This window comes from Lactuca serriola, chromosome 9 (genome assembly GCF_051521515.1).
Source record: "Lactuca serriola cultivar US96UC23 chromosome 9, Lser_US96UC23_V15, whole genome shotgun sequence".
Classification (NCBI taxonomy): Eukaryota; Viridiplantae; Streptophyta; class Magnoliopsida; order Asterales; family Asteraceae; genus Lactuca; species Lactuca serriola.
In genome coordinates this window covers 57533712-57605057 of record NC_136416.1, presented here as the reverse complement: position 1 = coordinate 57605057, position 71346 = coordinate 57533712, and the positions used below count along the sequence as shown (strand labels likewise).

General features: G+C 33.4%; 7 protein-coding genes, 1 long non-coding RNA gene and 1 pseudogene across 11 annotated transcripts; 4 read left to right on the top strand and 5 right to left on the bottom strand.

The window, feature by feature from the left end:
• Positions 1–1664: 1664 nt before the first annotated feature.
• LOC145074809 (uncharacterized) lies at positions 1665–3990 on the top strand. The gene is made up of 4 exons (XM_079021134.1): positions 1665–2019; positions 2612–2868; positions 2976–3424; positions 3519–3990. Exons 1-4 carry the CDS (start codon positions 1898–1900, stop codon positions 3774–3776), a joined length of 1086 nt encoding a protein of 361 aa, XP_078877260.1. The 5' UTR covers positions 1665–1897; the 3' UTR covers positions 3777–3990.
• Positions 3991–13080: 9090 nt separating this feature from the next.
• Positions 13081–15403, top strand: LOC145074680 (UDP-N-acetylglucosamine transferase subunit ALG14-like protein). 2 transcript variants are annotated; one of them, XM_079021010.1, is made up of 7 exons: positions 13081–13266; positions 13862–13917; positions 14041–14197; positions 14288–14427; positions 14523–14669; positions 14851–14910; positions 15053–15403. In XM_079021010.1, exons 3-7 carry the CDS (start codon positions 14062–14064, stop codon positions 15227–15229), a joined length of 660 nt encoding a protein of 219 aa, XP_078877136.1. In that variant the 5' UTR covers positions 13081–13266; positions 13862–13917; positions 14041–14061; the 3' UTR covers positions 15230–15403. The 2 variants fall into 2 exon arrangements, with proteins under 2 accessions (XP_078877136.1, XP_078877135.1); XM_079021009.1 differs by having other exon boundaries at positions 13111–13266; positions 13865–13917.
• Positions 15404–25161: 9758 nt separating this feature from the next.
• On the top strand, positions 25162–27456 carry LOC145076720 (vacuolar protein sorting-associated protein 60.2-like). Its single transcript, XM_079022524.1, has 7 exons — positions 25162–25446; positions 26002–26153; positions 26248–26341; positions 26715–26786; positions 26874–26985; positions 27054–27205; positions 27298–27456. The coding sequence occupies exons 1-7, from the start codon at positions 25378–25380 to the stop codon at positions 27349–27351; spliced, it is 705 nt and encodes a 234-aa protein (XP_078878650.1). The 5' UTR covers positions 25162–25377; the 3' UTR covers positions 27352–27456.
• A 2231-nt stretch (positions 27457–29687) lies between these two features.
• Positions 29688–31798, bottom strand: LOC145074978 (F-box protein At4g09920-like). Its single transcript, XM_079021287.1, has 4 exons — positions 31614–31798; positions 30440–31317; positions 30197–30337; positions 29688–30120 (listed from the first exon to the last, which is right to left on the bottom strand). Exons 2-4 carry the CDS (start codon positions 31301–31303, stop codon positions 29842–29844), a joined length of 1284 nt encoding a protein of 427 aa, XP_078877413.1. The 5' UTR covers positions 31304–31317; positions 31614–31798; the 3' UTR covers positions 29688–29841.
• A 1331-nt stretch (positions 31799–33129) lies between these two features.
• LOC145076813 (FBD-associated F-box protein At4g10400-like) lies at positions 33130–36019 on the bottom strand. 2 transcript variants are annotated; one of them, XM_079022614.1, is made up of 4 exons: positions 35839–36017; positions 34438–35358; positions 33575–33709; positions 33130–33481 (listed from the first exon to the last, which is right to left on the bottom strand). In XM_079022614.1, exons 2-4 carry the CDS (start codon positions 35299–35301, stop codon positions 33194–33196), a joined length of 1287 nt encoding a protein of 428 aa, XP_078878740.1. In that variant the 5' UTR covers positions 35302–35358; positions 35839–36017; the 3' UTR covers positions 33130–33193. The 2 variants fall into 2 exon arrangements, with proteins under 2 accessions (XP_078878740.1, XP_078878741.1); XM_079022615.1 differs by having other exon boundaries at positions 33275–33477; positions 35839–36019.
• Positions 36020–36439: 420 nt separating this feature from the next.
• Positions 36440–42003, bottom strand: LOC145075719 (receptor-like protein 14; annotated as a pseudogene). The gene is made up of 2 exons (XR_013692496.1): positions 38145–42003; positions 36440–38053 (listed from the first exon to the last, which is right to left on the bottom strand). The product of XR_013692496.1 is annotated as a receptor-like protein 14 (transcript).
• Positions 38867–39442, top strand: LOC145075718 (uncharacterized). Its single transcript, XM_079021854.1, has one exon. The coding sequence runs from the start codon at positions 38867–38869 to the stop codon at positions 39440–39442; it is 576 nt and encodes a 191-aa protein (XP_078877980.1).
• Positions 42004–43097: 1094 nt separating the features above from the next.
• On the bottom strand, positions 43098–45199 carry LOC145074491 (uncharacterized). Its single transcript, XR_013691869.1, has 3 exons — positions 44704–45199; positions 44134–44474; positions 43098–43790 (listed from the first exon to the last, which is right to left on the bottom strand). It is a non-coding gene; the product is annotated as an uncharacterized LOC145074491 (long non-coding RNA).
• Positions 45200–47555: 2356 nt separating this feature from the next.
• Positions 47556–49910, bottom strand: LOC145074472 (uncharacterized). Its single transcript, XM_079020839.1, has 3 exons — positions 49444–49910; positions 49178–49327; positions 47556–49087 (listed from the first exon to the last, which is right to left on the bottom strand). The coding sequence occupies exons 1-3, from the start codon at positions 49789–49791 to the stop codon at positions 47732–47734; spliced, it is 1854 nt and encodes a 617-aa protein (XP_078876965.1). The 5' UTR covers positions 49792–49910; the 3' UTR covers positions 47556–47731.
• Positions 49911–71346: the final 21436 nt, after the last annotated feature.

The following is a 71346-nucleotide window of genomic DNA, read 5'->3' as shown; positions in this document are numbered from 1 at the left end:
AGCTCCGGTCTTATCCTTCCAGAGGTCGACGGATTGCATCATATGTACCTCGGCTATCAAGGACTCCGTCTAGATTTTCCATTAGAAATCGTTGCCTCTACCTCACATAGATGAATTGATTGAGCAAACGCAAGGAACGAGTTACCTTTCAAAAATGGACCTGAGATCCGAATATCACCAGTTCGAGTGTTAGGGAAGGATGTCCTGAAGACTACCCTCCGAACTCGATGCGGACACTTCAAGTCCGTAGTGATACCCCTCGGATAGGACCAATACGCCCGAAGCATTCATGAGTTTAATTAATAGGGCCCGTCTTTCTTACTTGGATCAGTTCGTCTCGACTCGCCGAGTCTATTAGCAGACTTTCTCGACTCGACTCGCCGAGTCTATTAGCAGACTCGCCGAGTCTATTAGCAGACTCGCCGAGTCGATACGCGATCCAGTGCATGGAACCTAAACTGACTCGTCGAGTCATCTCCCAGACCTCGACGAGTCCATGCGGGACCAATTTGGACAAAACCCTACCTGACTCGCCGAGTCATCCCCCAGTCTCACCGAGTCCGTACGCATATTCTCATGATCTAGGACCGAAGGGTCCACCCGAGTTGTGGGACCGGAGGGTTCCACTGAAACACATTGACCGGGGGGGCTTATTTGAGTACAACCATGAGAGGCTACTGAGATATGTGTGTTATTTTGGGGAACTCACTAAGCTCCGTGCTTACCGTGTTATGTGTTATGTGTTTCAAGTACTTCTCAGGATCACGGGAAGGCACCGGCTTGGTTGTACACACACGAGTTAGAGATATGTTTTGGAGGATCCTAGATTGTGTTTTAAAAACAATTTATAAACATGCGTTTTGATAACTAGATATTTGGGGGTTTTGTGATTGTGTTAATGAAATTAATGTGCTTTTTAAATGAAAAATCTATTTGAAAATTTACAGTGTTACAAAAGCCGTGAGGACAACAGATCCCATAAGAACTCTGCAGTTAAGCGTGCTTGTGCGAGAGTAGTACCAAGATGGGTGACCCCATCGGAAGTTTTAGTGTCGGGAGCCAAATCGGACAATATTGTGATACGTTTCGGACGAGGATGTTACAATTTTGTTCTAGATCTAGGTGTGATTTTCCTCTTCTGATCTTGAATAGAATTTAATAATGGCTGGCATAAGATGTTGGTGGTGAACAAAGGAAAATGAGGGTGGTGATTGGTTTCTAGGTAACAATTATTCAATTGAGAGAGAGACAGAGATGGGTCGGCCCCAAGTTTTGTCTATATGTCCCTTAAACCGGCTAAAACAAGTAAAGGAGACTAAAATGATAGATTGCCCACAACTTGGTTCCCTTATAAAGCCACGAAAAAACTTAAATGACTAAAATGGTCAATCCTAAAAAAATCCGTTATATATATATATATATATATATATATATATATATATATATATATATATATATATATATATATGTCATTTTCCCTAATTGTTTATATGAGTTAGATTAGTCAATTTTCAAAATAATAATAATAATAATAATAATAATAATAACTACTACTATATGAAGATAAGTTTTCTTGGAGTAAATTAAGTAATGGTCCCTGTGGTTTGATATTTTACATCTATATCACAAATTTTGACCATTTTAGTCGAAGTCAAACATAAATCCTGGTTAAAGCGATGCGCAGCCAATCAGTGCGTCCTTCGATCCAGCCAATCAGTGCGTCCTTCGATCGAGCATCGTGTTCTAACTACCTTTTTCTTCTGCCTTTTCTTGATTCCAATCTTGATCAAATTCACCTCTTAATATACTGATTGGCTGGGTTTTGATTCGAAGCGTAGTCTAGGGTTTTGCATTTTGGAATTTGTTATCGATCTATAGTAGTGAAGTGTGTATAGTAATGGCAGAACCGGGAGTGGATAAAAAGAAGAGAGTGGTGGTTATTGGTGGCGGGGTTGCAGGTTCTCTTCTTTGCAAAACCCTTCAAAAGCATCGACATTTTGATTTCACCCTCATTGATTCGTAAGTTTCTAATCCTTCTCTTCTCTTCTCCCATGTTTTTTGATTGATTGGGATTTTTCTAAGCTGATATTCAATCGGAAATGTTCTTAAGATCCTTTATTTTCCGTGCCCTTACTTTCACCCTCCATTAATGGTATTCATTTCAATCCGAAACAAAATACTTGTCTAGCTCTGAGTATTTCGGTAAAGTGATTACTACGATTTTATAACCATTTAGGGAATTGCAATAAGGAAACATACTATCATCGAGATATATGTAAATTACTACCTATATCTTACGTTAATCAACTGATTATATACCTATTTCTCACCTTAATCAATTATCTGATTCTGATTGTAATTCTTTAAGCTTTCAAATGCACATTGGATATGGTCGCACAAATATACACCCTTATGTAGTTATGCGACCTTTTCTTTGAGATGAATAATCATATGTTTAACTTGTTTATCTTTTGAAAACAAATGTTTACTCTTATACTCCATATGAAGGAGTGAAGGACTATATGAATAACCAGTAGGATCATCTATTCCTTCTTTTTTACCTCATTCTGTATTATGCTCCTATTCAATTTCCATTTTCTTTTTTATCCAGGAAAGAGTATTTTGAGGTGACATGGGCAAGGTTGAGGTCAATGGTGGAGCCATCGTTTGCAAAAAGATCTGTGATTAATCACCATGAATATCTTCAAGGGGCAAGTATTATCACATCTGATGCAAATGGGATTGAAGACAATGAAGTGTCAACTACAGAAGGTCGCCTGATTTCATATGATTATCTTGTAATTGCCACAGGTCACATGGGTAGCAAATGTGTCACAAAACCTGAGAAGCTCAGGGAGTATGAAGCAGGTAATTTTACAAAACTTTCATATCATTCCAAATTGCTTAATTTGCTTCGTTTATAAAAGAAGAGTAACATGTGATGTCTGAGGCCAATTTGCAATCTTTGTTTGCAGATAATGAAAAGATCAAATCTTCAGAGTCAATATTGATAATTGGAGGGGGACCCACTGGTGTGGAACTTGCAGCTGAAATTGCTGTTGATTTTCCCACCAAAAAGGTGAAACTAGTTCACAAGGGTTCAAGATTGCTGGAGTTTATAGATGAAAAGGGTAGTAAAAAGGTGCTTGATTGGTTAACTCTAAAGAAAGTTGAGGTAATTTTAGGTCAATCTGTTGATTTGACTTCCAGCTCTGATGATGGAACCTATAAAACATCTGAAGGTGAAACTATCATGGCTGATTGTTATTTTAAATGCACAAGTGATCCGATTGGTTCATCATGGCTTAAAGAGACAAGTCTCAAGGATAGTTTGAATGATAGTGGGAGATTAATGGTTGATGCAAACTTTAGGGTCAAAGGGTTTGAGAATATCTTTGCAATTGGAGATATCACTGATGTTGCAGTAAGTCTCATCACATTTCTATGTTTCTTTGGCTCATTTTTTTGTCAATTATATAATGTTGTTTGTGAAATGACAATGTTTGATTGATTTTTAGGAACTTAAACAAGGATATTTGGCACAAAAGCATGCTTTGGTGGTTGCTAAAAATTTGGAGTTGCTGATAAATGGAAGTGATGGGGGCAATATGGTAAAATACACTCCGGGATCACCAACGGCAATTGTGTCATTGGGGAGACGAGAGGCCTTGTTGCAAGTATGGTGTGTAACATCGATTGGGAGAGTTCCTGGTATGCTAAAATCTAAAGATTTGTTTGTTGGGAAAACAAGGAAGCAACTAGGGCTAAAACCCTAATCTTGTTTCTTTATTGTGCTTGGAATTGGATTGGATTGATAAACCCTTTTATTATACCAAACTAGTTTATTCGGTTTGAAATTTTAAGGTAAACAAACACATACTATGATGTTATACAAGTCTAAAAGAGTGAATATGAAAACTTTGGTATTGTTTGGTTATGTAACAATTTCATTTATTTCGGGTTAAGTCATTGCTCAACTTCTTATCTCAATTCACACACATTGTATTAAAATTTCTTGTTTTGAAATCTTAACAATATCAATATGCACAATATAATTAAAACTCATAATCTTAAGCAACATTTTTACTTTGCAAGGTATACATGTCAAAAATTTGATCTTTATGAGCTAATAAATAATCTTTAGAATTGGTTAAGGATATTGGGTGCTCTTAGTTTTGTTTTTGTTTTTGTTTTTTTTTCTTTTTGAATCTATTCATAAATCACAAATGATAGTTGTATCTGATTTACAATTTTTTAATATTATGTTATCAGTACAATATAATATGAATATTTGATTATTTATAAAACATTATTTAAACAATGTTTTAATTAAAAACCGAGGAGTGGTGCTTTTGGGAAAACTTCCGACTAGATAAAGAATGCCCCACACGTATGAATAAAGGGAGGGTGATTCCTCCACTTAAGAAATTTATCATCCCCAAATAAAATACATGTTTCATTAAGTGCAAATGTGTTGTATCTTACGTGGATCAATCAATTTCTTAAGTAGAAGAATCACCTCATATGAATAAAAGGTAACATGATATAAGACATTATTTAAATAAAATGCCAATTGAAGGAAGAAGAGTAGTTATAACCAAGTAGTGTTGTACACATAAACATGAATAAGAGTTTGTTCATGTCCGTTTGGAAAGTTTAACCGAACAAACGAACTGGCACAAACATATAGATGAACAAACACCGACTATTAAACGAACAAATCGTATTGTTTGTGCTCATTCATTAAGATGATAAACAAACATTATCAATCATATGCGAATGAACATAAAGAGACATAAATAAACATAAACATTCAAATCAATCACCGGAAAACTTGATCATCAACAATTCAATGATTGTTGACCATACTTAACATATATTAAATCTAGAAGTGGTAAAACGTAACCACTCTTAAAAGCTTCACTTTCACTCTCACACGTTGCATAATATTTTATAACATAATCAGAAAACATAACATAAACGAGCGTAAATCGACGAACATAAATAAACACTCACGAACGTAAATAAACGAATGAAGTTGTTTATGTTCATTCATTTAACCAAAACGAACAAAAAAATCTTATTCATGTTTGTTTATTTATTAAATAAACGAACATCAATGAAATTTCAACCAAATTATCAGTTTGTTTGCAATATTAAAGTAGTAGATAGAGGTTAATTCAAGCTAAAATGTAAAGGAAAAAGAGTTAAAGGACTAAAGCAAAAGGATTGATGGGCATAAAAGAAAAAGGCTAAGATTACCTCGTTTTTCATTTAAGGAATCGAGAGGAAAGGAGAAGATCTTGTTTCTGAGGTTTTTTTTGGTTTTTTTTGTTTTGAAAAGAAAAGAAGAGAAAATAAGGGAAGATTTTCCTCCCAAATTGGAGAGATTTGGAGAGAAGTCGTCCATATCTTCGTCTGATTTATTTGAAGTTTACCCAATTATCCTTCTTATCACTATTTATACGCACGCTGCAAACCAGAAACTTGTTTATATTAGGACAGAAGTATACAATCAATAATTCTAATTGAAATAAAACAAACGAATTCAAATATATTTAATATACAAGAATCAATTTACAGAAAACATACTTGTTTAATGATTATACATAAATTTAATCATGAAAATATAGAGATTGAGGCCTGCCTTGCAGTATCCTAAGACAGAAATTTCCCTGGTAGGGATCTGTCAAGAAGATACAACAATCAACCAAGATCTTCTCTTGATTCTGACGAAATTCACTATGTTCCCTTCATTGCATGAGGAATATTTGTATGGTTTTTTCTGAACCCGAAATCTGTTCTTTGGTGATGTATTTATAGGTATAGAGTGACTGGTTTTCCCTCCAAAAACTGCTAACCGAAAATAACTGTCAAAACAGTTAAAACAATTTAATAGATTTTTTTAATAAATAATAAAAGTCAAAATCAGAATTAATATATATAAAATAATGTAATTAGTCAATGAGACCCCAAGGCCAATCTTTTGACCATTAAATATATAATACTCTAAGTCTTTCAAGACCATTTTGACTAGCCCAATCACCAAATCCAATCTAATCCTTCTAGTCCAAGCCTTTGATGTAATTAATAAATAACTAGTAGGAGGCTTTTTAAGGGAGTATAAAGTTCCTCTTTCTTCCGATGTGGGACAAGTCCCATAGAGAGAGTTTTCCATTTAACAAAGTTCCAACAGTTTACACGATTTGCATCCTCAAGCCGTTCATCAAGTCTTCATCAATCTTCGTCCATGCAATATCACATGTAAAACTTGTTTTTATTTTCTTTTTTATTTTCAATTCAGTGTTCTACTTCAAGTTCTTCTATGTATAGTGATCTGGTATTATTTTCAATCGTGATTTGTTATTATTTTCAGGTTCTTCTATGTATACAGGAGAGTGTTATATTAAAATAAGTGTTCTTTTTGTGTACGTACTCGACATTCATATATGTTGTTCACGTGAATCATCCTCAAAAACAACATGCAAATATTAAAAATAATTGAGTCTGACTACTTTTGCCATTCTTGAAATATTATTAAACCAAGTTAGGAGGAGGTGTCATGCTTCACGAAACAAGATTTGTTTTTTTTTTCAAACATGAATTGTTTAAAATATGATCCGACAATGTACATCAAAATGGTTGGATAATAAAACTAGTCAAGTTTATTCTCTTTTAAGTACATTTTCAGTATATTTGTATAAGAGTTGTCGAACACAAAAGCTACTTTTCGAAACGAAGAATTAATTAGAAGAAAAATATCACACTGATTTTGTTGTTCTCTAATCTTCTGCGTTTCTGTTTAAAACAGAAAAGAGTTGAAGTAAACGAGATGAGTTCAACTAAGGACGCCTTGGAATCGGTATTGTTTCTTTCTCTATTGTATGTTTAGTTTAAAAATACCATGCCATATGCATGTTTTCTTTACATATAACAAAGTTCTAATTCTTTTTTCCTTTATAACTTTCTCATCAAGCAAACACGGATATGTTAGTTAAATACGCCATTGTTTGAAGCTAATACTGCAGTCTAATAGGAATAATTAATAGATTGCGCATGTCAGAGTTGTGTTTTAAGTTGTATATTAAATTGAAACCTGATCACTCTTTATTGCTTATGTAGATCGACAAAAGACGTAAAATTGCGGATCAGTTAATCAATCAACTTGATGAACAACTTGTTGAGTGTAAAGAGGAGATGAAAAGACTTCAACATTCTTCAGCTGATCAAGAAGCTGTGATAGCTCATGCAAAGATACTTCTCGGACACAAAAAAATGTAAGTTGATTCATAAGAAAATGACACCCTTACCCTTATGAGGATATATTGTGAATCCGAAGGATTCATGTAGTTACACAAGTGAAAAGGATTTCCATGCCTTCTTTTTTCTCCTTTAGCCTCCACATATTTTATGGACTTGGCATATATATAGTCATGTATAATAGCAATATGCTTGTTTGATTATTTTATCTTTAACAAATGTTATCTCCGTTCCAAATTTCAAACAAGTTACTTTTCTATATTCTATTTAATTATATGTTTAGATATTAATCCACAACCTTTACTCATTCTTGTCAGGTACCAAGAACAAATTTACATACTAAACAACCAAGCATTGAACCTACTTCAAGTGGAATCCGTTTCCCAAAGTCTTAAAGAGGCTCCAAAAAAAGGTGAAAGCTAATATTCAAAGGTTTCAAGACATATTATAACTAGTATTTCTAACCAATGTAATGTATTTGGCCTGTTGTACATGTATTAACCATCTGCTAATACTTTCAATATGAAATAAGAAAAACTACATTGAGTTGGCAAGAACACATGAAAATGACCATTATTCTTATTAACTTTGTTCATATTTGCTCATTTTGTCAACTATAATGTTCTTTCTGCATTTTCGAAAGGGGCTATGGCAACATACTTTTATTTATTTGTGTGTCATTATCATAACATCCTACTTTTGTATATTTCTATTAAAACATTGTACTTTTAAAATTTTTTTCAAAAGGAAATGTATGTAGAAAAAATCTATCTAACCAATTGTAACATTGTACTTTCAAATTTTTTTTGTGAGGACAATATACATCGACAAATCTACCTAATTACAGTAGTGAAAATTGCTTTGTATTTGATTACATTGCTATATTTGGGTAGATCTATGAAGTAAAATGTTGTTATAGGAAGAAACATAAGTAGGATGTTACCATAAAGAAATCAATGAAAGTATGATGCTACATTTTTGAAAATAAGGTAGTTGGTTAAGATGTCTATGACAAGTACAATGACTAGAAATGCCATTCCTTCAAGAAGATAAATTCAAATTTTGTTTCATATTTACTATGTGTTCTATTTCTAAATGAAAGATTGATGCAAGCTTTGTTATAGCTTAAATAGTATACCAACATATATATATATATATATATATATATATATATATATATATATATATATATATATATATATATATATATATATATATATATATATTGTTTGCAGTAGTTATTAGTTCTTAAGGTAAAAATTTTATTTATCTATTTACAGTTAAAGCGCATATATATATTTTGGAAAAAATGGCATACAATATATAAACTTGTTATGGCTCCTATACAATTATAGGTGAGGGTGAAACATTAGTAACAAAGTGAAACTATTTGGTTTATGAAATGAGTAAAAGAGAATGTTTGATTAATGTTTATGAACTTAAACAAAGGGTATTTAGCACAAAGGCATGCATTGGTGGTTGCTAGAAACTTGGAGGTGATGTGAGTAATATGGTCAAATACAATCCAACTTCACCCATGTTTGATTAAATGTTTTTAAGATACTTTATCAATTCGTGTGAAGACAAATGCATGATTGTATACATTCATCAGCAGTTTAATGATTTGAGATTCCAATACTTTTCTATAAAACTCAGATTTTTAAATACAGTTTACGAACAAAGGGTCTACGAATAAGTTTGTAAAAAAAATTAAATTCTTCTAATGTACAAAATAATGCCACACATGAAAATGTTTTAAATGAAGAAGATAATATTACATGAAAATGTGGATGTTGATGAAATTATTAATAATGAAGATGTTAATTTCACTCATAAAAATGTTAATAATACAAATGAGGTCCTCAATTTCAAATGAAAATGTCGATATTGTAAAAAAAATTATAAAGGCCCTAATTTTTGCCACAAGCCCTAAATTGTCTAGGACCGATCCTATACCTTGGCTTGGCTTCCATTTTCTTGTTCTCCTAATTTCAGGTAAAAGTGATTTTGATGCACCTTCATAAACCACAACTAGCACCGATAAACCACCATTTCATCAACTATTTTTTGTTTTCCTTATTTTGGTTCAATTCTCACTTCATCTTCTTCATTTAGCTCCTTAATAATGACATCACTCCTTTGATTTGGTGACATGAAGTATGTAACCAAATTGGATGTGTCATGCTCAGTACATACATGAATCACTTTGATAGCTCTAATGTATTTAGCTAGGTTACATATATCTTGATAATTACCAAGAGGTCTAAGGCCAAAAATCAAGTCTTGGTCGGGAATTCTGAAATGATAATATTATACGAGGGAACTACATATTCTAGTTCTAGCATCATAGCGTCGAGCTCATGCACTCAAAAACTCATATATATATATATATATATATATATATATATATATATATATATATATATATATATATATATATATATATAAACTAAATCAATATACCTAACTTTCCCTTACACATATCTTATATTTGGAAAAGATGTAAAGTTCCTATTATAGCGAAGTTCAATCGTGCACAAAGTGGGACGATCAACTTTCCTAGAAAAAAAAAGAATGTAGTTAGCATATTATATGAAATTTCAAAAAATTTAAGTTTCAAAAACTATAGTAACACTCATCATACAAAGCCAGTGCATCAAATCCCATCGTGGTAGGTCATATCGTCCACAGTGAAAACATCTTTTTTTTTCTTTAAGCTATCTGACTACAGCTTAGCTCAGTAAAGGATTTTGGTGGAAATTATTGATTTAGGGTTAATACCTTAATGGAAATTAAACGAGGAAGAAGATGAAAAGTGTCTAATCGTTTAGACATCGTTATATGCACGATAATAAATGAGCAATGCCTCCATAAATGAAAAGATGAAAATGCACGCGAATAAATGAAAAGATGAGAATGCTCTCGTGTGCAGGGCACATGGGAAAGAAAACAACATGCCTCTAACTAGGGATGGAAATGGGGCAGATTTGGGGCGGGGTTGACCATCATTGTCCCCATCCCTATCTCTGCCGGATGCGGGGAATCAAATCCCCTCCTCTTCGTATTTTAGGCTTTTCCTTAGCCCATCCTCAATCCTTCAACATAATAAACTCAACTTACAAAAAAACCAAGTTTAATAAGTCATCAAAACCATATGCATAATCTGATTTTGTTTACATCAATCATAAAGTTTAACAAACATCAAAACGAAAAGTAATGATTTGGTATACAGATCGTCGAACAAAGTGAGGATTGATGAACTCTTGGAATTGGGAACATAATTTTGTATATGAAATCTATCTCTGACGGTCTAATATAGGTCAATTCATTGTAGTGGACTTAATTCAAATTCAATAAACGATCGTTATATATATATATATATATATATATATATATATATATATATATATATATATATATATATATATATATATGCTTAGGTTATTCTATTCAAACTAATTATTGTGTTATTGTATGCATAAATGTGGGCCAATCAAATTTACTTATTTTAAGAAAGTGATTAATATATATTATTGAATTAAATATAATTGAAAATATCATCTTAATTAATTACAAGGGTAATTTAGTCAATTAATTAAGATTTAATAAAGGAAAATTGCATTTTTAAGGGATCATAGATTTTATTAATTTTAAAAATCCGATTTTACGAATTATAATTCTTTTAATTTGGACATTCTGACAGAATATGTTTATGAGTATATTCAAAAATAAAAATATTGTTGAACAATAAATAATAAAAATATTCTTGAACCTATTTCTTGATCATGAATTTAAAAACTTCTAGTAAAATAACAAATTTTTGAATAATCAATTGAAGAATAAAAACAAAAAATATATTATTTTCTTATAGAATACGGGTAACAATTGTTAAGAATTACATTTATTGTTAAAGAATAAAACTAAAAAACAATCAAAACGTGAAAGAAAACATTAAAATCTAACAATAACTAATACATTCTAAAAGAATAATGTGGTCCGTTTCAATTTTGTGGTCTGTTCTTCAAGCATCAACTTCTGTGATTCCAACAGAATTGGAATTCGTCATTCCATTCCAACAGAATTGGAATTCATGATTCCATTCGAATAGAATTAGAATCTCACCAATATCATCCATTGAATCATCTACATAAACATACTTGATATCTTTTCAGAATTCGACATTGTCAAGATCATGCACTGTCCACATAAATGAAGTGTTAAATCAGGAAAAAAATTCGAATGAAAAGCAAATTAATCATTTCCTGTCAAAATAATAAATAAAAAAGAGAAGCTATGTAGATGATCAAACCTTTGCAAATTAAGGGTCCATACAATATGAAGAAGCTAAATCAGATAGGAAGAAGCTAAATTTGATAGGAAGAAGCTAAATCAGAATTTTATAAGGGAATCCATGGTTGTTATTGATGGCAAAAACTTTGTTCTTGAGCAATTAAGTAAACGCAAAACAATAAAAAAAAATCTTGGTTCTAAAAGTTTGGATTCTGCTACTGTGAAATCAGTACTTCAAGATTCTTCTTCAACTTTTGGGGATGAAATAAAAAAGGGAAAGTTTAGGGGTTTGGTTCCAATCAAGTTAGAGGAGAAATTCAGAGAAACTGTTTCTGATTCCAATTCAGATTCTGATTCCAACTCTCAAATTCCATTGAATTGGCGTTCAAAATCAATGAGATCGGAGAAAATACCAGATGAAACTTTGCATTTTACAAAACCTTATGTTGGGATTCTTGACTTAAGATCACAATTAATGAGAGTTTCCACGCCAACCCAGATGAAGAATTATGCAGATAACAAAGAATCGAAAGGAGAAATATCATTCACAGAATATAAACCTCGAGAATTTAGCTTTGATTCTTCTGAGATGAAATCATAAAAACACAAATTTCTCTTGATTTTATCAGAATATCAACATCAAAATCAAAAATTCGAAATAATGAAACACCCGAAACAACAGATTTCGATCGGAAGATATTGATAAATAAAGGAAGAAATAGAGGTGGATCTGGAGAGAATACCTTAGACGCAATGATATGTGTGTGTGTTTGCACGACAACTGGGGAAGCAATGATTGGGACCAGCGACTGATTGGAAGCAGAGAATGGCCACAATGATCGGAAGTATCAGGGAGGGAAGGCTGGCCCGATTGTGAATGGAGGGATGAAGACGATTTGTGGAAGATGATGAAGACGATGACATGTTGTATATAAAAAAAGAAATTAGGTTACAAGTGAATGTTAGCGTGATTACAGAAACTATTTGTGGAAGCTATTTATCAAATTACTAAAATACCCTTGTTTATTTATTTAATTATTTAAATTTTTATTTAATTATGATTGGCTCACATTTATGCATACAATAACACAATAATTACTTTAAACATTTGAACCTACCTCTGTCTCTCTTTCTATATATATATATATATATATATATATATATATATATATATATATATATATATATATATATATATATATATAGTCATCAAAGTGGGGACGAAGCGGCTTGGAGAGTGTTATACCCGACCCTGATCCCATCCCCGGTTTAGCATAATGGGGATCCCAGCCCCATACACGGTACCCGTTTTGGTGGAGAATACTCGTCCCCGATTGGGACGGGTCTACCGGGTTCCCACTGGCCGGGTGAAATTCCCTGCCTATAACGACAATTAGAGGCAGCTCAAACACCGAAATTTTTTTGGACCTCACCAAAAAAAAAAAAAAAAAAAAAAAAAAAAAAAAAAGGAGAAAAAACAGCCCGCTGAAACCATTTCTATGGTTTTGTCAAAAAAATTCTTTTTGGAACGGACTTTTTCAAGTTCTTTTAGCTTAGTTAAATTATCTATATACCCCAAAACTACCCTAGCGTCGCTGGCCTACTTCACAACGTTCTGCAGCTTCTCACACCGGCGACCCTTCTCCAATCTCCGCTCCAGACATCCGATCGCCGGCGTCGGCGCCGGCTACTGACTTCTCCTTCTACGGTCTCTTAGTAAGTCCCACTTTTCTTATCTGTTTAGTTACACCTCTTGGATGATAAACACATGATTTCTTATTCGATTTTGAATCTAAAGCTCAATTCCTGTCTGATTTCTGGTTAATCCGATTCCCAATTTCTGGTTTGGTGTTAATCTCATTTTCTTTTTCTGGTTCGGTACTCCCCTGCCCTGGATCGATAAAGCACATGACTTTTTTTTTAATCGATGAAGCACATGAACTTATTGTTCCAATTAAGCACATGATTTCTTTTAGAATCGATGAAGCAGATGTAATTTTAAGCCAGTTTGGTGATCTGGTTTCGCGTTATAAAACCAACAAGTTGGTTTTATCTAATTCTTGAAACAGGGCATTGTACTACAGCTTTTTTCTGAATTACATCTGGTTAATATCGATTGCTGTTAATCTGCTTTGATGTTAAAATATCGAGTCAGCTTACTTTCTTTTTTTCTGATAACCGATGCTCGTTGTTAAGCACTTGAGATGACTGATGCATATTTCTTTATGAATTGAAGTGGATCCAAATGTAGATGTTTGGTATTTATGTTGTATACATTTTCCATGTGTGATTTATGTTGTTTGCATCTTAGTAGAATGTAATTCTCAGATACTTGGATCGTGTGTTCATCATCATCTCCAAGCCAAGGTACGCTATTTTATGAACTTTCTTCTTTTCCCCACTTAAATGTCACTTGAATTGATTTTCCTAGTGCTATTTGTTCACCAATATTTTGGATTTCAATGGGTGTATTTTCGTATGTGGATTTAGGGGAGTGTTTCAAATTCAACGATGGAGTTCATCTCAATTGTTGTTATCATTACTACACTGCTACTTGTCCGAATTCTTTATGTTATATCTCAAGGTAGTAAACCGATATGTAACACTTCTTCAAAACATTTGAGTACTCTTATTGTTTTGGGTTCAGGTATGTATGTTAACGCTTCCTTTCTTATTCCTACATAAAAAAGAAAACATTCAAGCTCAAAATTGATACTATTTCTTGGTTTTGATATAGGGGGACACACAGCAGAAATGATAAATTTATTATCTGTTATGCAAAATGATCGATTTGCTCCAAGATTTTACATTGCTGCAGTAACCGATAACATGAGTCTTCAAAAAGCGCGTGTTTTTGAGACCACTTTGGCTGATAAGGTAGATCAGAGATATATAATATTTCTTATGGGTGGGACAAAAAAATTGTACCTTCTGTAGTTTTATACTGTTATGTCATGTCATGTCATGTGCAGATAAGTTTGCAGGTGTCAGATTCGACCAAATTTATGCAAATCTATCGAAGCCGTGAAGTGGGACAGTCATATATTACCTCAATCGGGACAACATTATTTGCTTTATGTCATGCTTTGTGGCTCATGCTCAAAATCAGACCTCAAGTGGTACTACTATTTTATTTTATTTTTTTAATTAAAACGAAGTTTTACATATATTACCTTAACACTTATTTTTCATCCTTTTCTTGTTTTTATAACGTTTTGATGCCATACTTTTGTTTTGTATTAATTATTATAAAGTACAATGCTATTTCTAGTATTTAACCCTTCCATTTTCTCTACACAGATTCTATGCAACGGTCCCGGTACTTGTATTCCCTTATGTGCCATTGCATTTATTTTCAAGGTTTGTATGTTTCAACTTTTTAAAATAATACCATGAAAATTTGGGTCTTTGATTTCTACTCTTAATAGATGGTTGACAAATAGTCAAACAGTTTCCTTGCCAAAAGTCAAACATTTGACTTTTCATGTGTTGACTGTTTCAGGTTTTGGGAGTTAGATGGTCGTATATTTTCTATGTGGAAAGTATTGCAAGAGTGAAAAGACTATCACTCAGTGGTTTGCTTCTTTACAAATTACACATGGCTGATCAGTTGTTTGTGCAATGGCCACAATTACAAAAACAATATCCTCGAGCTCGTTATGTGGGGCGTCTTATGTAACACAATTTGTTTTATATAAGTGACTTAATTCATAAAGACATTTAAGTGTATACAGTGTTTAAAATAGAGGTGTGTATCACTATAGACATGTCTTATTATGAGTTTTTGTTTATATGTAAACTTTGTACTTTATTTTTAGGCTAATACAAATACATCGAATACCATGTTTGTTAATTGTTTACGTGTATATGCAAGTTGGGCTAAATGTCTAGTTGGAACGTTTGGAGATGTTATTGTTTACACCAGAAAATGAAAACATATTGATGAAAATTGGTCTAATAATTTGGAATATAAAATAGAAAATAGATATTAAACAAATAAACAATCATTTTGTGAAAATTAATTTCTATTCTTATTGCCAACTCTTCTTGACAGTTGGATTCTGTTTGCTACTTTACTTTGACAAAAAAAAAGAGTAAATTACACGAATGGTCCCTATGGTTAGGAGTAATTTGCACGTTTGATCCCTAACTTATTTTTTTAACTCGGAAGGTCCCTACAGCTTATTTTTGTTGCACGCTTGGTCCTGTCTTACCTAAAAATACTATTTTGCCCTTGATTTTTTAATTTATTTAAAAGTGGGGTACGTAAGGTAAAGTAAGGTGAGGTGGAAGTGGGGTTGGGGGTATGTTTATTTAAATAAATTAAAAATCAAGGGCGAAATAGTCTTTTTAGGTAAGACATGGACCAAGCTCGCAACAAAACAAACAGTAGGGACTTTCCGAGTTAAAAAAATAAATTAGAGACGAAACGTGCAAATTACCCAAACCATAGTGACCATTCGTGTAATTTACTCAAAAAAAAAACGACCAATCAGGTGACTTGAGAAAAGGAAAACGAAATCGAACCAAAATCTACAAAATAAAAATTATATTAAAAAAAAGCAGTCGTTAAAAAAAGTAGGGGTGAGCGCGGTGTAGTTCGGTGCGGTTATTAGCCAAAACCTCATCACTAACCGCAAATGCAGTTAATCCATTTTCAAAACCGCTTAATGCGGTTATTTTTGCGGTGCAGTTTTTTTTTTTTTTTTTTGTGTTGCGGTTATTAACCGCATTAATTTGGTGCGGTTATTTTGTGTGGTTTTTAACCACAGTTTAGAGCTCAAACGGTTTTAAGAGTTCAAACATAGTACTTGTAATAATAAAAAATCATAAAATATAAGACAATTAACTTAAATCACAAACAACTAATATCTTAAAAACGTCAAATCGATAGTAATTAACAATATATATCTTAAAATTGTCTAATTTCACCATTTTTCAAAGTTAAACATAACAAAGACCAACACTTTTGTCTTCTAGTATTTTATCCATTTTTCATTCATGAAATTTGTCTTATTTTTAATATTTAATATATTAACAATTAATAAAAAATATATATATATAATGTATGCGGTGCGGTTTTTTTGCGGTTTTTGAAAACTAATAACCGCACCGCACCGCAAATTTGTGGTTTTTGAAAAACAAAAAACTTCACCATCAGTTTTTATTGCGGTTGCGGTTTATTTAGTTTTTACGGTTAATTTTAGTTGTGGTGCGGTTTTTGTCCGCCCCTAAAAAAAAGGACACCAACAATTTGGATTTTCCTTTTAAAAAGCCAAACTTTTAAGGGCGGTTTAACAAAGAAAACCTGAATTAGTTACAATCATAAATTTCTTATTGATAAATAAAATCATCGCATATCTTTTTAGAGCTTTTAAAAACTTTTAATTTTTTATCTTTTAAGTTAAAATTCAAATTAAAGTTAAAATTTTGTTTAGCAATAGGACAAATGACATAAAAACTTTTAAATTTTTTTAAAAAATGTCATTTTTACATTTGGCCTTTTTTGGGGTTAATAAAGTCTGAACTTTTGTTTGATGGGTTCATATATATATATATCGCATTTTGCAGGTTATAACCATTGTTGCCAATAACCTTCACCTGATTTGGCAATACTTGATGAGGTTATAACCATTGTTGCCAATAACCTTCACCTGATTTGGCAATACTTGATGTAACGCCCGCGTTTTCCATTAGACATTAATAAAGATGATGAAGTGGTTAGGGTTAATAATTGTAATTTTTTGAGGTTAATAAAAGAGAGTTATTTGATTATTACGTGGTATTTGTATGTATGTATGTATGTATATATACACACACACACACATTGTGTGTTTATAGCCATGTAATAAATTAGGAATAGAATTCACATGTAAATAGATAAAAGATCAGGATAAATAGCCTATGAGTGAGACGAAGTAGCCATAATAAGGATTCCAGAGGTATAAGGAGCTCTCAAAATGGACTTATAACGAATGGGTTATGACTTGTTGAAGTTTCACGTTCAAATCGGCGTAGCTACAATATCGTAAATAGCAAATCAGAGTTAGGACAATTATTAGTCTTAGTAATCTAAACGAAAGTCGTAGTAGTCATTAAACCGAGAGTGTATTTTATAGAACGCCCCAATCTGACTTTGTAAGAGGAAGTTAGGGTTTTTAGAACTTTCAACGTATTAGTATACGGCTCAGAAACCGAAGTAGAAATCGGTTGATCGTTAGGAAAAACAATCTAAACGAGGGTTGAAGATCTCGTCCATATGGTTATGTCGATATAAAGACAGTCGAGAATGGATATCATATGAGGAAGTTATGAATTTTTAACGGACTTTAACAGTCTAAGCCTGTTAAAAATATAGATTTAAAAAATAGAAGTCAAAATTAGCCGACATATTCTAAACGAAAGTTGTAGATCTCGTCGAGAGCTTTCCGGGGATATAAAGAACGTTAAAAACGGAGCTAGTATGAAGAATATACGATTTTCTGAAGTTTTCCGAGAAGCGCCATGCGCATGTGGGTTGCATGGCGCACACCTTCTAGAAGGTGGGGCATGTACCACTATATTTGTGACACGTGACAGAAAAATAGGAGGAGCAATGTCTCAAGTGTGCACGGCGTGCAGTTGCGCTATAAATAGACTTTGCCTGCTCATTTGCTTCCTCACTCCCCATCCTCCTCCTCCTCTCTCTCTCTCTCTCTCTCGAAATTCTCTTGGTTTTAGCCCATTTACCATAGTTCTAGCCTTCATTAAAGCCCTACGATCCCTGAGGAAATAGTGGCTAGCAAGTAGAAGCTCTGCCAGTTCAATTTCCTAAATTATGTCAGGAAGAACCTCTGTAAGTTAAACTACACTCTAGTATTTTTTGTGAACTTATATTTATAGTCATAAGTCGTCATTATGAACCTATAAATAAGACTTCTCATTAATTCCATGTCGTTATACTGATTGATCTACTTACGGGAAATGTATCTAAAATGGTCTTGCTGGCTTGGTTGTTGGATTTTAGAAAAACTATTATGCCGAAATGATCATGTCTCCCAACTGTCCTGCCTAGTTGATCCTTACTTGATAGATCTTGATGTAGGCATTGAGATTAGTGAGGATCTAGACTATTCTTAGTCTCTAGGATCATTAGACTAAAACTTTGTAGTAATTATACTTAGGTCACGTCAAGGAATATCTGACGTGTTAGACGAAACTATGCTCAGATCACCAGTCACCCATTTTATCATGTGAGTGCATAATTACTTTCATCTTACACATAGAATAAAGTATATAAGATAATTACATGCTATATGTGCATATTATATGTGTTCTTGATATCTATGCTAGATGAATGGTTTATATATGTTTTACTCGATTTTAAACTGTATATGTATTTTTTTTACCTATAAATATGTTGGGTAAAGATGGGTAAATATAAGATGACATAGATGATGAGAGATGAAAGGTGATATAGATGATGAGAGATGAAAGATGATATAGATGATGTGAGATGAAAGATGATATAAATGATTAGAGGCCTTGACTTTAAAGATGATCCAGTTGTCTAGCGGAGTATAGATAACGACCACGAACTATTTTAGACAGTCTAGTGGAACGCTACCAGGCTCGCAACCTGTATGTGTTTTTGAACTTAGTGTTCACCAGGTGTACTCCATCCCCCCCCCCCCCCCCCCAATGGTTTCCTTACTAGCATATATTGTTATGGACTTCCCTAAGCATTATTGTCTATCCCGAAGATGGTCCTTATGATAGGTCCATTGAAATTAGATGTTAAGGATAGAGAGTGAGGATAGTGGGAAGGGGTAATCGGGTTGATGATTTGATAATAATAAATAAAGATTTAATTATTATGGGTTGAAAACCCGACGTGTTCACCAGGCCCCTCATGCCTGACCCACTCAGTTTTTTATATTATAGGTAGTGGCACAAGAGCACATGTGTGATGATATGATGAGAGATTTATGGATGCCTATAGGCCAGTAGTTTAGATAAACTAGTGTAACACATGTATTATTTCGTTTATGCTTATGTACTATATCGACAATGACATTCCAAGGTTTTTAATATAAATAAAATATGTTTCTTTGGAAATGTTTAGATAATATCATTATTATGTTTTTGGGAACAAATTCCACAATATTATTCTTTTAAAGATACTCTGATATCAAAATAAGCATAAATAAATCGGTCTTTTCTAACCGTGAAATTGGGGATGTCACACTTGACAAGCTGATCCCACGTAGACTCCTACATGGTAGTCATCGTAAACCTAACCCATTTATAACAATTTCAACAAGAATCGACATTTTTCTCCCACGCAAAATGCCAACATCCTCTGCAAAATCAAGCTCGAATGGGATTTCACAATGCAAGAAGAAGTACGAATCGAAATGCGGATATGGTGATGTATGTCATGTCTATGTTTCACATACACACCCTAAGAAAGAAATTTTGGGGGTTCCCTAATTATTTCATCATCCTAAGTTTTTCTTTCTTTCTTTTTTCTAATGTAATTGGGGTTGCAATAAGCTTATATTATGTAGGTAGAAGGAGGCTGTGGGTTTTCAACTAGGTTGACGATGAACAAGATATGAAAGAGTCAAATGGGTTTATAGAGATAGATGATGACATTGATACAAATGGTTGTTGTTTTGTTTGTAGTTATATTATTCATGCTTGTTTTAGTAGTGTACAAGATTTACTGGCACCTAGTTGTTTAGTAGTTGTTGTTATGACAATGGTTGTTTAGTAGTGTTTAAATGGTTGTAGGTATGTTTTCGTACTTAAAATCCCCATTTGGATAATATTTGTAATGTTTGGATGGTTTGAAAATTACATTGTATAAAATGGTTACATATGATTTTTAAATGATATTCGGAATGTTTGGTTGGTTTTATAAGTACTAAATGGTGTTTGAATGGTCTTTGTAATGTTTGGTTGGTTTTATAAGTACATTACATAAAATGGTATGTGTAAGTACTAAATGGTGTTTGAATGGTATTTGTAGTTGTACTAAATGGTGTTTGAATGGTATTTGTAGTTGTACTAAATGGTGTAATGTTTGGTTGGTTTTATTAGTATATTTCCTTGACTATGAATTATCAACCAAAACCTACAATTGTTTATACAGTTAGTAAAAATCATTTTTATGATTAAGATAAATGTTAGAATACATAAAATTAGAAATATACCTCATATTCTTTCCAAAGAGAATTATTTTCCTCAACACTATCGGACAAACATTAGAATTCCATCTTTGACTTTCCTCATTCATGTGAGCAAACATGTTCATGATATAAAACATTATCACTTTAAGCATGGTGATCAGAGGTTTTTTCCTAGCATCCAAGATGATTGAGTTGAAACACTCTGAGATCCCATACTCAACTGCTTTACAAGCATAACCTGGTCTAAAAAATGGTTTTACATCATGTTTTTAGTTGTTTTGACATTAAATACTCATATGAAAAAGCGCTTAAACTATTAATGATTTTCATATACCTCTTGAAGTCACATTCCACACAGCTTATAGATGCACCCAAAAACAACTTCTTGTACTCCAACCCTGTGAAATACTTCTTAAAATAGGCATAAATGTGACTAGCACATTGTCTGTGCTCAACATGAGACAATATAGCTCTTACAAATTCAAGTAGACCCTAAAAGACAATGATTTAATGTATATTTTTATGTATGAAAAATGTATTTTATTAACCTATATGCATAAAAATATATTTTTATTAATTTTTAGATATCCAAAATGTATTTTCAGTTTTATTTTATTTAATTAATTATATGTTTTAAATATTTTAATATTTTTTAAGAAAGAAAATGTTATAGTTGTGATGGTTTAGAATAATGAGTTCTTTGTAAAGTAAGTTGAAAAACATGGAAAAAAAAAGAGAAAAAACTATATACATTTGCATGACAAAAAGTTTGAGAGGGAATGACTAATTCTATACCAATGCACATTATCATGTAAATACACAAATTAAGACTGGGTTTCAATCTAAAACAAGTATGTTTCTTGTTAAACTAAGGGTAAACCGTAAGAAAGTCACTATATTACCACAAAAATTTGATTTTGACACCAATGTTATTTTCCTCGATTATGTCACTATATATACAATTTTGTTGCAATATCAATCAAATAACTGGTTCTTCCAGTAACACTTTTCCCGAATTGTAATAAAGTCACTAAGTTCACCAAAAATTTGACTTTGACACTGTGTTTTGTTTTTGCTCAATTATGTCATTACATTTACAGTTTTGTCGCAATGTCAACCAACTGACCGGTTACCATCAATCTAATACGTTACCAAATAAATTACATGACAATATTGTGATGTGGAAGCCAAATCACATATTATATGGTAGGATTGAGTTTCAAATATAGGATTTGCATCGAACCCAATTTCACATATCTATTTCTTTTCTTCTCCTCTTCTCGTCAGAGTATTTCTTCAAAAATGGTGTCTGAAAAACCCTTGGATTTAGATTACTTTTTAGGAAAAATGTATTTTGTTTTTTCTCTTCTATTAAAACATGGAAGAAACTTTAACTTGTTAATTTGATGATTTTTGTTGGGTAACCGGTTTCTGGAAAAAGAATAAGCTAATTTCAAGAAATCCTTGTACTTTGGCCACTTTTTTGAAAAAAAAAACCATTTTTTCCTTTTATATTACATCCATGCAGATAAAAAGTTAATTCCAACAAGACCCTTTTACTTTGACTTGGTAATTTAAGCATTTGCAGTATACATATGCAATATACATTCTAGCATAAATATACATATACATGATACATGATACATTAATGGATATGCATATACATGATACATAAATACATATATAATCTAGTATATAAATATAGATTATATATGTATGCTAGCAACCTAACAAACATACATATGTATGATAGAATGTATATTTATATATGTATCATGTATATGTGTATCTATTAATGTATCATGTATATGTATATTTTTAGGTCGATCCAGTGGTTCAAACCCACTTAAAGGTTATCGAAGATGGTGTACTCACCCTTTTAGGTGATACTTTTTTATTATAATGTTTGATGTTTAATTCTCCTCGAAGTATTTCTTCACAAATGGCGTTTGAAGATCAATCTAGTGGTTTAAACTCACTTAAAAGTCAGTGAAAGAGTGTACTTACCTTTTCAGGAAATGTCATTGTGGTTTAGAAGCTCGATTTGTACAACAAGTAAATAAAGACCCCTACAAAGTCGATACAGGAGATGTTTATTGAGTATAAACCACTAAATCGGCCTTTTATGGGTCTTCATTTATTTGTTGTACAAATTGGACTTCTAAACCACAATAACATCTCTTGAAAGGGTGACTATGCCCTTTTCACTGACTTGTAAGTGAGTTTGAACCATTAGACCGACCTTTGAACGTCATTTGTGAAGAAGTACTCTGACGAGAAGAGGAAAAGCAGAGAAGTAGACATGTAAAATTGGGTTCGATGCAAACCGGTCATTTAGTTGATATTGCACCAAAATTATAAATATAGTGACATAATTGAGAAAAAAAACTCGGTGTTCAAATTGAAATTTTGTGATAATATAGTGATTTTATTGTAATTTGGAAAAAGTGATAATCGGGAGAACATGAAGAACTGGTTATTTGGTTGATATTACAATAAAAATATAAATATAGTGACATAATTGAAAAAAAAAAATATTCGGTATCAAAATCAAAATTTTATAATAATATAATGACCTTTTTATAATTTACCTTTTAACTAACATAATAAACCTTCGGGCGAACATGACTTCATAAAGAAAAAACATCATAAATGGTCCTTGTAGTTTTCCAAAATCTGAAGTTTAGTCCTCGTGGTTTAAAAACATCATAGATGGTCCTTGTGTTTTAAAAACTTTTAACGATTGGTCCTTATTGCTAACTCCGTTAAGTTTAGTCAGTTAACTGAAGGGCATTTTCGTCATTTCACTACCACAAGGACCATTTATGATGTTTTCACTTAAAAAAAAATGAAATAATTTGCAAAGGAGGTCCCTCTCTCTCGTACATACAAACTTAAACATCTCTCTATCATGTTCATCTTCATCGTCTGATCATAATCTTCGTTATGGTGAAGCTGCGTACAATTTTAAATCCATCATTAACCCTTTTACAAACGCTACTTTAAGCTATACATTATAACAAAATCAAGAATTAAATGAACTTTAAAACTATTACTGAAGAACAAAATCAAATTCAATGATCCAGTCAACACATAATCTCATTCCAGCCTTCCAGGTCAAACCAGAATCAATCGATTGCAAATGCAATAAACCTTTCTTCCCCAAAATCAAAGTAAGTGGCTTCAAATCAAGCAAGAGTAACAATAAAAAACCATAGATAGTTACTGATTAATTGTTGTTTGTGCTTAAAGTTAGCTCGAATAGTCAAAAATCCAAAAAAAAAAAAAAAAACACAGAAATCAAATTGAGAAAAATGGAGTTAAGTTGAGTAAATACCCAAAAGTTGAAATGGAGGAAGAGAATTGCAGTTTCTTCGTTTAAATCACCATTGAAGGAAGTGCAAGAGCTTTGGTTGCTCTTCAACCACATCCCATAACTTTGATTTCTCGATCACATTTGAAAACCAGAAGCAAAGAGAAAGACCTACAAACGAAAGTCGATCGGAAATCCTACCTTCTCATCGATGGAAACAATTGGCAAATCGGAAAACCCCCAATCGAATTTCATGACATACAAGACATCTCAAAAACTGACGACGACGACGCATACAAATACCACGCGTACCATTCGTTCAGCGAAGCCCGAATCGATTTGGGAACATCGAAGAGTCCTGGAGCTACAAATATGCCATTCGCGGGTACAAATGGTTTTCACAAATCGTTGACTCGTGAATTCTCATTTAAACCAGAAAGAATGGTGATACAAGATGACGGGGATACGTATAAGAGTGCAAGTGTGCCTTATTTGGTGATGTTTACTTCGTTGTTCATTGAATTTGTGGCGAGGCTTTGGAATTTGGTGGTGACATTTGAGGAATTGAGTGAGACAATGAAGTTTAAGGCGTCGATGGCAGATTTCAGAATCTTTATGAGAGAGAGAGAGAGACCCACTTTGCATATTATTTTATTTTATTTTCTTTTTTTTAAATAATTGAAAATATCATAAATAGTCCCTATGGCAGTGAAATGACGAAAACACCCTTCAGTTAACAGATTAAACTTAACGGAGTTAACAATAAGGACCAATCATCAAAAGTTTTGAAAGCATAGGAACCATCTATAATGTTTCTAAACCACGGAGACTAAACTTCAGATTTTGGAAAACCACAGGGACCATTTATGATGTTTTTTCCTTTCATAAATTTAGACAACTAAATGACTATTATTAGAGATCTCATCGATCGAATAGCTAACGATCTATGCTAACGTGGATTTCTCTCCCATCTTGTAAAACTCGTATGATAGTAACAAAATACTTGTATATAAAAATACTAAACAAAAGGAAAATGGGTTGAAAAGAGAAAAACAAAAAGTGAAAGGTGCAGATAGCAATTAGCCCAATTTTATAAACAGTAAAATACTGGGGATTTTTCAAATTCTTTTGACAAAACCGATTGGAATCTTGTTTTTGAATAAATTGTCGGTCTGGGTTTTCATTCAAATTGTTTTCCCATAGTTCATGCAAACGAAGAATTGGGAGAAGAAGATCTCAAATACATCGATTTTTCCCGATCTTCTACATTTCTGTTAAATTAGGGTTGTATTGCGAGTAAACCCTAACCCAAAAAAAGCTAGAAGTTAGAAAGTAAACGAGATGAAGAGAGTGTTTGGTGCTAAGAAAGACAAAGAACCTCCTCCTTCCCTCAACGAAGCATCGGATCGGGTATTGTTTCTCTTATTCCATGTATTGTATTTGCCGGACATGTTTAATTTGGTTTCTATAGTCGTATTCCATCATTTTCATGTGTATCCGTTTTCGCTTTTTTGTACTGTATTGTGATTATGTTTACAATTGTTGATTGATACTTCATTTTGGTTGTCAAAGGTATTACTGAAAGAGGCTTGAGAGTTTACTTCCTACAACCTGTTGATTATGCTGTTCATTGTGATTTAATTGAGCTATTGAGGCTTTGCCTATCTGTTTCTTAAGCCAAAATTTTATAGGCTCTCAAACTATTGTGGATTTGCATTTATACATGAGTTAGGGCATTCTGAGGCATCCCTCCATAGATAACCTAAGGCATAACATGATCAAACATGAGCATGAAATATGAATATGTTAGTTGGATAAGTTAATATTACATTTTTAAGATCAAGTGTATTTGTATGTAGCTCTTAATCTTATATTTGAATATCCTTTAGATCTATACTATTTTTTGTTCTACTTCTACATATATATACAAATAGAAGCCTGATTATGTTTTCATTGCTTATTTAGATCAATAAAAGAGGTGAGTCAGTGGATGAGAAAATCAAACGACTTGATGGTGAACTCGCTCGATATAAAGAGCAGATCAAAAGAACTCGTCCGGGTCCCGCTCAAGAAGCTGTGAAAGCTCGTGCAATGAGAATTCTTAAGCAAAAACGAATGTAGGTGTCACACTTCATATAACATGATGAACATCAACATATATAATAATAGTAATATAAATAACTCACTTATAATTTTATTAACTTTTGTTAGGTATGAAGGACAACGTGACATGCTATACAACCAAACTTTTAATCTAGATCAAGTCGCATTTGCTTCCGAGGGTATCAAAGATGCTCAACAAACAGTATGTTCCACAAAATTTTAAATTAATTGTTGTTCATACACTTGGCTTTTTGTTTGATTTTAATTTTACAATGGATAAATAAATATAAACGATTATCTGTGTGCGATAGTATTAAATTACTTTTGTTGTTAGCGCCGTGTTGGAAATAGTTCAAAGCATGCAGGGTGGAGCTTTTTCTGTCCTCTGGTTGGAAGTTGCTGCCTACCTCCATGAGGTAGTGGATTGATTATTCTAGGAAACGATTTTTCCTGAATATGTCATATCATATCATATGTGTGTGAATTGTGAAACATAAACATATGCCTTAAAAGACTACATATTTTGTTTTTGAATAAAATATTCATGTTTATACTGATTGGTTTGTAATTTCCAGATGTCGGCTCTGAAATCAGCAAACAAAGAGTTGAAAGGAATGATGAAGACTGTAAAGATACAGGACATTGATGTTAGTATACTATACTGTTTTTAAATTATCTTATTTATTAGAATTAGAATTAGATAATATATGTCTAAATGGTTTATTCTTTTAAAGAACTTGCAAGATGACATGATGGAGTTGATGGATGTTAGCAATGAAATACACGAGTCTCTTGGTAGAAGCTACAGTGTGCCTGACGACATTGACGAAGAAGATCTCATGGGTGGTAAGTCTAATTATTATCACTGTTAACTGTCTACTGTCTACTGTTGACTTGACTGCTTTGCAATTCAGAACTTGATGCTTTGGAGGAAGACATGGGGTTGGAAACAGCTGGCGAAGGTGTGCCTTCATATCTTCAACCTGACAATGAATCCGATTTTAATGAAGAGCTCAACTTGCCTTCAGCTCCCTCTGGGCATGCAATACCATCCCGCATTGTTAAGGTTAGTATTCCAAGACTTTAATTTTTTTTCCCGATGTTTTTTTAAGTACGCAAATTAAGGGCGTTTATGTCATTTTATCTAATGTTTTATAGGCCGAGGATGAATTTGGTTTGCCTCAAGTCCCACGTGCATCTTTACGTGGTTAGATGATATGGTGCAAAAACGATCATGATGATTACTTGATGTATTTGCATGACTTTTAAACTATTGTTTGTATTCTTTTTGGTTGATTTAAGTTTTGAATTTTTTTACCTATTAGATCCCATAGGGGTGTTTGGCTTAGCTTTTCAAACCCCAAAAGTCCTTTTTGAAAAAGTTACAAAAAGGCAGGATTTCTTGACTTTTCCAAAAAGTTCCTTTTTCCTTGTGTAAAAACTTCAAAAGTGATTTTTAAAACTAGTTTGCCAAACATCTTTTGCTTTTTTTTCTTTTCCAAAAAGGACTTTTGGCTATGAAAAGCTAAGCCAAACACCCCTTAAAACTACACATATAAGCCGATTCAACTATTTGACCGGCCTAAAATTAATTAAGGGAAAACTGCAATAAAGTCCCTACATATTGGCCTCATAATCAATTTAGTCCCGATAAATTTTTTTTATTCAATTAAGTCTCAAATACCGGTAATCGTATTCAATTTAACCCTTTGACCCGGTCAACAGGTCATCCAACTTTCTAAAATTACATTTTTGGCCTAGATTTCAAAATTTATTACAAAATTGATCCAAATTTTACACTTTTGGCCCAGATTTTAAATTTTGTTACAAATTTTGTCCAAACTATACATTTTTTGCCCAAATGTTAAAATGTTATTATGAATTCATCCTAACTTTAGTTTTTTTACAACTTTTTTTTCTCAAAGAATTGTTTTTAATAAGCTTTTTCTTTATAAAATTATATTTATACAAAAAAAAAAACGTATTTTCACTTAAAAATCTTATATTTTCTATATAAAAAGAATTTTAAAAAGTTTTTGTATATGAAATATCTAGTTATAAAAATAAATATTTATTAAGTATATAAATATATACAAATCCGTTTTTATAAGAAAAAATGTATACAAAAACGTATTTTACAAAAAAATATATATACAAACACTTATTTTATCTATATTTTTTTTATAAAATCGTGTTTGTTTACATTTTTTTTATAAAAAAACTTGTTTGAATAATTATTTGTATAATACGTGTTTGTATACATTTTATAAAATGTATACAAACATGATTTTATAAAATATATACAAACACGTATTATATAAAAAATTATTTAAACACGTTTATATAAAATATATACAAACATGTATTATATAAAAAATTAGTCAAACACATTTTTATAAAAAAATACAAACAAACACGATTTTATAAAAAAAAAAATAGATATACACTTATTTGTGTGCATATATATATATATATATATATATATATATATATATATATATATATATATATATATAGAGAGAGAGAGAGTTAGGTTCAAATGTTTTCACTATCTATTGTGCCTGTATTATTGATTCTGGACCAATCATTTTAGTTATTTTAAGAAACTAATTAATGCATATTAAATGCTGAAGATGTAATTAATACCCATTATATCTTCAACATGTAATATGCATTAATTACTTTATTAAAATAACTAAAATGATTGGTCCAGAATCAATCATACAGGCAGATAGTGAAAACAAAATAACCTAACCCTATATATATATATATATATATATATATATATATATATATATATATATATATATATATATATATATATATATATATAAAGGTGATAGGTGTTTGTATACATTTTTTTTGTAAAATACGTTTTTGTATACATTTTTTTATAAAACGGATTTGTATATATATTTATATACTTAATAAATATATATTTTTATAAATAGATATTTCATATACAAAAAAGTTTTTATATAGAAAATATAAGATTTTTATGTGAAAATACGTTTTTTTTTTTTTGTATAAATATGATTTTATAAAGAAAAAATGTATTAGAAACAATATTATGAGAAAACAAAAAGTTGTAAAAAAAAACCTAAAGTTAGGATTAATTCATAATAAATTCTAAAATTTGGGCAAAAAGGGTAAAGTTTTGACCAAATTTGTAACAAAATTTAAAATCTGGGCCAAAAGTGTAAATTTTGGACCAAATTTGTAATAAATTTTGAAATCTGGGCAAAAAATGTTATTTTTGAAAGTTGGATGACCTGTTGACCGGGTCAAAGGGTTAAATTGAATACGATTACTGGTATTTGGGACTTAATTGAATAAAAAATAAATATATGGACTAAATCGATTATGAAGCCAATATATAGGGACTTTATTGCGGTTTTCCCATTAATTAAAGCAACTAGATGTGACAAAATACATAGGGTGAAACAGATTGGGAATGAGGTGTTACAACAAGAAACATTTGGCTAAATTGTTTTTCAACTTGTCCTCTTGTTCAAAATAAAGTATTAGATTTTTGTCTATGTTAAAAGTAGATAAATCTGACAACACAACACGTTTTGTTCACAAAACGTGTGTTTGTGTGTGTATATATGTATGTCATTGCATAACTTATCTTACATGCAAAATGAAACACAATATAAGTCCTTGATAATACATAGATATTATTCTTGGAAAAAAAAAAAACTAGTTATAAGCCGAATTCCCAACAAAATGGATCTCACAAGACCTTGAAGCCCTTGGAAACTTCAACAACTGTGCACACAACCACATTTCTTTTTTGGGGGACAAGGTTTCAGAAGTGATTATTGTTAGTGTCTTCAAAACCTCCGAATTCCCCAACATGTATTCTAGGAATTGTAAATCCCACTTGCGCCCATTGCATCTTTTAAAGTTCAAGGTTGTAAGATTTGAAAGCATACAAGTGGGAATTTGTTGAGGCTCAATCCAACAAAATTCTTCAGGCTATTGAGAAGAACCAAATGTTATGTTAAATCATAGAATAAAACATGTGATCAAAGGTTAGAAACAACGCAATTACCTCATCAATACATAAATGCTCCAACTCACAAGAGTTTTCAAGAACATGAAACATTGACAACCATCGTGAACATGAACCCTTCAACTCCAATCGCTTCAAATTGAGAAACTTGGGCAGAGGCGAATTCAATGGAATTGGTAGCTTCAACAAAAGACATGGTGTTGAATGCATGAAAACGACAATTCTTTGAAGTGTAAGGATCATAACAAAAAAAAATCAAAAGTTGAACATGGCATGACTTACATCGATATTTGAAGTGGACCATGAAAGTGATTTGGCTTCACTTATTCCTTTTAAAAGCTCACTCATCAAATGACTAAATCTTATTTCATAAAAAGAAAAAGTTGCCTCAACTAGATTTGACAAATCTTTCATCACAAATAGTGAACACAAGACCCCACCAACAAGGAAGTATTCAAGATTAGGGACATTCAAAACAACTTTGTTGATAACTGATAAGCATTTGCGTGTTCTTAGTTCCAATCGCTTCAAAGTAGGAATATTGAAATTGTATTCTTCTTCATCATCGCGCCATGCTACTTCTAAAAATAAACTTTCAAGTATCGGGGAGCCATTGATGAGTATAAATGCATTGGTACAAGGTTTGCCATTAACACTGATTTCAAGGGTTTTCAGACAAGGAAGTATGACCGGAGATGAAACGTTAAAAACATCTGGATCATTACAATTCACAATTAATCTTAATTTTGTGAGTGTCTTGCAAGTGAACAATTTTAGAGGCAACTCAAGAAGCTTGACTTGTATGTCAATCTCACGAACATTTAACCTAACTGCTTCATTAATCCACTTTGACACGTTTGACTTTCGAACCCAATTGTCAGAAAAGTGTAAGCGGAATACTTCAATGTGGGATGTTTTGTAAAGCTCCAATACCGAGTCTACAAATTTTGATAAGGGATCTCTATCAAGTATGTAGGGATAATCATTGAAGGCAAGCTTCTTGAGCAACATCCAAGTGTACCTCCATCTTTTTGATAAAATGCTTGTTTGCACTGCTAATCTTATAGGAATGAGAGAGAGTATATGTGAAATAATCTCTTCAGGCAAGCAAGTAAGCCTATCTACATTTTCACTTATGGAACTCATCTTCTTCAAACCACCTAATAATTCAAACACACAAAAACTTCAGAGTTCAGAATCCTCTCAAGACCTATTTTGTTACATTTATATCAAATTTAGCACTTTCCAGATACAGATTTCACAGCAAATCCATCAATCCACATGGCTGTCATAAAGGTCTTTTAATTAGGATCCAAATATTTGTTATTATATAGTAGCGCATATCTTATCCACTCAAGAAAATCTATTTTATTTAAAGATGTAGAAAATTCAGCTGTTTAATAGCAAACCGACACTTCGATTAACGTAAAGTAGGGTTAAGTTGGATGATGCAAACCTGATTAATGGATGATGTTCATCTGCAACTGAAAAATTAGGATTTGAAAGTATATCTGGAAATATTGATGTAAGGAGTTGGGATCTTTTACGTGAAATCGGAAGTAATTAGCTTAGGAATCCAATGATTGTTTGGAAGTTCCAAAGCTCAAACAGGCCTGATTCAAAAACGGACAGAAAGAAGCAAACAAAGGTTATTTCATAAAAAGAAAAAGTTGCCTTAACTTTATATATTTTTTAAGTAATTTTTTATTTCTTTTAAGTATTTTAATTAGAGACTTTTAATTATTGATCATAGCTTCTAGTCAAACTAAGAGCGTCTTATAATTTATATAATTTATGTGTGGGATAATGACGTAACGAACTTTCAATTTTATTTATATTTAGTTATTGAATTTTTTTTCGTGCTTGATAATTTATCCTTGAATTATTTGAAATTATTAACAATTTATCCTTATAACCGATTACAACCGGTCATAAAGGTAAAATGTAAACAATTTCAAATAATTTAAAGGTAAATCAAGTACAAAAAAACCTCAGCTACTAAATATGAATAAAATTGAAAGCTCGTTACCATTTCAAGTTATTATCTATTTTTGTAATCATTTTTTAGTTTATTTTGCCTATTGGTAGCAATTACTTAGATTAATAACTTTGATTTTAGTCATTGTGTTTGTAAGGAGTATTACAGAATAGAATATGTGCCACAAACTATGTTATAGTTTATGGCTTTAATCCTAGTCCATGAGATAAACATTTAACTAGAGTTTCTTTATTCATTCTATGTTTTACGTTTCTATTCATAATTACAATTTTATAGGTTATAATGAGACATCATTTATCCAACCGCATATTACACCTCTTGTACTATATATATATATATATATATATATATATATATATATATATATATATATATATATATATATATATATATATATATGTATATACTGTTTTGCACCCAATCCCTAGGTTAGTAATTTGGAGGCATCCGCTTTTAGAGAAACCTTCTGATCAGGGCAGGGGGATAATCATTTAGATTTCTTTTCTGGTTGTTCTATCTTTATTCCATTAGGTAGTCAAAAGCTTTTAGATCTATATATCTCATATTTTAGCTTCATTATCTATCATTGCATTTTGGTTTCAATCAAGTTTAGTTTCTATTCCAAATAAAATGACCATTCACTTTGAACATACAAAAAACCAATTACAATACCCTCAAATAATAAATAAACTTGTAATTAGAAAACTTTTTGAGACAAAAAATGAAGAAATCAGCAATACTTGAATCTAGAATTATAATTTACTTTTTGAAATTTTAAAGAACAATCCATCGAACTCCTAAAATGTCAACCAACACATAGTTTAAAGTTTAACTATCAATCAGAAATCCTTTCTAATAATGTAAAATTGAAATAACATGCTGAACATTTCCATAGATATCTTGTAACTATCACAAAATGTATATATACACTTGAATGTCATTGCATAACTTATCTCCCATGCAAAATGAAACATACACAATATAAGTCATTGCATAATACATATATACATACATACATTCTTCTTAGGACAAAAAAACTAGTTACATGTATAATGAGACCAATTCCCAACAAAATGAATCTCGCAAGACCTTGAAGCCCTTGGAAACTTTAACAACTGTGCACACAACCACATTTCTTTTTTCGGGGTCAAGCTTACAGAAGTGATGATTGTTAGTGTCTTCAAAACCTCAGAATTCCCCAAAATATATTCTAGGAATTGTAAATCCCATTTCCGACCCTTGCATTTTTTAAATTTCAAGGTTGTAAGTTTTGAAAGCATACAAGTGGGAATTGGTTGCGGCTCAATCCAACATGATTCTTCTGGCTATTGAGAAGAACCAAATGTTATGTTATAGGTGGGAAAAGAAGTTTGGAAGCATAGAATAAAACATGATAGAGTTGGAAACAATGCGATTACCTCATCAATACATAAATGTTCCAACTCAGAAGAGTTTTCAAGCACATGAAACATTGACAACCATCGAGAACATGAACCCTTCAACTCCATGTGTTTCAAATTGGGAAACTTAGGCAGATGTGAATTCAATGGTACCTTCAACAAAAGACATGGTGCTCAATGGATGAAAACAAGAATCCTTTCAAGTGTACGGAGAGTTGTTATTTTTTTCTTTTATGTTATCAAGTAATGTACGAGTAAAGTGGTTGAAAGATTAATGATGTATGTGTGGATAAAATGTTGCGTGCATAATTTTTTTTTTTCATTTTTAGACCGAATAAATGGTATGAATGAGACCAAATTATCATTTTGCCATTACATTTCAGTAAACAACTTACACAATATTCATCAAGTTTAACCTAAGAGGAGTTTGGAGAAAAAAATAATACGTGAAAATATGTAAAGGATTGTTGTATTAATACATTAAGCCAATTTTTTTTCGCATAACTCATTAATTAATTATGTCCAAATTAAGTAAAAAAGAAACAACCATGTATAGTTTTCAAAATAAGTGCTTTAACCCGTTAAGCCTATTAAGTCAAAAAGAAACAACCATTTGATTAACAAGGTCACTAAAAGTTTAATACATCCTATGCCCTTTGAACTATTTAACTTTGTTCCAAGTTGGTAATTTTTACCGGTTGAGCCAAATTTTGTGATCAACTGCTAATGCCCAAGTCAGCACAAAAACCGGTAAAAGTGACTAAATTGAAACAAAGTTAGGTAATTCAAGGGACTTGGTTACAATTATTCGACTTTAACCCTAATTAAAAGGTGTGACGAAAGAAGAGAGTAATACGTTGAAGTTTTTGAAAGAAACTTACATCAACTGTTGATGTGGACCATGAAAGTGACTTAGCTCCACTCATTCCGTTTAGAAGCTCAGCCTCCAGATGATTAAATCTTACATCAAAAAAAGAAACGCTTGCCTCAACTAAATTTGACAAATCTTTCATCACAAATAGAGAACACAAGACCCCACCAACAAGGAAGTATTCAAGATTAGGGACATTGAGAACAACTTTGTTGATAACTGATATACATTTCAGTGTTCTTAGTTCCAATCGCTTCAAACTAGGAATATTGAAATTATATTCTTCTTCATCATTACGCCATGCTACTTGCAGAGATAAACTTTCAAGTATTGGGCAACCATGGATGAGTTTAAATGCATTGACACAAGGTTTGCTTCTAACACTTATGTCAAGGGTTTTCACACTAGGAAGTATGACTGGAGATGGAAAGTTCAAAACACCTGTCTCAAAACAACTCTCAACTAATCTTAATTTTGTGAGGGTCTTGCACGTGAACAACCTTAGAGGCAACTCAAGCAGCAAGACTTGTATGTCAAGCTCTCGAATGTTTAACCTAATGGCTTCATTAATCCACTTTGACACGCTTGATTTTCGAACCCAAATGTAAGTAAAGTGTAACCGGAATACTTCGATGTGGGATGTTTTGCAAAGCTCGAATACATTATCCACAAATTTTGATAAGGAATCTCTATCAAATACAAGTGGATAATCATTGAAGTCGAGCTTCTTGAGCAACATCCAAGTGTACCTCCATCTTTTTGATAGAATGCTTGTTTGCACTGCCAATCTTATAGGAATTAGAGAGAGTATATGTGAAGTAATCTCTTCAGGCAAGCAAGTAAGCCTATCTACATTTTCACTTATGGAACTCATTTTCTTCACCTAATAATTTAAACACACCAACTTCAGAATCCTCTCAAGTCTCAAGACCTACCTTGTAACAATTTAGAACAAAATTAGCGTTTTTCAAAGTACACATTTCACCATAAATCCAACAATCCACAATTCTTCTTTCTTACAGAGCTTTTTTCCATTAAAAGAGGCCAAAATCCATATCAATGTCAGGGGAAAAAATGTGAAAGTGCATATAGGTGAAAGATGATAGAATGGAAGTAAAAAAAAATAGATAAACTTAGATGAGATTAAAGGTTAGGATCTAAAACTATATCTAGTAAAATTCACAAAGGAATTAGAATTGTTAACGAAAAATTCGAATAGGCTTTTTAGGTAACTTCAAAGATCCAAATATTTGTTATAAAGTTCTGCAGTATCTTTTTCACTCAAAACATATCCAAAAAAATCCATATCAAGTTCATTTAAAAATGTAAAAAAATTCAGCTGTTTAAAAGCAAACCGACAATCAAAATATGAACTCCAATTCAACGTAATCTAGGGTTTGATGATGCAAACCTGATTAATGGATAATTCTCACATTGAAATTTAGGATTTGAAAGTATATCTAGAAATAATAATATAAGGTGTTGGGATTGCTTATGTGAAATTGGATGTTAGGTTGAAGGGATCCAATTGTTGATTGCGGTGGAAGTTCCAAAGCTCAAACAGTTCAAAAACGGACAGATAGAAGCATACACAGGTGATGGGCTGGCCGATGTTGCTTTTGTTTCTTTTTGCTTTTCGGAAAGTAATATTTTTTTAGTTTTTACAAATTTTTCTAAAGTATTTTCGTTATTGAGTATAGCTTCAAGTCAAACTTGATAGAATTGACTAGGATCTGAATCACTGGAAAATTGTATTTTACTGAAAACATGTCTCTGTTGAACTATAACAATGATCATTTTACTCTTCTACTTATAATAATAAATAATAAAATGTTCATGAAGGTATAAGCATTGTTTTATTTGTTAATGGTTCCTTCTTTCTTAATACTTTTCATAAATTTTTCTTATTTAAGCATTACACCACCATCTATGATTCTATGTTTGTGGTTGTTATCAATACTTTATCCAAAATTTTATATTATTTTAATGTATCAACTGTGTAGCAGACAATTTTAACCTTGTACGCTTACAGAATCATAAACAAAGTAAGAACATATAAACATACAATCTTAAACCCTATCTAGCCACCTTCTACGCCACTGAGGATTGGTGTAAAGAATTGCAACAAATCCCAATAATAACACGAAACATGTGGAACAAGAACTTGCATAAAAGCATGTCATATCGATACCATACCATTTCTCATTGTCTTCTTCATCCCATGGATTAGTCACCACCTGTGCATTGCCCCTGCATTTATTCTCAAGTGGTGGTCCACAAAGAAGAGGATTCCCTTCATAGCTTTCCTCCATAAAGGTGCCAAACTGTGCTTTCATCTCAGGGAGTCTACCTGAGAGATTGTTGTGAGAAAGATTGAAAATAGATAGAGAAGTCAGCTTAATCAATTCGATTGGAACTTTTCCGGTCAAACCATTTGAAGAAAGGTCCAAGCTCTCTATCTTCGCAAGATTTGATAAGTTCACTGGAATGGGTCCAGTGAGGTGATTGTGAGACAGGTTTAAAGCACGAAGTTGGGTTAACAACCCCAGTTCTTCTGGAATTTCACCTGTTAGTTTGTTACATGAAAATTCAAATCCCGCCATGTAATCAAGGATCCCACCCTTGTAGCTAAGAAAGAGCATTTTTGTTGTATACTGAACTTCGTTTTGTGGTCTTCGTTATGTGAGATATCAGACAACTCATCCATGTTGCTTATCCATTCAGAGATGACACCTGTAAAAAAGTTATTGCTAATATCTAGAACAATCAGATATACAGGTCTTTCTTTGTTGTAATTTCCAATTTTCCCTGTGAAATGATTGTTGTCTAAGTAAACCCATTGGAGGTAACCCCAGCTTAAGTTTCCTGAGAGTATCTGGCCATGCAATTTGTTCTTTGATAGTATTAATGTATCCATAGTACCTGTAAACAATCCCTTTGGTACTTCTCCTGATAACCCATTACAAGATAAATCCAGCATCTCTAATTCACTCAATTCACCATTTGAGGATGGAATAACACCACTTAAAGCATTCATGGACAAATTTAAATACTTAATGTTGGGAAAGAACTTTGGTATGTTGTCGAGAATAGTACCTATCATATGATTTCCAGATATATCCAACCAATTCATCTTCGCATTCCTATACAGCGATATACCCTCAAACAAATTGCTCCTTAGCTTAAGAACTTGTAGATTCATATTATTTTTGATCAACCAATTTGGGATGTGTCCCTCGAAGGAGTTGTGAGACAAGTCTACTGTGTGTAACTTGTGTTGGTGAATTAGAAACCCAGGGATAACACGTTGGAATCCAACCTATAGGCTCTTCGGTTTACACCTCAAATCTGTCATTGTCGCTTGAAAATCGAATTACCTCAAGCTTTGAATGATTGGAGAACAAGCTGAAGGAGAAAGAACCTTCAAATATGTTATGACTAAAATCAATGTACTCAAGCGATGTAAGATTAGCAATGAGTGATGACACAAGTTTTCCAGTGAATCGATTTGAAGAAATATCCAACAAGTTAAGAGATGTTAGATTTTTCAAACACTGAGGCAGAGTTCCATGGAGCATGTTGTTACTAAGATCCAACTCACGGAGGTTTTTAAAACTCACAAAACCCTGTTAAAGGAGAAAAAAAAAGTTATGTCTAAGCCATGAAATTCAAAAGGTAAGTTGCAACACTCAAAAGTGCATGCTTAAGATAACTTACCATGATAAGGTAATGAGCCATTAAGATTATTGTAACCGAATGAGACAGCTCTTAGGGAAGCTAATGTTTGTATTGTTGATGGGATGCTTCCAACAAAACTGTTGTGACTCAAATCTAAGACCTCCAGATGGTGGAAAGATGCAAAAGCTGGATGACAACAAGAGTGGGTTACATATATGTAATCTTTAATCTTTGGTTGAGTTCTTACACCAATAATAATGTTGTTAATTATGTGTAACAATGAAAGAATGTTACCTTTGATTGGTATAGTTCCATTGAAACCATTACCTCTCAAGAGAAGGACTTCCAAATCAGACAAATGAAGGAATTCTGAATTAGATAGAGAAACGTACTAATCGGTTTAATAAAACGATTAGAAAATATAGAAATTAATGTATTTGATTTCTATATTGATGAATCTTTTAAGATAAACATGCCTTGGATGGGAAAGGAACCTCCCAATGACTTAGAAGATGCAAGATCAAGAATCTTGAGGGATGGGAGGACACTTAGTATTAGACAAAGTAGTTTAGTCTATATTAGATTACTTGAATAGTTAGAGGAGGCTAACTGTAAATATGAATTCTATTTATATTCCTTTGTATCTTTACCCGTATAATACACAATACACAATTTACCCAAGTTAACTTGGTATTAGAGCTAGCCGGCCCTACCCTCTGCAACAACATTTTTTTTTCTCCTGGCTTTTTCGTTAGCTCACCATGGCAATTCAAGCCTTCACAACAGCAGAAAAACACTCGCACAACTCACACAAATTTGCTTTCACCCTATCTCCAACAAATTACGGTTTCTGGAAAACAATGATCCAGCCGTTTCTTATCACAAACAATTTTTTCCAATACGTTGATGGCTCTCTTCCATGTCCATCTCAAACACTACCAGGTGTATCCACCGAAGCACAACCCAAAACTCAACAGAATCCAGATTATGCTATCTGGATCTTGAATGATGCACACGTTCGCATGTTGATCATCTCTACAATCTCCGAAGCCTCCTTCCCACATGTTCAAGGCGATACCTCCAGAGATATATGGCTCTCCCTCGCACGTGCATATGCTCCTCAATCGATCTCTAGGGAATACACCCTCAAGTCACAACTACTCAAGATAGAGATGCAACCCGAAGAATCTATCTCTACCTTTCTTTCCAGAGCCAAAGAATACGCCGAAGCCCTCGCAAACATTGGAGAACCGGTCAAAGAAAAGGACCTCGTTATGTTTGTTGTTTCCGGTCTCTACGATGAATACAATGGCCTTAAGTCTAACCTTCTCGCCTAAGAACATCCCATCACCTTTGTCGAGCTACAGGGCCTCTTATCAGATCATGACTATATGATTCGGAAATCTGCACCTGCCATCTCTCCTATTCAAGCTTTTACTGCTACCACCAATCGACTACCCTCTACTACATCTGCTCCTCAAGCTGATACAATTCAAGCTCTACAACAGCTGGCATCTCAACTTGGTTTACAACTACAACCGGTTAACCAACCTGCTCAGGCATTCTACTCATCTCGTTCCCAGAATTCTCGCGGACGTGGCCGCAGTCGTGGACGAGGCTCGTCCAATCAGCAAACAGGGGGAAACAGAAACCAACAGTTCAACTGGGCAACCAATTAGAACACTATTTACGGAACCTGCAATAGGTGTGGCATTGGTCATGTACCCTCCCAATGCCGTAACCGTGATCCCGCTACCATGAAACGACCACCTCAGCAACCATCTGCCAATTTCGCAGACTTCAGATCTCAACAAATGCACACTTGGGTTCCTGATACTGGGTCAAACAGCCATGTCACACAAGACACTTCGACCTTCGATCACCATGAACCTTACTACGGTGATGATTTCCTCCACGTTGGCAATGGTAAGGGCTTACCTATCCTTCATGTCGGTTCCACTAGTTTTCACTCACCCTCTAAAACCTTCTCTCTCCCAAATATTCTTCATGTTCCAGAAATAAAAAAAAAATCTTCTTTCTGTTCAACGTTTCTGTCAAGATAATCATGTTTTCTTTGAATTTCACTCCTCTTTTTTTGCTGTTAAGGACAAGCTCACACGCACCACCCTCCTCACGGGTCCAAGTAACAACGGACTCTATTCTATGCGTCTCCCACAATTTTGCAGTCTTCCGAAAGTTGCTTTTACAGTTGTTCGTGTTTCTCCAGACATTTGGCACCAAAGACTTGGACATCCGCACTCCCAGCTTTTAAATACTATGCTCTCTAGATTTAGTCTTCCAGTTTGCAATAAAAATTCTGTTTCTTTTTGTAATTCTTGTCATATTGGCAAATCGTCTAAATTACATTTGTCTTCCTTAAATTTTAAGAGTAATCATTTTTTGGATTTAATTGTGTGTGATGTATGGGGCCCCGCCCCTATCCCTTCTATTCATGGTCATCACTATTTATTATTGTGTGTTGATGATTACTCTAAATATATGTGGTTCTTTCCGTTGAAACAGAAGTTGGATGTGTTAGGCGTTTTTAAACAGTTTACCATCATGATCGAACGTCAATTTAGTACCAAAATTAAATCTGTCCAAACCGACTGGGGTGGGGAATTTCGAAATCTATCACAATTTCTCACCTCTCTTGGGATTATTCACCGACTTTCATGCCCCCACACAAGTGAACAGAACGGCGTTGTTGAACGCCGCCACCGGCATGTGGTCGAAACCGGCCTCACACTTCTTTCACAATCCGGGGTTCCGCGTAAGTATTGGCACTTTGCTTATGACACCACTGTTTATCTCATTAATCGGATGCCCTCACGGAACCTTGCTAACAAATCTCCCTTTGAATACCTGTTCACACAGAAACCTAACTATTCATTCTTACGGGTCTTTGGCTTACAATGTTTTCCTCATATTAGACCCTATAACAAGCACAAGATGGATTTACGGTCCATAGCCTGTGTTTTCCTCGGCTATACTCCATCACATCATGGCTATCGGTGTCTAGATATCACCACCGGACGAATTTACATTGTCCGACATGTTCATTTCAACGAACAACACTTCCCCTTTCAGTCCGACACATTTGGTCACCAAATTCCTAAACCATCACCACCAGATCCTTACGTATCTAGCTACCTTACTGATCAAGCTCCCATCGATACGCCATCAGCAAACATACCGCTTCGTACCTACGTTCGCCAACGTCGGCAAACCCCCATACCATCTACAACACCCGATTTTGTCAACGAACCCGTCGACGAACCAACAGCTCCCACTGCTGAACCCGTCACCACTACACCGGCTACTGCTGAACCGGTCACTACTCAACCGGTCGCTGCTGAACCGACCACGACAGCCACGTCAAATCGGGCTCGTCCCGCGAATCTGCGTCCCAATCCAAAACCACGGGTTCCTTATGACCCAACAGCATATCACACTTCAGCACCCAACGACATTGAGCCTTCGTCATTCTCTGTTGCTAATCAGTCTCCCCAATGGCGGAAAGCCATGGCTGAAGAATATAATGCGCTTATACGCAATGGCACTTGGTCCTTAATCCCTCCTGTTAAGCATGCCAATATTGTTGACTGTAAGTGGGTCTACAAAATTAAGAGAGATCAATCAGGTGCTGTCAAACGTTACAAAGCTAGACTCGTTGCCAAAGGTTTTCATCAACAACCTGGTATTGATTACCATGAGACGTTTAGCCCGGTCATCAAATTTACAACCGTTAGAGTTGTTCTTTCTCTTGCAGTCTCACAATGTTGGCCTCTTCGTCAATTGGATGTTCAAAATGCATTTCTTCACGGTGATCTGACAGAGACTGTTTATCTTCGACAACCACCTGGCTTTACGGATCCGAAACGTCCGAATCATGTATGTCGTCTTCACAAATCCCTCTACGGGCTCAAACAAGCACCACGGGCCTGGTTTCATCGTCTCTCACGAGCATTGGTCTCTCTTGGTTTTCGGGGATCTAAAACCGATCCTTCCTTGTTCATATACTCCTCTGGCGGCACCCTTTTGTACATGCTTGTTTATGTGGATGACATCATCCTTACGGGTAACAATCCTATTGCCATTGACAACATTGTCAACCGATTGAGTACAACCTTTGCAGTTCAGGATATGGGTCCTCTCTCTTATTTTCTTAGGATAGAGGTGACTAAACAAGGACCTGATCTTATTCTATCCCAAAGAAAGTACATCTTGGAAATTCTTCAAAAAGCTGGACTATCTCATGCTAAACCTGTTGACACCCCCATTACCACAACCGCCAATTTAGCTCTTGGGGACAGTCCGCCGTTTGAGAACCCTGTACGATATCGTCAGGTCGTTGGGGCTCTACAATATGCAACTTTATCTAGGCCAGATATTAGTTATGCTGTCAACAAAATTTGCCAATTTATGCATTCTCCAACAGAGAACCATTGGTCGGCGGTCAAGCGCATACTTCGTTACTTATAAGGCACTGTTAATCACGGCCTTCGCTTCCGGCGCAACCTAGACTCCACGTTGCATGCTTATACTGATGCACACTCTCCTTCTCTGCATGCGTACTCTGATGCAGACTGGGCTGGTTGTCCAGATGACCGCCGATCCACCGGGGGATTTGCTATATATCTTGGTTCTAATCTTGTCTCGTGGTCAGCCAAAAAGCAGAAGACTGTGTCTCGTTCCTCCACAGAATCTGAATACAAGGCCTTAGCCGATACCGTCGCTGAAGTTACCTGGTTAGAATCTCTCATGCGTGAACTTCGTGCTCCCACTACTACAACTTCGGTTCTGTGGTGTGATAATCTTGGAGCCACTTATTTATCTGCAAATCCAGTCTTCCACGCACGAACAAAACATGTTGAGGTTGACTTTCACTTTGTTCGAGAAAAGGTTGCGGACAAGAAACTATCCATTCAACATATCTCTACTGAAGATCAGATAGCGGATGTCTTCACCAAACCGCTACCTACTCAACGGTTTACGAATCTTAGATCCAAGCTACAAGTCGATACCCGACATTAGCTTGAGGGGGAATATTAGACAAAGTAGTTTAGTCTATATTAGATTACTTGAATAGTTAGAGGAGGCTAACTGTAAATATGAATTCTATTTATATTCCTTTGTATCTTTACCCGTATAATACACAATACACAATTTACCCAAGTTAACTCTTAGGCATGATATGATGCTCTTGTTGAAATTGTTTTCTGAAAGATTTATACTCTCCAGCCATTTCAATCTTGATAAGCTCTTACAACCCGTAAAAAAAGAAAAACATATTTCAATCAGATGTATATTTTGAAAGATAGTTTGGAGAATTATATGTTCATTATTCTTTGTACATCATTATACCAGGGGTAGACACAATTATGCTTGAAACAGAGCTACCTTTTTATTTATCAGTGGTACATAAGTACAAATGGTACGTAAATTGAGAACAAAATGAAATCGATTAAATTCACATGGTTTGAAATTGATGCTCTTACAACTTCACAAGGAATTATATGTACGTACCTTGAGCTGGAAATGGTCCTGACATTGGATTGTTGCTAATATCCAAGCTTGTAATCGATGAAAGGGTATTTAAAAATGTTACAATGCTTTCATTAAATCTGTTGGACCCAAGATTTAAAGTTTTCAACTTCCAGAATATGGAAACCCTATCAGAACCTATATTAAGGAATGAAGCAATCGAATTTATAAGCTATAGTTTGATACAACCACAAAGCTGTTTAGGAGATATACATGTATATACATTTATATCCATTTTTTTAATACTGTTATCCTTCCCCTAAAAGAATTGTTATTATATCTAACCGAGTGACTTGATTGTAGGATATTACTATCTCTACCAGAAAAGAAAGGTAAAAGTTTAAATTTCAACACATGAAAGAGTCAATCTGCTATATATACATGGTTATATATAATGTTGCAACTTGCAAAAGAGGGATTCGTGTATGAATCCAATTAGGTGAATATATTGGCATGATAGATTTATGATGATATTGATTACCTTGAATCTCAAAGATACCATTGAAGCCACAGTAGCTTAGATCCAACATCTCCAAGTTCTCTAAAGCAGCAAATTCTGCAAATCATTTGAAAATTGAAGAGGGTGCAAGTATCTTTAAAGCATACATTTGTGCATGTGTGCATGATAACTTAAAAAGAAGACATGAAAAGACGATAACATGCCACTGATAGGGAAGTTTCCATTCAATCCAGTGTAACTAAGATCCAATACTTTGAGTGAAGTGAATTTTCTCAATGATGGAAGGATGTCGTTATCAATATCAGTATTGAAACTGAGGTCTAGTATCTCCAACTTGTTCAAACTCAACAACCTTCTAAGCCCTGAAAAAGAGAAAACATCTTAGTGATCTTGTGATATAGAAAGGACAACTTTTGGAGCAACATTGGTAAATACTAAAAAGTTGTAGCATGAATTGCAAGATCTGAAGTACACATAAAATCTTGTGTTTGGCCTTTTATATATAGAAAAATACTATTCAATTACTAATTAAGTTACCTAAGAAGCGTCTTTGAGCGCATAAATTAGTTGGATGTTGTGTTCATGAATTACCTGTCTTCATAATCGCTTTATGATCAAGATAATCATATGACAAATTGAGACTTCTCAATTCCTTAAAATGAAGAAACAAGGAAAAATTCAATGGCCAAAACTTGCTCTCGGCCTCCACCCCTCTCAAATTGTACAAAGAAAGATCTGTGACATGTCCGGTGGTTGTGTTGCAGTTGACTCTCTCCCAATCACAACAGTCGCAGCCCCTATCCCCAGGGGTACTACTGTCATAATTATCAACCCAAGTAGGGAGAAAATGGTCATTTTCGGAATCATATGACTTCATATGGGAAGCTTTGATTTCGAGTAGTGTTTTTCTCTCCTCTTCTATACAATTACTTTGTGTTAGCCCAGCCATAAGAATATGTATCATAATCGACATCAACAACCAATATAGCAATGATTTACGCTTTCTACAGGCCCAACATTCCATTTTAGTAGCTAATGGTGGCTTTATAGAGACACTCACAATAATATTAAACTTCCTTTAGATTTGGTTTGCTTAGAAAACATTTGATATGTGATGAAATGAAAATGTATGAATATTAATTAATTGCATAATTCCCGCCAGTCATCAAAGTCAGTGGTCAATTTTCACACATAAGTCATTAAGTCATCAAGTCAATGCTAAGAGTTTCCGTACATAACTCTATCCATTGTCAGCCACTCCCAAAAATTATGAAACGGCAATTTGTTGACTTTTTAACAAACTTCCATGTCTCCATTCACATTGAAGATATTTGCCCGATTATTTTAAAATTACTTTTATATCTTTTTAGTTTCTTTTTATCTTTTGTTTAATTTTAATTAAAAGCCCCATACCCTTAACCTTAACCTTTTCTAATTTCTTGGGACATTTCTATTCTCTCTTTCCTACCGGTGCCACCGCCACCAACACCAAATCCACAGCTCCGCCTTGGCCACCACCGACGGCCTCTTAACCCTTGACCCGTCATTCTAGCCCACCACTATACCCCATCATCTCGTTCTGTGTTGATGGCGGTGGTTTGTGGTGGCTGATTGCGTTGTTCTTCTATGTCGTTTACGACAGTGGGATAAGGGGGTGGTGATGGATAGGGGTGTTCGTTTGGATGGATCGGTTTGATCCGATCCAATCAAGTGAATCCGAATAGATTTCGGTTTTCAAAACATTGATCCGAATAATCCAAACTAAATTTAACTCCGATCCGATCCAACCAAATTACAATTCGGTTTGATCGGTTTTTACAATTCGATTTCAAGAAGCAAGGCATTTTGAAAAATATATAACTTGAATATTAGCAAAATCTATAAAGAAACTATTTTTTTAAAAATTATAATTTATGAACAAATACTAAGAAAATACATTATAGTTAATATTTTATTAACAAAAAACTTTTGAGAAGAAGTAACTTTAAAGTAGTATATTCGACAAAAATTTCTAATAACTAAAATAATAATTTAGTAAATTTATAAATAGTTAAAGATACATATGAAAAACAGAGAATAAGTTGTTATTCGGTTTTTTTGGACTATTCGGTTTTGCTGAAAATCAATCCAAAAATCCGAACCAAATAGTCCGGTATTGGACAATTCGATTTTATCCAAATATTGAACAACCCTAGTGATGGAAGGTCAGACGACGACAATGGGGTTCAACATTAAAAGTCTAACGGGATGCTCATGAGATTATTGCCCGTAACGATATCCATCTCCCAAAACGGATGCATAGACCTGGTGTTAATAAAGAGACCACGATGAAGTCGATTCCTGCGATGATTTCATTGTGGTTTGATATCGATCTCCTTCTAGTTTTTACCTCTTAAAATTTGATTTTGCTATCCTTGAAAAATATTTTGCTCTTCCTCTGTAAATTTGATTTTGTTTTTTATTTTGTAGGTATGATTTGAGGACTTGATAGTGAAACACACATTAGCTTTTATAATTACCACTAGCTTTTATAATTACTAGGCAATATCAACACTCTTTCAAAGTGGAGCCCACTGATACATCAACAACTAATTTATAATTTTAAAATATATCTGAAACAGACTATATATTATACAGAAAATTATAAAAATAGCTAATTTTCTTAATTATTTGGTAGAAAATAGCAAAAAAAACACAACATTACAAAAATAATCATCAAAATCGAAGATGGATTAAGTCCATCTGCGATTTCCCTATTTGATCTGCGAATGTGCAAGTCGGTAAAGCACAGACACGGATTATAAGTTGTACGTTCGCAGATTGTTTTTTGTTTATGTTTTTCTAATTTTTTCCGGTATAAATACCCTCACACCTGACTAAAATCACAGATGAACTTAGTCCATCTACGACTTTCTTTGAAGTTCATCTGCGATTTTGGATTTTTCACCTTTTTTAAATGAAAGTATAAGTATTTTTTCCGGAACAGTCCAGAATACCCATTTCAAACTTCAAATACACATTAAATTGTTGGTAGATTGCTTAAGGTTACTACTATACATACCCCCACTCACATAAATCGTCAAATCATGGGGTAGACAAGCACTATTACACTCACATGGGGGTACACAAGGCAATTTCAGGGGTATGCATAAAGTTCCCCTTGCTTAATTTTTCCTATATGTTTTATGAGTTTTAATTTAGATTTGATTTGACCTGTCGCCTAATAGATAGTTGTCAGAAGTGGTGGAGAGAGAGAGAGAGAGAGAGAGAGAGAGAGAGATAAGTGTTTGTGATTTTGGTACGTGGGGGTGGTGTATTTTTATTATTATTATTATTTTTGTATATAAATCATTTAAAAGAAAATATAAAACAAGTAGAAGATATACGAAAATCATTTTATATGGGTCAAGGACCAATCATACAAGAAACTAAAACGAAAAAAAGTTAGAGATGAAACTTACAAATATAAAAAAACACATGGACCATTTATATAATTTTGTCATTAAAAAATTAACAAGAAACTCTACAATCACACAAGTCACATATACAATAATTAGATTTTTCAAAATTGAACTTGTTAAAGGAGTTTTGTACTTGAGGATGAACAAGCGGGCTGGATTCATGCGCAACACTCAGTGTAGTGAAATTCGATCTGCAGCCGATGATGAACAAGTGGGCTCGATGCATCAACCAACCCTTTCTCCACATCGGTTTGCAATTCCCTTAATGGAATCGCAGCCAAAAAGTTTTTAATATACTCCTTACACGACTCTTTACCTTTCGACACCACGATCTCCTCTTTCTCATATGGTAGTCGTTTAATCGATGTATCTTTATCAAACTTCATCACATACGCCTGATCGCACCCCTCATACAACCTCTCTCCTAAAGTATCAATAATATAATAAGCATCCCGGTCAACTTTCAACACAAAAAAATGATCGTTCCAACTCACGATATAAACCAACGGTTTTTCTGACTCGATTCGATCGATCTCATCCCATATGTTATCAAACGACATAGCACCATGTAAAAAGTCAAAAACGCCCTCGTCAAGCTGGAAGAATCCGATGAACGACTTTTCCGGGACCACAATGAGATTACGGGTCTTGGATTCGAGAACGGTTTCTAGGTCAAAGTGTTTATCGGGGAAATTTTTCGTGTAGAGTTTGTTTTCGCATAGGTTTCTCCAATCTAAAGAACCTTCTAGAATCAAAGTATCGAGTTCGGATTTTACGGGCATTTCTTGGTTGCTATTTTGGAACCAATCAGCGATTGTAGCGACCAAAGAAGTGCATGCGCTCTCTCCCGAGGCGCGTGTGCTTCTTTGGTCAATTGAAGCAAAGAAAATTTGTGTTTTGACTTCCATTTGACCATCTCGACTTTTTAAGTCTTTGTTTTCCCATTTACCGATGATGAAATTATCGTCTCCGAATTCCGAGATTGAAGATCGACTCGTGGTTGACCCTTCTGATGATGTCAGCATTCGGCGGTAAAAGTCGATATCGTCCCCGCCTTCTTCTTTAACATCCTTTTTGAGAAGTGGTTCGCCTTTGGGTTTTGGAGACCGGAATCCCAGTTTCCGTTTCCGCCATGGGAAGATTCCGCGCATCGAGATTCGCCTTTCGGAATGTGAATCGTCTTCCTTTGATTTATAATGTCTGTATGTCCAATCGTCATCTTCACTACTACTGCTTGAATTGAAGTTTGAAAATCGTCCGATATGATTTGCGTAAGCTAGGGTTCCGTAATCGAGAGACTTCGTAACATTGGAATCGGCATTATCTACATCGGAATCAACTCCATCGAGGGAATTTGGGCCAAATCGACAGTTTCCCTCTTCTTGATGACATATTTTTTTAGGTGAAACTACTTTAAAGATCTTGACTTTTTTGAAACCGGCTTTAAGGCCCGATGGGTCGTCTCTGAGTGACAATGGCAGAGGCACGGCATATTCATGGAGGGTGAGTGATAGCTGCATAATGAGAATGGAATTAACATAAAGATTTATTCATGGGGGATATATGATTGATATAGAACAAAGTGAATTTTAGAAGAAACTTACAGAGAGTATAGGACTACAATCGATGCTAATAGGCATTGAAAGATGAATATTTATTGGGGTTTTCTCTTGCTTGGATGGAGCGAATTCAGCAAGGTTCAATGATCCAGTTGCAATGGTATGAACCCGTCTTTTTGCTCCTTGGTTTAAACCCTGAAAAATTAAAGAAGATTAACAATTTTTAACCTAAAACGAAACCCTGATTATATTACGATGATCAGTGAGTAAATCAATCATATTAAAACCAAGAAGATTAGTTCAGGACTTACATCGAACACCCTGAATGCAACTTCCCACTGTTGAAAATTCCCATCTCTAAATTCCACCAAATCGCAAACAGTAACGAACTCTTCGTTCCATTTAACAACTCCGTCGTCGTTTAACGATTCTTCCTTCGTCAAATTCCTCTTCGCACTACTCCGCTTGAAATTAAGTCGATTACTTGATGTCGTAGAACCTTTCCAATTGACTTCAACACCCAATCGTGAAAAATCTCGGGGATCCCCACTTGTAGTTTTCTCAGGCAAGCCTTGGAGACAGCGTACAAGAATCTTGGCCTCGAATTTTCTCGACGAGATTGGTGGCCATGGACTCCATTTCATCATCCTAACACCCATTACTTTTCAAGATTGATTGTTGGGTGTTTGAATTTGGGATCGGAGAGGCCTTTTCTTGCTTGAAATTTGGAGAGTGTAGAATGTAGATGAAGAGAAAGGTGGTGTAATGCTATTTATATATATAAGGAAAAAAAGTATGCTGCGGTCATGCTCTTGGTTTTACAGAAAAGCATGAGAAGAAAGGCCGGCAATATCGAAACTTATGAATTAACGTCTCTATTTTGTTTTCACCCATTAACGTTTTTTTTAATTAGGTAATAAACCAAAATAAAAGAAATTATATACATATAATAATGTATTCTATTCTTTAAATATTTATTTAAGGTATTAGTATATTTTTAACTTAAATTAATTATTGTTCATTTTTGCTACAGCATGGTCATTAGTCATTAGACCACTACAATCTAACTATCAAATTGTTTAATATAAACAATGGATGTGGTCTATATCATTACAGAATATTATATTGTTAAAGCATGCTGATTAGACCCTAAAATCATATGTACTGCATCATATAAGTTAATAAAATCTATACATATGATCAAATATTTTGAAGTAAACAATTTTTTTTAAATAAATATTAATATAATCGACGATAGGAATTTTGATTTTTTTTTTTTTTTGTTAAACGAAAAAGAAAAGACGTCGATGGGTTATTGAATGGCCCATATTTTGTCCGACCAGAAAAGTTACTTCACTAGCGTGCGTGCACACAAAGGCTAAACCACACACACTAGTACTAGTCAATGAGTAGACAGTAATGACGCAAAGGCCAATATTTTCATATTCGCTTCTTTCATTTTTGTGGTCAAAATCATTCTCATTTTTTTCATTTTGCTATTTTAAGATATGCCAATTTACTCAATGAAATTGTAATACAACACAACAAGTAAAATATGTATTCTTATTAATTTTTTTATAATATGTTTTTTTTATTGCTTTTCTGTTCTGGATTAATTTTGTTTGAATTTAAACAAAATTCTTATTGATTTTTGGAACATGATTTTTTTGGAAGATGAACAGATGATAATGGTGGTGGTGGTATTTATTATCAAGGTTTTAAAAACCGGTTTGAACCGGGTGGTCGAACTGGTTGGATTGGGAACCGGAAGAGAGAGTGGTTAAACTATCACCGGTTTTACATTGATTTCTAAACCGGATTAAACCGGACGGTTTTCAGAAAAACCCGATTGAACCGGTCAAAATCAAGCGGTTAAACCGAATAAAAATATATGAAAAAAAATCATTTACATAATAAACGTTGATGATATTTTTCAAATCTATTTAGTTTTCTCTAAATAAAAACATATGGTAATGTTATAAATTTTTTTGATGTGTTTGTATTAATCTAAAAATATATATCGTTTCGTATTATACTTTATTTTCTTTTCGACGTATATGGATTGATATAAAACACTAAAACTTATGGTTATGTGTTATTTTAATGTATTTTGACTCATATATAACTTATTTTTATGTGTATTTTTAATATTTGAACTTGGAAACATCAAATTTATAATTTATATATGTATGTATGTGTAGGAAAATAGAAAACAAAAACATGAAAAATATAGAAACCGGTTCACCCGGCAATCGAACTGGTTAAACCGGTTGAACCGGAAACCGGTCACCATACCGATTCAACTAAAAAATCGGTTTTTAAAACATTGCTTATTATAGTATAGTATGATCGCCAATAGATCATGATTTCATTTTATTTATATTATTTAGATATTAAAAAATAAAATTTAGCTCGCAAACTTTTTAAAAACAGTCAATTTCTTTATTCAGATTTTGACTTCTAGTTCACATCTCCTATAGACATGAAAAACAACTGCAAACATCTTATCTCTTTTAAAAACAAACATCACCTAAATATGTACGATTGCAAAGTTGATTACCCACACAAGTTTATTGTTCGCCAGAGAAGTCCTCGAAACTCAGTAAAACATTCATTTCTATTAAGCATTTTATGATAGTTTATTGATTAAATATGTGCAAAAAAATAGCTAAATGTGTTTAATTATAAAATTTGGTTATCCTAAACAAATCATTATTTCTAATAAGAAAATACAAATCGGACAATATCCTCAATACAACATTATCGATCTATGTATTATAACCATGTTCCTTACAACTTGTAAATAACTCCATTCCACTTTCCTAACGTTGATGGAAAACATAAAAGAAGGGAGAAAAAAAACAAACAAATTCAGGCTTTCGATGTTAGAAACGTCTTGCAAAAACCTTACTCACATCTAATGATCATCTTATTACTTAATTTGGTATAAGTTAAATAAAAAAACATAATTAATGTCTTTTAAAAATATGAATGAACTATATTTAATAATACCTCTATGGCCAACCTTAAAAGTAGTTTGTGGCCTATATTTAGGCGATCATAAAGTTCAAACCACTCGGACTCGGATTATGACCAAACTAAAAAAACCTATGGTTGTGAGATAAAGCCATAAAGGGTTGTATTATAATTAGATGTAGGGACTACAGTTCGTTGATCCATTAGAAAAAATCAAATTGAGTTGGAACCAAAGTTGGTTGATTTGTTAATATTTTTTTTATTTCTTTAGGTTTAAAATGAATCAAATATGATTTAAGAAACTATACAATTCAAACATAAATTTAATTCTTTTAACAAAATGATTTATAAAGTTGTAATTATTTGAATACATTGTTTATGCTTCAACATATGTTAGCCTATGTGACTCATGGGTGCAAAATGACATCTTTATATAATCTAAAAACAAAGTAATCCTAAAAATAAGTATCTAAATAGAATATTGTTTTGATTCATCCATTTAAAACAAAGTGATTATACTTTTATATCATCTATCATGATTCTATCTTTCTTTCTTTATTTAAAATGTGAATATGATATAGTCGAATCATTTTCATTTTAAACGGATGAAGATCTATTAAACTAAAAATCTTGGATATACATATGTTTCGATATTGTTATTGGCTATTTCACATACCACAAGACTCTGATTTTACATTGTATCTTAGTATACATTCTAACTATATATTTATTTTTACTTTTACCAAAATACCATATTTTTTTTATTACCGAAGAAAATGATCAACTAATCTAACAAATGATTTGCTTTTTGTAACATGGACTCAAAAAATGTGTGATCTAACTGAAAAAAAAAATCATAAAAACACTGATTTAATATATTTATATAAAAATTAATACCTAAACGACAACCAAATAAATAGATTGAATTATTATTCCATGTAGTTAACGACCAAATTTCAAATTTTGATACCCACAAGGACCACTTTCTATTGTCTACACTAATGCATTCCACATTTGATAAGCAATGGTATATTGACAAGTGACGTTTCCTTTACCATGATGTACTTTTTAAGGACCAAAATTGCCTTCTAATAATTTGATTCAATGTTACTTGTCTTTAATGTATCTACATGTGTCTATACTCTATAGATGTTCATAGTTTATCAAAACCAAAGGGTTCTAGCCCACGAGTCATGTCCTCTTTCTTTAAGGTTAAAGGTTCAAGTCATATTATGGATATAACTTGAATTAGATGTTAGCTTAAGGATAGATTAGACTTGTCGGTTAAATAAAAAATCAAAACTAATGAATCCACGGAATCGAAACAAGTTGGCCGATTTGGTCCCTTTGTAATTTGGACAGTCCCTTTAGGGGTGTGTGTGATTACTTATTTAAAACAATTTATATTTTCTAAAAGTATTTATTAGTTTATCCTATGTTAAAGTTGAATTTTAGAAAAAGGCTTAGCTGAATTTATACAGTTTCAAAATGTAATAAGTTGTTAAGTTGTTTTTTAATGTCTGATGTAATATATCAAAAACTCATTATTTAAATCAATAAGTAAGAAGGAAATAATTGATTATTATTTATTTAATTCAATAAGTGTTTATGGTATTCTCATATCCAAACACTTACATAGCTTATTACCATTATTAAACAATAATAACCCAATAAACACTTTAAATAAGCAATCACAAATATATTCTCAAACGGAGTTTACGTTTCAATTTATGATTTAAAGGGCTAATCACCATATTGAAATGGTCCCAATTGCTTAGTGAAATTTTAGTTTCAATCCAAGTTTTAAAAAGAATGATATTGCATGTTCTTTTGGTTGCCAAATCTTACACCAATTTCCATTTAAATGTCATTCATTGCCTTCCATTAAGTGACAATTTCCTTTTAAATGTAATGCATGGTCTTCCATTAAATGACATTATGTTCCCCTCATATAAGGGTATTTGAGTTTTATATCTGTATCCCTCCTAACGCATCTCTTCCTAAAGAATAAATATTTTGAACATACATTCTTTCCCAGACCTCCATAATTATATGGGATTAGATAGTTTCTCTTCTTCCCATCGGCCAAATTTCTTACAGAAAAAATCAATAAAATGGTTATTTGTGTATATAAGAGCCTTGTAATCATGCTTACCTCTTAGATGAACCTTAACCCATATAGGAGATGTTGGTCTTATCCATTGAATAGTTCAAAATGGCATCATATCGGGCGGGTTAACCAGCCCATGTACCTTAGATTAGTGAGCATGAGTCCAAGTTTATTCAGGTCAAATAATAACCTTAAAGTGTCATTCATATAAGCAAGGAAATACATAGTGTCATTCAAATAAGCAAGGAAACAATATCATAGTTATATTTTATCCAAAACACTTTCGGATACGATGGTTAAGATTCTCATTAAAACTGAGAACATCATTTTTATAAACTAAAATTATGCCATCATTAATTCAAAATTTAAACCATCCTTGTATAAAGCATAAATGAAAAAAAAAATGTTTCCTTCCATATCAGGTGAGTAGCAGCAAATTAATAAAACCATAGATAAGTCACTAGAAAGTTGTAATTTGTAATCTCTTTTCCTATAGACAACTATATTATGATTGTTGTCCATATTGAGATCCAGGTCCCCATGTTTAAGCTTTCTACTTCCTCTTAGTCCCTACAATTCTCGAACATCTTTTGGAGTTTCAGATTCATGGTAACAAATATGAAGCATGCAACCTTAGTTTTTAGTAACATGATTATTATACTCCTTCAGTTGAGCTCTAGTTATGGTGTCAATAGGAGGTTCAGGGAGAGATTCCTCAATGGTTCAACATTTATGATCATACTTGAGAGGAATTCCCAGATTACGATACCAGTTAAGATAATTTTAGTCATTCAACTTATCCTTTGAAAGGATACTTAGCAATGAGAAGTTTAAGTTTGAGGAATTTACGTTTTCATACATCTATAAAACTGTATAAAGGCTTGTTAGTGATTTGATTGTATCATTTCTAAATTTATTACCCAAAATTTATTTTAACAAATTCTAAGACCTATATTTCTCTTCCAAATGCGAAAAATAGTGTCGTAATCGCATGAAGAAATTATTTGGGTAGGTAAAACTCTTTACCAGTTATAGTCTCTATGGAACTCTTAGATATTTGTGGGATTAAGTGACTTATGTCAATATTGGCATGTTTAATCCATACATTCTTATCTTTTCATGTGATGCGGGTGTAGCGAATCACAAGCCAAGACAATAAATCAACCATTTGATCATACGTGTCATCCAGCCCAAGACTCTCGGGTATCGCAAACAATATTTCACTCTCCTAACACCTAACTATTTTGTTTGGCCAATGCACTTTCCCAAGATGGAAGACATTAGATAAGTGTGTATTCCAAATGGGTAGAAAATGATTTACATTTCAAAAGGGGGTTTTACTTTGATCAGTTAAAACATTTTTAACTGTATTTTGACAAATCATCTTTTAAAACTCTTTAAATTATTTATAAAATAATTTTATAAACTTTCATTTTTTTTCAAAATGTTTTGCATGTGAATTTGTGCTTCAATTATAACAGGTTTTCAAATCGTACAAACATTAAATAACACAACTACATGTAAGTAACGGTAACCATTTCCTCAACCTATGTGTTTCTTGTAACACCCAAAATCTGGAAGGCCAAGAAAGGAAAGAAAACCCTAATTTTTAGGGGTGACTCAGCGAGTACAAGGAGGGACTCGGCGAGTCCGAGCGGGATCCGGGTCGAGGAGTAAGTGACCAACTCGGCGAGTCGGCCAAGTGGACTCGGCGAGTCTGGTCTGTGCGAGGAAAACCCTAAATTCGGGACTTGGAGCCTATTTAGACGTCTCATTCTCTCCCCTAGGGTTCCTTTACTGCCTCTTTCACCCAGAACATTAAACCCTAGCCTCCATATCCTCTATTTGAGCCATTTGTTGCCTTGGAAGGTGCATTAAAGCTTGGAGAAGGAAGAAGGAACTTGGAGGAGCAAGAAGGGACTATATATCTGGGATTGTGAGTTTATTCTGAGCATTTGGAGGTAACAAACTAGTTCCTGGACCCCTTTTTGCACCTAGATCTATGTGTGGTTGTTGGGGCTTTTTAGCCATAATGTTATTATTTTGAGTTAGAAGCCAGATCTGAAGTTGCTACTTCAGATCTAAGCATATTATGGTCTTGAGAAGCATAAAGTAGCAGCCCTTGAGTTGATTATGGAGCCTCCTTGCCTTAAACCCTAGTTTGTGGTGTATTTTGCCTAGATCTCCTTCTCTATACGTAAAGTTTGCAACTTTACGTGAGGAATAGGCTTGGGAAGGGTAGATCTACAGTTTGGAGTCTATGCATGACTCAAAAGTCCTCTGCATGTATAGAGATCTGAATGGACTCGGCGAGTCCTTTGAGTGGACTCGGCGAGCAGCATGAAGACGAGGAGGAACTCGACGAGTGGGATGAACAGCTCGTCGAGTCAGATGAAGTTGGGTAGGAACTCGGCGAGTTGGATGAACAACTCGGCGAGTCTATTGAAGGTTGTCTTGGACTCGGCGAGTCTGTTCTTGGACTCGGCGAGTCTGGTCGCGAAACCCCAAACCCTTTGAGTTTAGACTCGAATCAGTGAGTCGATTGGAGACTCGGTGAGTTGGACAGGTCAGGACTCGGAAATCGGTAGGCTCGACGAGTCATGGACTGACTCGGCGAGTCGCAAAGAGAAGGACTCTGAACATATAAACTCGGCGAGTCCCTAGGGTGACTCGGCGAGTAGGGTTGACCTGGAAGGTTGACTTTAACCAGGACCTTGACTTTGACCAGAGTTGACTTGGTTGTCTTTCGGGGGTCAGTTAGACTCAGTATTGTATTGACATTGGTAGTTCGGGGAGCGAGTGGAGCTGAAGTTCAGAGAGTTGTCGTGAAGCAGCTAGTGGGTTCATCAGCAAGTTCAGCCAGTGCAGGTGAGTTTCCCTTTGTGTGAATGGGTCTACGGCCACAATTTCGGCCCATGTAGATATGAGTAGAAGACCCGGGGGTTAGCCCTAGGCATCGTATGCTAGTATGTTGTTCAGGACGAGGTCCAATGTTAGCGGGCGGGTGCCCAAGGAATGGTTTATGTGATAGTTTATACTTGTTGTCTGTGTGATACTTGTATGTGCCTGGTAGGGTGGTGAGTGTGGGCGAGGTCCCGTACCTCACCAATAGCAGAGTGTGGATGGTGTTCCATATCTCATTAGCAGCAGATCAGGGGCGAGGCCCAAGTTAGGGAAAGAGTGAGTGCGGGCTGGGCCCATATCTCACTATCAGTAGGAGCATGGACAGGGCTCCCTGGCTCATCGGTAGAGTTCGGTTGTTAGGACCGGAGGGTAATCAGACACCCCAGAAACGTCTGACAGTATGTGATGATATGTTTGCATGCTGGCCTGTTATGTTATATGCGATAGAGGTAGTAGGAGGGGACCAGTCCCCAAGTTTGGTTGTTAGGACCGAATGGTAGTTCAGACACCCCAGATACGTCTGATAATCTGTTACGTTACGAGAGGTGTATGTGATAGTAGTAGAGTTCGGTTGTTAGGACCGAAGGGTAGGTCAGACACCCCAGATATGTCTGATAATATGTTATGTTACGATATATGTGCTAGTAGCAGTAAGGGGTGAAATAGTCCCCGAGGATCGGTTGTTAGGACCGATGGGTAGTTAGCACCCCAGAATGGCTTGACACGGGTAGTCAGCACCCCAGAATGGCTTGACACGGGTAGTCGGCACCCCAAAATGGCCGCACGGGTAGTCGGCACCCTAGAATGGTCGTACAGGGTAGTCAGGCACCCCAAAATAGACTGGCAGTATGTATGTTGCATGTTTGCATGGTATGTGGTAGGGTGGGGAACTCACTAAGCTTCGTTCTTACGGTTTTCAGTTTTGGTTTCAGGTACTTCCGGTAGCGGATGATGGAGCTCGGGATGATCGCATGGCACACACCATATTTTAGACATCCTAGGATGTAGTACTCTGATAATGAACATGTGTTTTGAAATCTATTACTTTGATTATGCTTTGAATCGAAGATTTTACTTTAAGTAATATTTTATTAAAAGAAATTTTTAGTCTTGAATTTTGGGACGTTACATTTCTCTAGTGAGCCATCACATGAAAAAACAAGGTCATTCTAGGAACAAACAACCACAATGATGCATGGCTTCCACTTTCTCTGTCATCTACTCTTGATGCTCTAATAGGATTCCATCAAAGCTCATATCACTATACCTCCTTACTTGGTTGACTTTAGTTTTCACTTATTTATAATTTTTAATCTGATACAACTTCATAGTTAACCTAATATTCATTATAATTACGTTGAAAAATTACATTACAAATAAATAAGAAACAATATGCAAGTCCTGATTAAACTTAACTTAGATAATTTACACAACCCAATACATCACAAACATAGGTCCAATAAGTTGGCAATGGGTTCATGGGCCCATACAAGAGAAAAATTAACATTATTTTTATAAGAATTGTAAATAAATAGTTTACAAAACAATCCTTATTTGTATATTACAATGTCATAAAACTCTTTTATAGACATAAACATATGAATACACTTTATCATATTAATTATATAAATCTGTTCCAAAAAATAAAACCCAAAATCATAGGAGAATCAAGATAACTGGGAAACAAATTCATACAATTTGAATTTAACGGAAGAGATCACGCATGCCATATCATCATAGAATCAAAACCCTAATGTGTATATTTCATACACACATTTTCCCAAACAATGTGAACAAGATCATACCCATTAGGTTTTCCAAACACGATTTCTATGTTCTATTAACAATAATCAGAGACTCTGGTACCATTATTGGATTATAAGGTGTTATTCATGCTCTTAGCAAAACATATAATCAAACAAATAACAACAAAAGCATTTAAAACTACAACACTTATGATTAAACCATGGATCATAATTCTTTACATTAATAGAAAATATGATCCTAAGAGATGGTTTAAGAGTTACCTTTAACAGTTCTTTGGAAGATGAATGACCCAAATCAGAGTCCATCTTACATTATTGTTGTCATACTGTCTTTCGTAACCGGGTATCCCTTCAGAATATATAAAATGATAAGAAACGAGTAGGAAAAATAGAACATGAAGTTACTTTAAATTGAGGAATGTTGTAGAACTTGTTGATAGGATTATGTGGATATAAAGATCGTCGAAAACAGAGTTCGTATGAGAAGGTTATGGTAGTTTGAAGTTTAAATGAAAGTACATTGTTATTTTGAGAAAGTCAATGGAAGTCAAGTCAAAGGTCAACCTTTGACCATCATGACGTGAACAATAAGTCATCACGATGTGACAGGTGGTGAGTCACTGAGACACTTGGTTGGAGAGTGCGACATATGGCAAGACCGGGATCTAATTGATCATCACGACGTGAAACATATGTGGTCACGAAGTGACGTACATCTGACTATAAATATGATAGTTTTCGTGTCATTTGAAAGGGTTTGGCATACAAGATCAGAGATGCTGCTCGGTAGTCGTTTGCAGGATATTAATATGATGAAATTATACCGTTGTACAAATTATACGAGGTTGAGTTATGGGATATAATTTGGTATCTTTTACCCGTCAAATTGTAGTTATAATGTTTTCATTATTATTAAGATTTGATAGACCTAATTATATTATGGGTGTTCGTGATATGGTGTTGTTACGAACCCATTGGTAAGATCAGTGAGTAAATCTTACGATTAAAGATTTAATTGAGGTTGTAAGAGTTATAAACCCTAATATTTGAGAAATACACGTTATGAGAGATTTAACTAATGGCTTACGGGTTAAGCCTATTATGATAATACTATGATATTTGATTAGTTTGGTGATAAGAGGTCCCTGAGGGTAGCTAGTAGTGAGTTATGACAAATTTTGAGAAACTTGTTATTTAAGGATTAGGTGCTACCACATGATGAGCTAATAGGTAGCGAATGATTGAAGCCAATACTTGAATTAATCTGCTAAATAGCCAGGTGAGTAACACTACTGTAACATCCATTATTGTATTATATGTGTTATACATTACATGATTTATATGATTAATTGTTAAAGAAAACGTAATTGATACTCGAGAAATCGATTATTCTAAAAGATAAATATCTGACTGTGAGATTAATGTTGATTGATAAGATAGATTATAATTAAGAGATATATTACATTAAAAGATAGATTATTTATGAGTAATTGCTTATATTAGATTTGTGACGTGATATTTATGATATCTATGATATGCGATATATGAATTGCATAGAGATTTAAATAAATTGATTTTGTTGAGAAATTATTCATTACTATGAGTTAGAACATTATTGAGAAATACATTATAATTGATAGATTAATTATAATTAACATATAGATCATGATTGATGGATTTTCCATGAACAATTGATAGATTAGTATAGAGAGATCAATTATCACTGAAAGAGATAGATCTTAATAGAGAGATTTATTAATATTGAGAAAGATATATTATGATAGTGAGAGATAGTGACAGATTAACTGTGAAGGATAGATAGATCAAGAGAGAGATAAAGAGATCATTGATTAAGAGATTGGTCACGATTGAAATAGATTAATAATTGACATATAGATTATTGATTGAGGGATAGATTATAAATGAGAAATAGATTATCACTGAGAGGTTGGTTATGATAATACCACTAATTATATTAATTAATTATTAAATAAGTGAGAAATAAGTTATAATTTGATTTATATGATTATGTTTTAGTAGTTGTTATTCACTAAGTCATGAGGCTTATGTTGTTATGATGATTTATTCTCAAGGTATATTGTTGTGACGTCCGACTCGATCATGTACTTGATACCAATACAATCCTTGTGATAACTACTTGTATTCCAGAGTGCTAATGTACACCAAAATTGTTGTAAACTTTTAAATGATAAATGAATTTTTTTGGGTGTACTTGGTATGAAATCTTGGGTGTAGAAGTTGGTATTAAAGTCGTGGTTTAAGAGAATTAGGCTCCTATAGTAGATTCCTAATCTTAAACCATAGATTATAAATGATAATTGATCTGATATGATAATTATGAGTTAGATATATTATTTGATACTTTAGTAATTTCAAGATATATATATATATATATATATATATATATATATATATATATATATATATATATATATTATTTCCTTATAAATTATGTCATGATGCATTGCGGAGAGAGTTGCGGAGTATGATTGCAAGAACCATAGTGAAATACATAGCACGATGACTAGATATGTGTGGTGTAGTGATCAGTGATAAATAATACAATTAGATCGACTAATAGCAATGTACTTTTCTAATCACGATGTGAAGAGATAATGACCATGACGTGACCATAAAGTAGTATGGTATAAATGAGTTGTAGAGATCACGATGTGGAGAGAATAAGATCACGACGTGACGACTAGATCACTACGATGTGGTTGGGATTAAGTCATGACGTGGTTATGAGGGTGAGTAGATAAAGGCAGTGTACTGAAGGTATATGCGACACAACGAGAGTCTTCCATGATGCGGACAAAACGTAGATTGTTATATGATTATTTAGGATGATAGACCACAACGTAGTGAATATGATACCATGGTGTGATAATGGAGAGTGAGAAAGGAGACCGTGACATGATGAGAAGCTTGTTACGATACGGTGCTTGTTGGAAAATAAGTTAGAGTTCATATAGATATAAAATGAGTAGTATTAAGAGAATAAATGTCAAGAGTATATATAATACGAGTCTATGAATTAAAATAGTGATATAACTCCTAAGTAAATATAATGTGAGAAACTATGATGAGAACATTTAATTAAGATCATGAGATTTACATGATGGATCCATGAAAGGTGATTGGATCTTATTGTGTCAAAGATTGAAATAAGTGAGAATTTTGATTGGGATCATAGACTTACATAATTATTTCATATAGACGGTTGATAGACTTACATGATTGATCTATGAGAGGCGATTAGATCATTACATGTAGATGATTGAGACTTGCATGTTTAGACCCATAAGAGGCGTTTACTCGTGAAGACGATATTTGTGATTGAGTCTCGGAAAGGTGACTAGGCCTAATCCCAATATGTGATCTATTATGATTAATTTGAGTAACTAGTATGAGTAAATGATGTTGATCCAAGTAATCGATATGAGTAGATGATATTGATCTAAGTGATTCAAGTAATTGATCTGAATGGTTGATTTTGATCAAGAGTGATTTATATGAGAAATTAATTTAAGTACCCGATGAATCCAAGTGAATGATATGAGCTAATAATATTAACTTGAGTAATTGATTAATGAAATTGAGAAATTGATCAGATTGATTAATCTAAGTGGTTGAGCAGAATAATGGATCTGAGTAACTGATTTGAATAGTTCGAGTAATTATTTCAAATAACCAAGAGTGACTGATCTAAGTAATTTATGAGCACCTGAGTAAATTAATTATACTAGGATTTTATAGCCTGAGAATGCTTGATTCAACCTTATTTCATGTTCCTTGTTTGTTTGTGGGCTTAGGATAGAATCAAATATTCGGTTGTCTATCAAATCTGATGTTATGTACAATCGTGATGTATACACCTAGCAACTACAAAAATAATGTCTATAGAAGTGATTGAAATTTGTCTAAGAAATTGTAAACTTACGAGAGAAACAATTTCATAATTGAGTATGAAAAAGGGTCTGGAGAAAGATCAGTTAAAATGATCAATTAATAATCTGAGTAAATAATTTCAGTAATTGATTAGATTGAATTGAGTGAATGAACAGAGTGATTCAGTGAGATTGAACATAATGATTAATATTGATCAGAGCTATTGATTTGAGTGGTTGATTAATCTGAGTAATTTAAGTGATTCAATCGAGTGATTTATAGTGATCGAAGAGATAAATATGGACGATTAATATTGATCTAAGAAATTGATTTTAATCTGAATAATTGATATTGATTGGAGTGATTGATTAGAGTAATTAATTAGAGTCATTGATCTGAAAGATTGACCTAGTGATATGAGAAATTAAACTGAACAATAAATCATTAGTTAGAGTAATCTGAGTGATTAACCCGAGTGATTTGAGTGATTTATAGACTTAATATGTGGAGTGCTTAATCGATATTCATTATGTGATAGACTTAATAAGTTTCTAGTTTATATATTTGATAATTAGTGATATACTCGTAGCTTATAAAGTGAGTCATAAATCGAGTACCATACGATATTTGAGAACATGTTAAGAGAAAATAGCTTAATTTGATTGATAATACATGAACTACTACTACTTGTGAATGAGATGATTAATATTTCAAATAGTAGCAGGAATATTGATTGATCTTGATAATTGAGAGAAAAATGTTAATGATTAAGAGGAGTATCGATTTGTAATGGTCAGACTATTTTCCCGAGAAATTCAAATCGATCATTACCAAAGAGTTAGATAAAAAGGATAGTAAATTAAATACGTAAGAAATGTCTAAACATATGATAAATATGTGAGTCATTTAAACTAAGAGGAGGTATGAGAAAATTTTGAATACAAGAAGAAGATGAGCTTTTAGTTAAGTATAAAAAGAAACGAGTTATGATGTTAAATCCTTTTGTAATAGAAGTTTGAATAACATCTTTAACAAGAAACATATGATAAGTTGAGATGATAGAGCAATTATAGTTTGAGACTATGACTAATGAGTTATTGGAGAAGATTTAAGAGAAAGATTAATTTAAAATAATTACGAGTATTTCAATATATAATGGAGCATAAAGTTACTTTAAATCGAGGAATGTTATTTAGCAAAATGTAATTGAGGAATGTTGTAGAGCTTATTGATAGGATTTTGTGGATATAAAGATCATCGAAAATAGAGTTCATATGAGAAAGTTATGGTCGTTTGAGGTTTAGATGAAAGTACGTTGTTATTTTGAGAAAGTCAACGGAAGTCAAGTCAAAGGTCAACCTTTAACCATCACGACGTGATGAATAGACTATCACGACGTGAACAATGAGTAATCATGGCATGACCAATAGGTTATCACGACGTGACAAGTGGCGAGTCACCGTGACACATGGTTGGAGAGTGCGACAAGTGGCAAGACCGGGATCTAATTGATCATCACGATGTGACACACATCTGACTATATATACGATAGTTTTCATGTCATTTGAGAGGGTTTGGCATGCGGGATCGGAGATGTTTCTTAGGAGTCGTTTGTGGGATATTATTATGATGAAGTTATATTGTTGTACAGATGATATGGGGTCGAGTTACAGGATACATTTAGGTATTTTGATGGGTTTTATGCAAAACAAACATACTAAAACTCTTAAGTGTGCATGCAACCCTAATAAAGATCTATTTTTTCATTATTGAATCCATGACTATGAACATCAAAGGTAAACCCTAAGAACACTAGGCTATTTTCGAAAGTACCAAATTAGGGTTAAGGAATACATACCTTGATTATTATTGTAGCAAATAACAAAGAACACCTTTTTGTTGACCTCTTGGAAGCAAGCACCACAATTGTCGTGTTTATAAGGGGACCACACCCAACACAAACAAGAAGAATATTATGAGGAGAGGGGAGAAGAATTCCGTCCAAGCCTTAGCAAGAGAAGAGTTACACGAAAATGGGATCCTTAGGGTCCTTTATATAGTGGGACAGGGAACACAAGATAACCCTAATTTGAATTAAATAATATTAATTCAAATTTGGTGATTATCCTCTTCCTTATTATCCACATGGGATATTAAAGAAACCCTAGAAGAAGAACCATTAGAAGCATGACATTTGTGACGCTTGCTCTCAAGACTTCAACAACACAAGGATTTGTATTATTATTACTATATAGCAATCAAGGTATGATTCTTATAAGACTAATTGTGTATTTTTTTTATTATATACTAGTGTTATAGGGTTTCTATTTTTTGTTCAATTAGAGAAAACATAGATCAATTTTTAGGGTTGCATGCACACATAGGGTTTATATGTTTTTCATAATGCCCATCAAATACTTTGTTTCCCGATTTCTGATTTGTAATAACAGAACTTATAATCGAACACATCAATTTAGTCATGGCTAAGACCGACACTATAAGTTAACACCAAATTATCGAGGGGCCCAAAGATATCGCTTTTCCCGTTAGGGCAAAAGGAACGAATAAACTTTGACTTATATGTTTGCACTGTTTACTCATCCGAACATGCACAACAATATGTTTTGTAACATCAATTTACTGATGTGTTTATGTATCATCAATGCACAACTGACTTGTAAACCACAACTCATATATATCCGTTTCAAGATTATAAGATAGTATCGTCTCAGAATTTCTCGTGATAAATTCCATGAAGTAATTCGTTGAGCATGGGTGAATCCAATACTTAAATCTCCATTTCAAAGTACTCATGAACATTGTAGCAATACCATTGCTATGTTTAAAACTCTATAGACAATCTACAATTCAATTTGTGACAGTATTAATTCACTACTTACTTCCAAAAGTATGATTGACTGTGGACTTTTTAAAAGTCGAATTATTCGGGAAGTAAAACATGCAAAATGAAACACAATAATAAACAATTGAAAAAAGGTAGTAAACAAACTCATAAATAATTCTCTATTATTTAATCACCAAAAGTCAATTACATTTACTTTGTTACAAGTTTCAATTAATTATCTAACTACTAAAACTAATATCATCTTTCAGACCAATGTCCCTAGCATGCCAAACATGTTTGACCCTACTCAAACCCTTTGTGAGGGGATCTATAGGATTCTCTTCTGATGATACACTCTTCACTACGAGGTGTACTTATTATACTCTATGTCTTATGAAATGGTACTTTCTGTCAATATGTCTTGATCTGCCATGATCTCTTGGTTCCTTTCCTAAGGCAACCGATCCTTCGTTATCACAGAAAATTTCCATTGGCTCCTTAATGGCTCGAATAATTCCAAGGTCTTCAATGAAGTTCTTCAACCAAATTGCCTCCTTTGATGCTTCGCTCGTTACTATGTATTCTGATTTACAGGTTGAATTAGCCACTGTCTCTTGTTTGGAACTTTTCTAGGTTACTGCTCCTCCATTTAAGGTAAGCACCCAGCCAGATTGAGAATGAAAGTTGTCTCTGTCTGTTTGAAAGTCGGCGTCAATATACCCAGTTACTCTTAATGTATCACTACCACCAAATACTAGGACCCAGTCCTTAGTCCTTCATAGATACTTGAGAATATTCTTAACTTCTATCCAATGAGCTTTACCTGGATTTCCATGATACGATTGACCATGTTCAAAGAAAATGTCACATCAAGGCGAGTACATGTCGTAGCATACATGATAGATCCAACGACGAAATCATATGGAACTCTACTCATTTCTGCTATCTCTGCATCGGTACTCGGGCTTTGAGTCTTACTCAGTTTGGTATTACTCTGTATAGGCAGTTCTCCTTTCTTGGAATTTTCCATACTGAAATGTTTTAGTACCTTTTCCAAGTATGTACTTTGACTAAGTCCAATTAGTCTTTTACTCTTGTCTCTTAAAATTCTTATCCCTAGAATATAAGCGGCCTTTCCCAGATCCTTCATAGCGAAACACTTTCCAAGCCAAGACTTAACCTCTTGCAAAGTTGGATTGTCATTTCCTATAAGAAGTATGTCATCAACATACAATATCAGGAAGGTTACTACACTCCCACTAAATTTGACATATACATATGACTCATCTTCACTTCTTGATAATCCAAATTCCTTGACCTTCTCGTCAAAGCATAGATTCCATCTGTGAGAAGCTTGTTTCAATCCATAGATTGATTTCTCAAGCTTAGACACTCTATTGGGAAACTTTTCATCAAAAAAAACTCTCTAGTTGACTCATGTAAACATCCTCAGCCAACTTCCCATTAAGAAAACCGGTTTTGACATCCATCTGCCAAATTTCATAGTCATGAAATGAAACTATGGCGAGCATTATCCTAATAGATTTTATCTTAGCCACTGGTGAGAATGTCTCATCATAGTTAACCCCTGGGGTTTGAGTAAAGCCCTTTGCGACCATTCAAGCCTTGAAAGTGTATACCTTTCCATCCATTTCGGTCTTCTTCTTGAAGATCCATTTTGCACACAACTGCCTTACGACCTGGTACATTATCAAACAAATTCCATACTTGTTTGTCATACATGGACTTGATCTTGTTGACCATTGCCTCTTTCCATTTGGTTGCCTCAGGACATGTTATTGCTTCCTTGTAGTTAGTCGATTCATCCAAATTTACCAGTGTACTGTCACTGATAAACGTGTCACCATCTGTAGTAATATGGAAGCCATAGAAATCAGGTTGCATTCTAACTCTAGTGGAACACCTAAGAGGTAATGACTCGTCAACTAGTTCAACAAGAATCTCTTCCTCAGGTTGAACCCTAGCATCTTCAAAGTTTCCTTCATCGTTTGATTCTTGAATGTCTTCAAGATCAATCGTGCTCCCTCTCTCTCTCTCTCTAAAGACTCCCCTTCGTGCTACAAAGACCACGTTCTCACTAGGTTTGTAGAACAAATATCCAAAGGACTTCTGTGGATAGCCAATGAAAATACATTTCTCACTTCAAGATTCAAGCTTTCCGTGAGTCTCTCGTCTAACGAAAGCTTCACAACCCCAAACCTTGATATGTGCTAACGAGGGAACCTTCCTTGTCCACATCTCGTGAGGTGTTTTGAGATATTGATTTTGATTGATGAGATAGATTATAACTGAGAGATATATTACATTATAAGATAGATTATTTATGAGTAATTGCTTATATTAGATTTGTGATATACGTGATATTTATGATATTTGTGATATGCGATATATGAATTGTACTGAGATTTAAATAAATTGATTTTGTTGAGAAATTATTCATTACTATGAGTTAGAACATTATTGAGAAATACATTATAATTGATAGATTAAATATAATTAACAGATTGATCATGATTGATGGATTTGTCATGAACAAGTGATAGATTAGGATAGAGAGATTAATTTCCATTGAAAGAGAAAGATCTTAATAGAGAGATTTATTAATATTTAGAATGATATATTATGATAGTGATAGATATTGATAGATTAATTATGAATGAGAGATAGATCACGAGAGAGAGATAGAGAGAGAGAGAGAGAGATCATTGATTGAGAGATTGACCACGATTGAGAAATAATAACTGAGAGATATTGATTGAGGGATAGATTATGAATGAGAAATAGATTATCATTGAGATGTTGGTTATGATAATACCACTAACTATATAAATTAATTATTAAATAAATGAGAAATAAGTTATAATGTGATTTATATGATTTATATAAATATGTTTTAGTAGCTGTTATTCAATAAGTTGTGAGGCTTATGTTGTTATGATGATTTATTTTGCAGGTATATTATTGTGACGTCCGACTCAATCCTATACTTGAGGCAAGTACGATCCTTGTCATAACTACTTGTCTTCCAGAGTGCTAATGTACACAAAAATTATTGTAAACTTTTGAATGATAAATCAGTTTTTTGGGATCTACGTGGTATGAAATATTGGGTGTTACAATTGGAGCCCTTGATTGGCCAAGCTAACAAGAACCTCAGCTGTGTAACATGAGTATTTAGACCAAAAGAAATTGTGGGTTTCTTTGGATCATCGATCATAACATAAAGGGAGGAGGACGTCTCTTAATGGCCCAATTTTAGGGTTTTATCATGTCTCAACTCTTAAGGCTCTTCCCTTTATATAGGTGGTGTATTTCCTAAATAAAATCCAAGGATAATATTATTATATTCTCATGTCATTATCATTTTAGAATTATTCATTGATTATTCTAAATCCTTCTTAATAAATGAAAATAATTTTACCACATGTCACTCTCTCATTAACTTGGACACATGTCAGTTTTTGGTATTTTTAAATAAATGTTTTTTCCATGTGTCATTTTCTCATTATTTATCTTTTTTTAATTAATACATCATATTTAAACCTCAATTATTAATTGCTTTATTTGAAAATAATAATTAAATTACAATATTACAACTCATATTATTGAATATGTTTCATTTTAAATTCAAATTTTAAATTTAAATAATTTTTTGTTTAAACCTTCATATTTAATTTTTTTGTTTTATCCAACCCGTATAACATACGGGTCTCACAACTAGTAATTAATATAACTCTTTTAGGCATAATCAATTCCACCTAATTAATTATAAAAATTTACATTAATTTCTAATTATTTATTAACATAATAATAAATAATAAATTAAACAAAATAATTTCTATTTATTTATTGATGCTTAATAAATAACAAAATAATTTCCTCTTTATTTATTTTCTTTTTCTTGCTCTTATAAAATGGATCCAAAATATGGACTAAAATGGATTTGGATTCAAAATGTAAATTTAGATTCATAATATGAAAATGATGGATTCATAAATGGATTCACAATACATAATAACTCACGAGTCATAGAAAGTACAAAATCAGAGGACATCCCAAGATCAAAATTACAGCCAAAGAACCATAACGTCTCTCTTCCACCATTGCATCGTTTATGCCCATAATTTGTTTCAAGCTCTCCAACTCGATAATGTTCTATCTTTTTGTCAATAGTCTCCATCTGCACTTCCTTAACGTGTTCTTAGATTGAGATCATAAAAAACGTTGTCACTTTTTTTTAGAATGTTAAGCAGAAAAAGATAAGTTAGGTTAGAGGGAAGAAAACTTACCGGCTCACTCATCTTCTAGGATAAAATTAAGATTTTGATTATATACTAATATAGATATTTGTTATATCCAGATAGATTTTATCTAACTTAATCTACACTAACATGGATACCTACCACTAACACACCACTCCACATCATTATTTTTATTTTTTTTAATTCAAAAATACAATAAAATTACTTTTTTTAATTCAAAAATTACAATAAATATACTTTTTTTAATTCAAAAATTACCATAAAATTATATTTTTTATAATTAAAAAACATTCATTTTTTTTAAACTATTTTTTCATTAATTATAAAAATAAAATAACAACTTCAAACTACATTACTTAGTTAATCTAGAAAAAAAAACATTACATTAATTAAAAAAACGAACAAACATACATATAAAAATCCTAATCGTCGTTCATGCTACGTTGGTACACGTTTCACTGTTATGAATTTCAGCAACTCGCTCTAAAAAAGCATTTGTTCCGGGTACGAACTCCTCAATTGGATCGACAACGTCGTTCGGATCATACGTGCAAATCGCTCGACCTTCATCTTTAATAATCATATTATGCATTATAATACATGTTAGGACCATTCGTTTAATTCTTTCTTTATCCCAGAGTCGTGTAGCATAAGGACTCCAAATGTCATGGCTGCTTAAGGACTCCAAATGCCCTCTCGATATCTTTTCTCGCCGATTCTTGATTTCTTGTAAAAAATTTTGCCTTTTCACTTCGAGGAACCGAGTATGCCTTCATCAATGTAGAATAATCCGGGTATATCCCATCACCAAGGTAGTAACCGTATTTGTACGCATGCCCGTGAACGTCATATCAGGTGTTTTGCTGGTCCAAATATCGTTGAAAAGTGGAGACTGACCAAGAACATTAAGGTCGTTGTTAGACCCCGCTACTCCAAAAAAGGCATGTCATATCCACAAATCTTGAAATGCAACAGCTTGTAGGATGATAGTTGGTTCACCTATATCTCCTCGAGTGAACTGACCACGCCATGTAGTTGGACATTTTTCCCAAGCCACATGCGTACAATCTAGACTACCAAGCATACCAAGAAATCCATGCCTCTCTTCATGAGTCGAATATAATCTCTCAATATCACGTTGAGTAGGTTTACGCAAATATTCTTCGTGAAAAACCTCATAAACACATGCAGAAAACCAATCTACACATTCAACTGCGGTCCTCTCGGATACTTTCAAGTATTCGTCAGATGCATCAAATGTTATATCGTATCCCAAATACCTAAGAGCAGTCGCACATTTTTGTATACTACTAAAACTCATTCTTCCTCTAGCGTCGGGTTTTTGTTTGAAAAAAATCATAACGAGATTCTAAAGCATTACTAATACGTAAAAATATAGCCTTATTCAGACGGAAACG

What these genes read in the sequence shown, in the direction of transcription:
- LOC145074978 (XM_079021287.1), bottom strand. Translation starts at nt 31,303, where the DNA reads ATGAGTTCCATAAGTGAAAATGTAGATAGGCTTACTTGCTTGCCTGAA. An exon ending in GGTCCACTTCAAATATCGAT is followed by an intron (nt 30,338 to 30,439) that starts GTAAGTCATGCC and finishes CTTTTGTTGAAG; the next exon opens with CTACCAATTCCATTGAATTC. An exon ending in AGCATTTATGTATTGATGAG is followed by an intron (nt 30,121 to 30,196) that starts GTAATTGCGTTG and finishes TCTTCTCAATAG; the next exon opens with CCTGAAGAATTTTGTTGGAT.
- LOC145074809 (XM_079021134.1), top strand. Translation starts at nt 1,898, where the DNA reads ATGGCAGAACCGGGAGTGGATAAAAAGAAGAGAGTGGTGGTTATTGGT. An exon ending in GATTTCACCCTCATTGATTC is followed by an intron (nt 2,020 to 2,611) that starts GTAAGTTTCTAA and finishes TTTTTTATCCAG; the next exon opens with GAAAGAGTATTTTGAGGTGA. An exon ending in GAGATATCACTGATGTTGCA is followed by an intron (nt 3,425 to 3,518) that starts GTAAGTCTCATC and finishes ATTGATTTTTAG; the next exon opens with GAACTTAAACAAGGATATTT.
- LOC145074472 (XM_079020839.1), bottom strand. Translation starts at nt 49,791, where the DNA reads ATGGGTGTTAGGATGATGAAATGGAGTCCATGGCCACCAATCTCGTCG. An exon ending in TTGCATTCAGGGTGTTCGAT is followed by an intron (nt 49,328 to 49,443) that starts GTAAGTCCTGAA and finishes TTAATTTTTCAG; the next exon opens with GGTTTAAACCAAGGAGCAAA. An exon ending in ATTGTAGTCCTATACTCTCT is followed by an intron (nt 49,088 to 49,177) that starts GTAAGTTTCTTC and finishes CTCATTATGCAG; the next exon opens with CTATCACTCACCCTCCATGA.
- LOC145075718 (XM_079021854.1), top strand. Translation starts at nt 38,867, where the DNA reads ATGGCAATTCAAGCCTTCACAACAGCAGAAAAACACTCGCACAACTCA.
- LOC145076720 (XM_079022524.1), top strand. Translation starts at nt 25,378, where the DNA reads ATGAAGAGAGTGTTTGGTGCTAAGAAAGACAAAGAACCTCCTCCTTCC. An exon ending in TCAAAGATGCTCAACAAACA is followed by an intron (nt 26,342 to 26,714) that starts GTATGTTCCACA and finishes TGTAATTTCCAG; the next exon opens with ATGTCGGCTCTGAAATCAGC. An exon ending in TACCATCCCGCATTGTTAAG is followed by an intron (nt 27,206 to 27,297) that starts GTTAGTATTCCA and finishes AATGTTTTATAG; the next exon opens with GCCGAGGATGAATTTGGTTT.
- LOC145076813 (XM_079022614.1), bottom strand. Translation starts at nt 35,301, where the DNA reads ATGAGTTCCATAAGTGAAAATGTAGATAGGCTTACTTGCTTGCCTGAA. An exon ending in GGTCCACATCAACAGTTGAT is followed by an intron (nt 33,710 to 34,437) that starts GTAAGTTTCTTT and finishes CTTTTGTTGAAG; the next exon opens with GTACCATTGAATTCACATCT. An exon ending in AACATTTATGTATTGATGAG is followed by an intron (nt 33,482 to 33,574) that starts GTAATCGCATTG and finishes TCTTCTCAATAG; the next exon opens with CCAGAAGAATCATGTTGGAT.
- LOC145074680 (XM_079021010.1), top strand. Translation starts at nt 14,062, where the DNA reads ATGGAGTTCATCTCAATTGTTGTTATCATTACTACACTGCTACTTGTC. An exon ending in TCTTATTGTTTTGGGTTCAG is followed by an intron (nt 14,198 to 14,287) that starts GTATGTATGTTA and finishes GTTTTGATATAG; the next exon opens with GGGGACACACAGCAGAAATG. An exon ending in TCAAAATCAGACCTCAAGTG is followed by an intron (nt 14,670 to 14,850) that starts GTACTACTATTT and finishes TTCTCTACACAG; the next exon opens with ATTCTATGCAACGGTCCCGG.